This window comes from Cupressus sempervirens, chromosome 2, assembly GCF_028749045.1.
Source record: "Cupressus sempervirens isolate cs-2001-9-10 chromosome 2, ASM2874904v1, whole genome shotgun sequence".
Lineage (NCBI taxonomy): Eukaryota > Viridiplantae > Streptophyta > Pinopsida > Cupressales > Cupressaceae > Cupressus > Cupressus sempervirens.
The window spans coordinates 542,507,253-542,579,341 of NC_143119.1; positions in this window are offsets into that span (position 1 = coordinate 542,507,253).

The following is a 72,089-nucleotide window of genomic DNA, read 5'->3' on the forward strand; positions in this document are numbered from 1 at the left end:
TGTCCCAAGCTCCAAAGAATTATGAAGTATGTAAAGTACTTCCCTAATTAGTCACCACAAACTAAAAATCTCCCACTTGGGGACTAATCAAGCTCCACACTAAACAATAATCTCCCATGTGGAGACTGGTCCTCTAGCTATGTCACTACTCCATAAGGCTCCCACTAGATCAAACCACCCTAGACTCTGTTGTTCTTTTATTCTACTATGTCTAGAAGACCAATCAAAGCTTAAAATGAGTTCAAATTCTCCCTTGTCACTACCTTTGTAAATATATCCACTAGATTGTCATTTGTATGTATCCTATCTAGCTTTATCTATCCATCATATAAAACTTTCCAAATGAAATGGTACTACAAATGAATGTGTTTTGTCTTTGAATGCAGAGTTGAATTCTTTACAAGATGAATGACACTCTAACTATCTATAAAAAAATAATTATCCTTTTGAGAGTATCCTAATTCTCCTAGGAAGAACTAAATTCATATCATCTTTGTGGCAACCTATGTAGCAGCAACATACTTTTCCTTTGTAGTGGATAAAATGCTCACCTTCTGTAACCTAGAAACCTACTTCACTACTACCCCACCAATAGTAAATGCATAACCTGTAGTACTCCACCAAGTATCAATATCCCCTACCAAATATGAGTCAACATATCCCAATAAATTAGTAGTAGATCCCCCAAAATGTAAAACACTTACTAGATGTTCCTCTCAAATAACTAGGAATTCATTTAATTGCATTCCAATGCTTAAGCCCTAGATAACTTATATACATGCTAATGACTCCCATTGCATGTGCAATATCTAGCCTTGTACATACCATAGCATACATCAAGATTCCTATGGCTGAAGAATAAGGTACCTTAAACATCTTCTCCTCCTCTTATTGTGTCTTTAGACACATCCCTTTAGTCAACTTCAAATGACCAGGTAAAGGTGTGCTGATAGCTTTAGCATTATCCATTGAGAAATGTTGCAACACCTTTAAAATATAATCAACCTAAGATAATGTCAATTTCTTGTTCTCGTTATCTCTACAAATCTTCATACCAAGGAATTTTTTTTCTGCCCCCAAAATTTTTAATGCAAATGCATCTGCTAACTAGTGTTTTAGCCCCTTAATATGATCCATGTTAGACCTAGCTACAAGAATATCATCAACATAAAAACATAAAATAATGTAGTTTTCATCATCCAACCTCTTAAATTAAATAGAATGATCTGAATAACACCTATTATATCCATGCTCATGCATAGAACTACCAAATTTCAGATACCATTGTTGGCATGCTTGCTTCAAGCCATATAAACTTTTCTTCAATCTACACACTGAGTTCCCCTTACCTTTGACCTCAAATATTTGTGGTTGATCCATATATCTCTTCATCCAAATCACCATGAAGGAAGATTTTTTTAACATCAAGCTACTCTACAAGCAAATCTTCAGTAGCCACAATACTTAAAATAGTTGAACAAAAGCAATAGGAGACAATATCTCATCAAAATCAATGTTCTTTTTTGTGCAAATCCTTTTACAACTAACTTGGCTTTAAATTTTTTCTTACCTCCATCCTCTTATTTCAACCTATAAACCCACTTATTTAGTAAAGCCCTTTCACCTACATGCAACTTGCATAAATCCAAAGTCATATTTTTTAGCAAAGAGTCCATTTTGTCTTTCATCGCAAACTTCCATTGAATCTTAGTATCCACCTGCATAGCTTCATTATAACATGCTAGTTCACTAGCATCAATAAGTAAAATAGAAGAAGGAGAACATATTTTTGGAGGTCTACGTATCCTTGTTAACCATCTAGCATTCACTAGGGTGTGTGGTATTTGTTGTTGTAATTTTTGCACATCATGAGGAATTGTTGGAACATCATCTTCTGGAATATCATCCAACACTACATAATCATCTTCTTTCTTGTCATGTTGCTACAATAGATATTTGTAGAACACTTTCTTATTGAATATGACATCCTTTCTTCTTATAATTTTATGATTCTGAAAAAATTCCAAAGCCTATAACAAAATTCATCAATGCCATATCTAATAAATATAAATTTATTTGACTTAGCTTCCAACTTCGTTCTATTTTTAGAATATATAAGATCAAATGCTTCACAACCAAAGGTTTTGAGAAAACAATAACTCACCTTACCAGTCCATGCTTCCATAAAATACCATAGCCCAAAGGAGTAAAGGGACCTCTATAAATCAAATATATAGTAGTATTGATAGCCTCTACCCACATGTTTAAGGGCAACCTTGCATGCAACCTCATTCTTCTTGCACACTCCATTATAGTCTTGCTCATGCATTTAGCCACTTCATTTTCCTATGGAGTCCTTGGAATAGTTTTCTATCTACAAATACCATTAGTAGATTAATAATCTTCAAATTCATGACTGCGGTACTCATCACCATTATCATATGTAAGATATTTTAATTTCTTACCAATCTCATTTTCAACCAAGCATTTCCATTTCTTAAAAGTTTGAATTACATCATATTTATGTCTAAGGAAATAAATCCATACTTTTCTAGCTGCATCATCAATAAATGTAACATAATAATGAGATTCACCAAGTGAAGATACCTGAGCTAGTCCCCATACATTTGTATGCACAAGCTCTAATCTCTCACTTTTCTTTTCCTTCTTAGTCTTTATAAAACTCGCTCTCTTTTTTTTTCCAAACACACAACTTTCACAAAAATCCATATTAACACATTTTAGACCTAGTAAAAGTTTCTTTGAATGAAGTACTTTCACACCTTTCTCACTCATGTGCCCAAGTATGTTGTGTCATAACATTGTACTAGAATCTATAACATTTGTTTTTTCTCCCTACTTAACTACAGTAACTATTATTGAACCACAAACAAAAATTAGGTTTAAACCAATTACTAGGTTTAAACCATAGACAAAAATAACAATTATGTGCAAATATAAAAAATATTAGAAGATAATAGATTGCACATAAGAGAACACAAGACACCAAGATTTAACATGGTTCACCCAATCCTTAGGCTAGGTCCACCAATAGCAAGTCCAATATTATTATGATCCAATGATTACAACAAGATTACAATCTGTATTCCCTTGCAGCTCAATATCACTACAAGAAGCAATTTTTACATCACATAATATAAAAAACCCTAACCCTAAGCTCTTTTATACAAGTATTTTTTTACCACTTTAGGGATAAAATTAATTATTAGATGTCAACCCAAAATCTTGATAAAATAGGGCCCAAATAATTTTTTTAGGGAAATACCCCTAGCCCCAGAGAATTATAATGTATGTGTAGTGCTTCTCTAATCAGTCACCACAAACTAACAGAGGATTCTCTCTCTATGATAGGTTGGTGTTGTGAATGGGTTGGCGCACTACATCTAGGATTCCATGTAGGATTAGGATCTACCTTCTTTTTTGGTTGGTTCTTCCTACCTCCATGAAGTAAATCTGTGTACAATGGAACTTTCAAGTTTTCCTTGGTAAATGCTAGTGTACTTTTCCTTTTATCTAACATTTGAATGAATCATTTATAGTATATAGCACTAGGTTACAAAACCTTTTGATTGAGTCACCACCAAATGAAGGTACATATTTTTAAATAGCTTGGAGATTGAAAAATATCACGAGAAAAGAAAACTCTTAAATACAGGTCCGACATACAACACCCAATCACAAAGAAACTTTATTAGTGTATACTTTGGGAATTGTAACTCTACTTAGTAGACAAGACACTATTTCAAGCATAAAACCCATGTCACATTCCTCCTATTGATATAGAATTTCTCTTTAAATTCTCAAGGTTTGTCACTACAAAATAACCAATACAAATACAAGTAAAACACAAGAAACTGTAGTGATCTAGAACATGGGTTTCTTCAAAAAACTCCCTTGTAGATTTGCCATTTTGTCGGCTCTTGATTTGACAGAATTTTAACTACCTTTCATGATATCAAAAAGCCTAGGAATTAGTTAGAGACCATATTGGATATTTTGAAAATAAAATAAAGGACGAACTAATAGGACATTAGAGTCCTCTTCACTTTGATCTCTATAAGATTCAGGCAAGTTTACCTTAAGAATTCAATTTTACTTTCTTCAAAATAAATGTTTACAATGGAAATTCTATAAATAATAGATTATTGATCCTTCTTTCTTCTAATTCAAATTTTCATAAAGAGATGATAATTAGCTATTTTACCCAAACCCTAGACACCATGAATTAAGTACAGGCTGACGTTTCACTCTTTAAGAATAGAATAATAAAGTTTGATTGATTTTAAGTTTTATGCATTATGCAAAAAAATATAATTAGATAAATTTATTAGGATGGCCAATGCCTTATCCATTGGGCTATAACTCATAGAGATCACACACTTACTTCTAGATCGTATCATAACTTTGTGTTGAGATTTATCTGTATTCACCTCCAAATCTCATACTAATCATATCTTTTCTTAAAGTTATAATGTTCTTCCAATTCACATTAAAAAATTATATAATCAATTATATTATTAGAAAAATTGAATTAAAATATAATTCAAAGTGAATTAAAACTCAAACATTAATAAACTTTTCTATTAAATCTCAAAAAAAAATATTGAAATAAGAAAAGAGAAAAGATTTGGGATGAAATCAACTCTTTATATTTGTATTAATTTCTCTGAAAAATGTATACAATTCAATGATCATCTCTGTTAGAAAATAGAATACACAGACCAACAACTATAACTTTTATATTCAATTCAATAACTATTTTATAGTATGCATGGATTCACTCAAAAATTCATAAAGACTTGTACAATGAAAGAAATTTGGACCCTCCTCTAGCCTTGAGAACTCACTTATATAGTGTGAGTTGCAACAAGCTTTAGGAATAGAGGGAAAAGGGCAGTTATCCTTATAACAAAAAAATTTACAAAAGGACAAAACTATCACAATCAAAACTTGTACAAGAAGAGACAAAAACTGGTGATCTTTCATCTTGGTAACCAAATGACTTGTTCATTTGTCACTTTGTGGTGGGGGCAATTCTATTACAAGAGTTTCTTTTACATCCACTACACCCAATGATTGATTTTTCTCTATTTTCTATTCTTTAGGTTGTGGGACCATTTTATCTCCATGTGTTATGCCAAGTTCTAATATATGGATATTCATTGTAACAAGTTGGTCATCTACCAAATCATTAGTTTATGTGGCTATATCCACTGTTGCAGTTTGTTGATGTCTATTTATCTTTTATTTGAATTTCTTCATCAACCAATTGTACTTCCTCTATGGAAACTGTTTTGTCCATGCTTTTCTCTTCTACTGCCATCTATAATAATTATGTTGCTGGAGAGTAGTTTGCAAAACTCAATATTTCTTTCTCCCTCTTTAAAATATATTTTCCCAATTTCTTTAGCTCAAAAAAATCCTTGTTGAAAGAATCAAATAATAATTAGTCCTAAACTATTTCTTATGTAGTTCTTACAAACTAGATATAGTTCTCTTTGTTTACTATTTCATTCATCCTAACACTTAATAGCTCCTTCAACTCATTATCCCATTCTTCTTTATATTTTATATAATCAAGGCTTCTTAAAGCATGGATAAATTGTTGGATACAATTGTCTAATTATGTGTTATCTTTGATGTTACACAAATGTCATATTAGTTGGTATTCAGTATCTACCGAGCTCAGTTGGTCAACAAAGCAATTCTCTCTGTCTACTGAGCATTCATGGTAATTACTGTATGGAAACAATGTATACCAAGCTCACTCAAGTGTCAAAGGAAAATGTGAAAGAAAGCAATGTTAGCCAAGATCGCATGGTTAATGAAAGAAAGTTAGTGTTTACCATGTTCACTTGATCTCCAAAGGATTTTGTAAGATTCATTGTATTAACCAAGCTTTTGTTGGTTGACATAGGAAATCTTTTCAGAAATAGTGTTTACCAAGCAGGGTCAGCCAATGAAGGATTTTATTACTTTGAGAAATAAAGTTTGATCATTTCAAGTAATGATTGTAGATGACTGAAGTAATTATCATTGGTAATTATAAATTGTAATTAGGTTGACATGACAATTTATAAGATATAAATGAAAGGTCAAGTTGAAAACTCTAAAGTGTAATGAGAAGCATGCAAGTGTATTGATTGTTTGGAGAGGAAAGTGTGAGCAAACTTTGAAGGATGGTCAAATATCCTTGAGCAACAAAAAAATTTTATTTGATTAGGAAGGATTTAGTGAAGTAGAATAGAGATCTATATCAACAATTCAGTTGCATCTCATTTAGGTCATTTCGTTATTACTTTCTCACCATTGTAGCAATGATTCTTAAATCTCTTAATAGAGTTGGTCTAACCACCATTTGTAAATCTTTTAACAAGGTGAAACTTCCATTGAATTGTTCTAAAGACCTCTTATAAGGCCAATCCTAACAAGGTGATTAAATCCTCTAACAAGGTCACACCTAACAATGTGTTTTATAACCTTTAACCAAGTTGGCTCCTAATAGGGCTCACTTCAGAAGAGTGAAAATTAGTAGCTAATTACTTGGTGGTTTTTTCCAAATTGGGTTTCCACATCAAATCTAGTGTCTCATGTGTTCATGTTATTTCTTTTATGTTTGCATTTTAATCACTATGAATGTTTAAGATTTGTTAAAGTTAATATATACTACATCCACCAAGTTACAACATTTTTCTATATGTTTACCCAGTAATAGCAGTAACTAGTTTTATTAGACATCTAAGGGATCTGTGGGTTTATTTTTGTAGTAATTGATTCACCTCCCCTTCTTAGGTACTCCATCTATATTTCTAACAATTGGTATCAGAGCTTTTGGTGCTTGTAGGAAGGGTTTCAAGGACCTAAGCTAAAGATCAAGATGTCTTACAGGAGAGAAATTCTAAGGCTTAACAGTGATAACTTTATAGCATGGCAAGGTCTCATGAGGCTTCATCTAGATTCCATTAGAGATATGAGATTGAAATATCTTGATGAAGAATATAAAATGCATTCTAGTACATTATCTATTAATGACATTGCTAAGAAGAAGACTCATAACACTATGATGATAAATATTGCATCTGCCCTAAGCTATGAAGAATTTGATGATATTGAAGATTGCAAAACTACCTTTGAAATGTGGAACAAGCTAAAGGATATCTATGGAGGTGATAAAAATGTGAGGAGAGCCAAAGCAGAAAGTCTAAGAGGACAATTTGATTAGATGAGAATGAGAGAGGATGAAAACATTGCCAAATATGTTGAGAGGATCAAAGCAAGTGTCAGTACAATCAAAGCTTCTTAGGAGACATCAAGGAAGAAATAGTTGTAAGTAAAGTTCTTAGAACATTACCTCCCATTTATGCAATTAGAGTATCTAAAATTCAAGAAAGAAGATGTGAAGCAAATCATAAGATAAATTTGGATGCCATAATAGGAAGGTTGATTGCATTTGAGCTAGATAACTATGATAATTATGTACCAACTTGCAAGAACATTGAATCAGCATTTGAAGACAAGATTTCACTCAAAGAAAAAGGTAAGAAAGTAAATGAATCTCAGTTAGAAAGTGAAAAAGAATTAGAGGAAAGCTCTAATAGTGATCTTGAAGTAGTTGAGGCTCTATTTGCAAGGAAATATTCTAGAGGCAAAGGAAAATACAAAGATAAAGTTCCTTTAATTTTTTTCATGTGAGCAAATTGGTCATATTATAGCCAGGTGCCCAAATAAGCAAAGCAAGGATAAGAAGAAAGGTCATAAGTGCAATGGCAAGAAAGATTTCAAATCATTCAAGGACAAAGCTAAGAAAGAATGTTTTATGGCTAAGGACTAAGGATTCTGATAATAGTGAAGATGAAATTGTTTACATTGTTGTGAAAGATGAATCTAATAATGATGAAGAAGATAAGATGGTACTTATCTCTCATGTGAGTAAAAATGATACATGGATCATAGATAGTGGTTGTTCATATCATATGACTAGTGAAAAATCTAAGTTTAAACATTTTGAAGACTATGATGGTGGTGTGTAAGGTTTGGTAATAATGAACCTTCTTGCATAAAAGGAAGAGGCTAAATCTCATTAACCAAAGAATTTGTATGTGATGATGCCTATTGAGCTGAAGGACTAAAACATAATCTGTTGAGTGTGGCATAGCTAATCAATATTGGATTCAAGGTGGAATTCATGCATGGAAAGGCAAGACTACTGGATGACAAAGGAAAGTTGATTGGATCAGGCAAACCAAAAAAAGGTAACTTGTTTTATCTTGATCTTGGTGAGTGTTCATGTTTTGATGCTCATTTTGAAGAGAGTTGGTTATGGCACAGAAGGTTATGTCATGTGAATTTGAATAACATGGTAAAGATAAAAAATTCAGGAAAGTAAGAGGCATTCCTAGTATAAAGAAACTTGATGTTGGTCTATGCAAGAATTGTTAGATTGGTAAGATGGGAAAGACTAGTTTTAAAAGAAAAAAGGATTAGTCTGAAGATATTTTATAAATTGTGCATACTGATTTGTGTGGACCTATTGAAATTGAGAGCTATATTGGAGAAAAGTTCTTCATTCTTTTTGTTGATGAATACTCTAGAATGATGATTGTTATGTATGTAAGAGAGAAGTTAGAAGCATTTGAGAAGTTCAAATGTTATTTAAACAAAGTAGAGAAGGAAATAGGGAAAATAGTAAAATTCTTGAGATCAGATAGAGGTGGTGAGTTCATTTTCAATGAATTCAATAACTTTTACATTGAAAGAGGAATCAAAAGATAGGTATCAATGCCTAGAACTCTAGAGCAGAATGGAATAGCTGAAAGGAGGAATACATCTATCATGGATTGTGCAAGGACTCTAATGATTGAAAAGAACATTGCTATAAAATACTAGAAGGAAGCTATTAGCACTGCAATTCATACCTTGAATGGAGTACAACTGAAGAAGGACTCGTTCAAAACCCCCTATGAGTTATGGTATGGCTATAAACTCAATGTAAGTTACTTGAAAGTATTTGGAAGTAAGTGTTACTTTTTGAAAGAATCTAAAAAAGAAAAATTTTATGTGAAAGGTGATGATGGTATATTTTTGGAATATTCTTGCAAGAGTAAGGGATATAGATGTTTGAATTTGTCTACTTACAAAATCATAAAAAGTGCACATGTGAAAGTTGATGAGTTTGTAGAAAAGATTGAAGAAGAAAGCAAAAAGGAACTAGAAGATTAAAAGAGATTTGTTTTCATTGAACCTAATGCATTGCTAGATACATTTGTGAATCAGGAGATTGCTACTGCCAAGTCTTCATCAGTCACTAAGTTGCAAGAAGTTCAAACCAAGTTGTAGGAACCCGAGTCACATTCTGAAGCTACTGAGCCAATGCCTACCAAATTTAAGAAGCTAGGACCTAAAGATGATGCGCAAGAGGATGAGAATGCAATTCATTCAAGAGGCAAGGAACCTATATTGGCCAAGTATGTTAGGAGACATCATGCACCAAGTTAGATTATTGGAGACAAATCAGAAGGTACTATGACAAGAAGTAAGCTAAAAGGTACTTGTTTAATTGCTAATTTTGAACCTATAAATGTTAAAGATGCATTGGAAAATGAAAGTTGGATTGAAGCTATGAATGAAGAGATAGAGAAAATAGAACCTAGACTTTTTTACCTAGGCCTAAAGATAAAAATGTGATTGGAACAAAATTGATATTCAAGAATAAGTTGAATGATGATGGTAAGGTATCAAGAAACAAAGCTAGATTGGTATGCAAAGGATACTCTCAAGAAGAAGGAATTGATTATGGTGAGACTTTTTCTCATATTGCAAGATTGGAAGGTGTCAAGACCTTGCTAGCATATGCAGTATATAAAGGATTTAAGGTATATTAGATGGATGTTAAATCAATATTTCTCAATGGTATTCTAAATGAGAAAGTCTACATTGAGCAACCTAAAGTTTTGTTGATCTAGACAAAAAGGACATGGTTTGCAAATTACACAAAGTATTGTATGATCTAAAACAAGCCCCTCAAGCATGGCATGAAAGATTGTATAATCACCTTATTCAAATTGGTTTCTAGAGAACTAATGATAACAATAGCTTGTACATCAAGGAAAGACCAGATAACAAGATTATTTTGACAAAGATATTTTTGAATGATACTTTGTTTATAGGGAATGATGATCTATGCAAAGAGTTTTTAGAGAAAATGAACAAAGAATTTGAAATGTCTCTGTTTGGTGAGATTAAGTTCTTTGTTGCTCTTTAAATTCAATGGAGTAAGAATGGTATATACATCACTCAGTCTAAGTTTATTAAGGAGATACTTAAGAAGTTTGGTATAGAAGATTCAAAACTAGTTGGAACCCCCATGTGTATTGGACTAAAGATTACCAAAGATGATAATTCAAAAGAGGTAGATTAGACCTATAGACCAATGATTGGAAAATTATAGTATATAGTTCATACAAGGCTTGATATTGCTCTTGCAATTGGTATAATGGCAAGATTTTCAGCAAAACTCAGATAAAATCACATGATGGCAATCAAAAGGATCTTGAGATAATTGAAAGGCACTAAAGATTATGGATTGTGGTATAAATTTGGAGGTAACCTAGATTTAAAAGTGTTTACTAATGTTGATTGGGCAAGAAACATTGATGATAGAAAGAGTACATGTGGTGGAGCATTCTTTCTTGGCAAAAGGTTGGTATCTTGGACAAGTAAAATGTAGAATTGCACATCCCAATCTACAATAGAAGCAGAGTATGTAGTAGTAGTAGTGAATTGTGTAGACACTTAAAAACCTTTAGAAAATAAAGTATTTTTATTTTCTGAAAAAGTCCTGATGACATCATCATTAATTAATTAATTAATTATTTAATTAATTAATTAATTTTTATGCCATTAAATCCTTTTATCTTAATTAAAAATATTTAATTAAGGAATCCCTCCCAAAAATGTTTAAATCTTATTTAAACATTATTTCCTTATTTATTAATTATTTAATTAATAAATTGACCAAAAATCCTAAAATAAATAAAAAATTTATTTTTTGCCCAAAACTTGGCCAATTTCCTTATGACCAATAACCTCTTCCAAAATCTTCTAATCCTTCTTTAATTTTGATTAAAGGCTAATCCCATCATTTCCTACCCCTAATCCCAACTCAAAATATTTAATTAAAATTAAATATTAATCCTCATGTTTATTAAAAAAGTTTTAATAAATATCTCCTCAACCCAAACCCTTGAAATAAATAAAACTTTATTTATTTCCTAAAAATCTAATTTATCCTCATCCTAAGAAGTTCTAGACTCTTCTAGAAAGTCTTCATCCTCATCCTAGGAAATTCTAGACTATTCTAGAAAGTCTTTATCCTCCTCCAAAATCTAGACTCTTCTAGAAGATGTCTTTAAACCTAATCCTAATCCCCTTCTAACCTTGTCACATTCCCTAAACATGGGTTAAGACTTACTAACCCAAGCCAAAGTTAACAAATATCTCCTCCTTCACCCACCCTCATTAAATGCCATCCACTTGCCTATCCCTAAGCTAATCCTAAACCATCCTAATCCATCCTCTAATCATTTTCACAAGCCTAAGCAAGCTTAAAACCTTCCTAATCAAGTCCAAGTCGAATTTTCTCTCATCACCCTCAAAATATCTCAACCATAAAACTTTATGAAGTCCACTAGGTCATAAATGACTCTTACAAGCCCTTTTATTGCTCTTACAAGTCATTATGAGGGTCTTTATGAAGATTTTATCTCTTGAGCCTCCTTTGTTGACTCATCCTTGCCCTTTTCTCCATCCTCTCACCATGTGACATGTGTCACTCCTTGATTGGCTATAAGGAAGCACAATCCATGTGCTCTCCTCTCATGCAATCTGAGCCTTCCATAAGCTTTTTCCCATCCTTGCATCTTAGCCCTCAATCCCTCAAGCCTCTTGCCTATAAATTGGATCCTTCCCCTTTACAAAATAACACAATTCATGAAGTAAAGTTATAATGCTATTTTGAGAGCCAAATCCATACTAAAGCCATCTATCCACACCAAAAATCCACAATCATCCATTGAAGCCCTTTTTGAAGCATAAAGCTTGAGCATACATCCTATCTATTTAGACAAAGCTACTCAACAAGAGAGCTTCTTATTGAGAGAGCCCATTAATGGCTCATATTCTCAATTAAGAGCTCATCTTAGTCTATCTTGAAGTTTATGAATTTTGTTTAGTTTGTAGAAGCTTTATTTAAATTTGGTTTCTATTAGCATACTAACATTTTCTCATATACAAATTGTTCTAATATTGTTTGGTTTAAACAGTTGTTGGAAGGCATGACGGTTGAGATCAAAGAACCAATTATGTTTTGTGATAATACAAGTGCAATTGATATATCAAAGAATCTAGTGATGCATTCCAAAACCAAGCACATTGCAATAAAATATCACTTTGTTAAAGAACTGGTGCTGGAAAAAGTGATATTTGAAGCTCACTAAAATAAAGTTTTAGTGATGCATCAATATGAACAAAGTTGAAGATCTATCAGTTGATGCAACATTGTCATGGGAACATTGCATATGAATTAGTACTCAAGGTACATTGTTACTCATTTGGTATGTGTTGTCTTTGGCATGTGTTGTCAAATAGGGAGAGTTTATTGTCATATCTTTCTAAAATTTGAATTTTTTTAAGGGAGAGTTTGTTGTTTGGAGAAGAAGCTATGTAATTCTTTCATAGAGGGAGATTACTACATTAGAAAGTTTGAGGCATAAAATCTAAGAGGGAGAAAATTTTCTGTCAAAAAAAATTTGTTCTCAAATTTCATTGTGTTGTGACAAGTTGTGTTGTCATCAACTCCAAAGAGGGAGATTGTTGGATACACCTATGCAATTGTGTATTGTAATTGATGTTACACCAATGTCATATCAGTTGGCAGTCAGTATCTACCAAGCTCAGTTGGTCAGAAAAGTGATTCTCTATGTCTACCAAGCATTCCTAGTAATTACTCTATGGAAACAATGTCTACCAAGCTCACTTGAGCGTCAAAGGAAAATGTGGAAGAAAGTAATGTTAACCAAGCTTGCATGATTAATGAAGGAAATTCAATGTTTACCAAGTTCACTTGGTCTCATAATGATTTTTCAAGATTTTCTATGTTAACCGAGCTTCTATTGGTTAACACAGGAAATCTTTTCAGGAATAGTTTTTACCGAGTAGGGTCAACCAATGAAGGATTTTGTTACTTTGAGAAATAAAGTATAATTATTTCAAGTAATGATTGTAGCCAACTGAGGTGATGATTATTGGTAATTGTAAATTTTAATTGGGTCAACTTGACAATTTGTAAGGTATAAATGAAAGGTCAAGTTGAGAATTCTAAAGTGTAATGAGGAGCATGCAAGTGTATTGATTTTTTGGAGAGGAAAGTGTGAGAAAACTTTGAAGGATGGTCAAATATCCTTGAGGAGAAGCAAAGTTTTATTTGATCAGGAAGGATCTAGTGAAGCAAAATAGAGATTTGTATCAGTAATTTAGTTGCATCTCATTTAGGTCATTTCATTATTACTTTCTCACCATTGTAGCAATGATTCATAAATCTCTTAATAGAGTTGGTCTAACAACCATTTCTAAATCCTCTAAGAAGGTGATAGTTCCATTGAAATGTTCTAAAGACCTCTTGTAAGGCCACTCCTAATAGGGTGATTAAATCCTCTAACAAGCTCACACCTAACAATGTGTTTTGTAACCTTTAACTAGGTTGGCTCTTAATAGGGCTCACTTTAGAAGAGTGAAAATTAGTAGCTAGTTACTTGGTAGTTTTTCCCATATTGGGTTTCCATGTTAAATTTGGTGTCTCATGTGTTCATGTTATTTCTTTTATGTTTGCATGCTAATCATTATTAATGTTAAATTTTTTTTTAGTTAACATGAATTGCATCCGCTAAGTTACAACATTTTTTTGTATGTTTACCAAGTGACAACAGTAACTAGTTTATTAGACATCTATGGGATCTGTGAATTTGTTTTTGTGGTAATTGCTTCACCCCCCCTCTCAATTACTCCATCTATATTTCCAATACAAATAAGTAAAAATATTTTCTAAGATACCTCAAAAGAAAAAATTTAAGTCTTCTATGCAATACATCCCTTTTTTTATCAAAAATTAAAATATCACTAGCTTGATAAAAAAAATTTTCTATCTGGTCGTCAGAATTATCGATAATAGAACAACACATAGCAGTGAGAGAATTATCTCTATTAATCCATTTATCCAAAATTGGCCTTAAGGTTGCTTCATTATTATTTAGTTTCTGTAGTGCCTACCCTCGTTCACATCTTTTCTAGACTCATTGTTGCTATTATTATCAGACTTTGATGGATTAGTATTATGTTGATGGATTAGTGGTATTGTTTTGAGACTATCAGACATTATGTATGGATTCAGTTGTTATATGATGAAATCATTTAGACTTTACATTTCATGTATGTATGATGATCATTATATTGTTTTCAGTTACTGCTGATGATTAGTTAGATGGTTTATTATCACATGTGTTTTATTATGGATACTTACCCCATACTTTCATGTGTATGGTGCGTGTGTTTTCTCATTGTGTGGCATTTCTGATGTGGTTAAAGAAGGGAGTCGTAGTCACCTGCTTAGTCGAGATCTACACGATGCACCACTTCCTGCCATTGCCTATTTAGTTTAGCATTATATATATATTGTATGTACATGCATGGTTTTTCTGCAGGTTGTAGGTACTGGGTATCAACTTCCCTGAATTGCCAGGATGAGCGTACCCTATTATACTATCTCAATGATAAGAGAAGGGAGATAAATTCTCAAGTCCAAATCCAAAACCCTAAAACCATTTGTCCTAGTGAGTTAGGACAAGTATCAGAGTTGAGTACCCATTGAATGTGTCGGATGACATATTTCATGATTTTTAATCCTTTAGACTGGTTTTGTATGAATTGTCCTATGATGGGTTTTCATATTTTATCTTGAAGGTCTATGGTGAATTTTCTATTAATTAAGTCTCAACAAATAGATTGAATTAATAAATTAATTATTTGAGAAGATTAAATATCATGATCTTTGATATTTTGATTATAATTAATTAAAGGAGAATTAATTGAGAGAAAAGAATTAAATAAAAAAAAAATTAGAAATTAAAATAAATAATAATTATAAAATACTAATAAATTAATAAACAAATAATAATAATAAAAGTTATAAAAAATTAAAATAAAAGTTATCAAATTAAAATGGGAGTTATAAATATTTAAATGGAAATTATTTAAAAAGTAATTGGAGTTATAAGCTTGCTTGGGAATTAACATAGTTCTCCATTTTTCATGTGTCAACAACACAGGGGGTTAGTGCATCAATTAAGCACATGGTGTCTACAACCCTATGGCTCATCAAAAAGGTTGGAAAAGACCCATGCTTAGTTGGTGACACCTTCCAGCTGTTTCTAGAAGCATTCTAGAGGTTTCCTGAGAGCTCTTTATATTCAGGCATCCTTAGAAGCTTAGATATAGCGTGGATAGGTGGATAGCGTAATTGGAGCATTGGAGGACTCAAGAATTCTGTAGAGGAGAGCTTGTTCTGCGGGAGAGCGATATAGCATCAGAGTTCGGGTAGATTCTTGTGATTTCACTTATGCTATTTCCGCATCTTGCTTTCCCTGTCTTCTTCGTGTCTTCCATATGTCTTCATTATGCATTTTCAATTTGGGCAATTAAAATTTATTTGAGGATTCTATATGCTTAGATCTGAAAATGACATGGGGCTAGGGTTGCAATTCATAGACAAACCCATTAGAATTAATTATTATAAATCAAGTTTCATAGAGAAATTCTGAAAATGAAAGCTTGTATTCATAAATTATCATATATATATATATATATATATATATATACATTGTGATTCTGTATATTATATATATATATATACATATACCTTTATATATATATATATATACATACATATGTATATAATATATATATATATATATATATGTATATATTCATTCATGTGTTAAAAGTCAGATATCTTATTGTGGGCGAAAACGTTTTAATAAACGTTTTTCGCAAATGTAAAATTGCGCAACGATTGCTTTAAAAAAATTTATAGATATAAAAAAATTCACATTTGGGTGGGGGTGGAATTGCACCCCCGTACCCGTGCTTTGCATGGTCGCGAGGTACCTGCTACGCAGCGTACCCACGACAGTAACAGTCGCAGGGTACCTACGGCAGATGTCACCTCGGTGACAGCCGACAACAACTGTAATTTGGCTTTGTTAAAAAAAATGTTATTCGATTTTTATTGTTATATGATATAATTCGAAATTAGTGATATTCATTTTTTATAAAATGCGATAATAAATATTATATATTATATATGTATATATATATATATATATATATATATATATATATGTAATATGTGAATATGTTATTTAAATTTGTTTGATAAAAGATTTAAGAATTCATCTTTTATAATGATGAATAGTTTTGTAATTTTATAATTTTAACTATTAAGATTTAATTAATAGTTTTAGATTATAAAATATGTAAAGTATATGAAAATTAAAGTTGGTGGGGAACGTTTTTAAAATATTATAATTGGAAATTGAAGTTTAGAGGAAAACTTTTAATCCATCCAAAAAAATAGTTCATGGGAAAAAATGTACAAAATGTTCCTTTAAACTCTTTCTCTAAACTTGGAAACATAAACTGAGACTTGGCATTTGAATTTTAAAATTTGAAACTTAGCGAAAACAAAACATGTGTTTACATTGTGTATTCCTTATGCTAATGTTTTGGGATTTTGGGTTGACTAGTGTTGACCGGTATAGGACGTCTACCAGAGGCTTGGGGGTTATGTGATTGTGATGTCATGATGATGTTTTATTTCTTGATCTTTATAAACCCAACCATGATTATGTGATGGAATGCTCTATGTATTGGTTGTGATTACTGATTGTTAAAGTTGAGAATCTTATGTTTGAGACCCTTGACTTAACCATTATTTTTGGTCATCGATCAGTTATCCCTGGTTATATTCTAGTCGCCATGATGGGACTGATATGTGGATTTATTCTTGATGATGTCATGTTGTGACATGCATGACTCAACCATTTTGGAGTCTTCGATCAGTATGTTTTTGAGATATTCTTGGTTGCTTGTTGAGAACCAATGGATATGGTGATCTATTTTGAGATATATTTTGGTTATTAAGAACCAATGGATATTTTGATTATTAGTGATACTTCAGTTGCCAATAGAGAGCTGTTGTAGTCATGATTTTCTATGGATATTGCTCATGGAGATTTGATGCTTTTATGCATATTTGATGATTTTGTCATGTATATTTGATGATCCTTATTGTGGATATTTGATGATTTTATGGATTTTCTCTATGATTATGATACCATGAGCATTAGAGTAGGATATCTGCATGTAGTGACGGGAAGTGGCTTGCAATGGGGGCCGGGGCCCTAAGAGGCTGCCAGGTTATCTCATTGTAAGTTGGATTAATAAGTGATAACATTCACACTTAATACTAACTGAATGAACCTAAAAAGATAAGAGTTTTGGTTCTCGCCCATGCCTTGAGTGCTTGTATAGGCTAGGATGGGAGTAGAGAGAATGCATGGTTGTGACCTTGCATTCCATAGTATGCCTCGTCAGTATGAAAGGATACTAGTGGCCGCATGAGATCTGTATGGACCCATGGAGTTTAGCTAACTGCCAGGGTAACTTGTATGAGATAAATGCGATGACACTTTCCCGCTTGCATAGTAGGTTCCTACATGTCATTGTGTGCCTCTGGGAAGTAGATGTCTATTTTGTGATTGGAACCTTTGGGTTAGTATACTTTTAGGATTCCTGGACTTTAGAGACTTGTGCTATGTGATTTTGATAGCCTGTTTGGGACTTGAGATTATCTCCTCAGCACGGTGGGAGTGGACCACTTAGGTACCATGTGGTCGGGTGGTAGTGTATTTTCCACTCTTATCATTTGAGATTCATTGAGACATCGTGGCTGATGCGTCCTTCATGATGGTGGATATGTATCCTTTCATTGATGGTTAGCATATGTTAGATGATGTTAGCCTATGCTTATATTTGCATGTTAGATTACCTTCTACATATGATGTTGTATTCATTAGGAGTGACATTCCTACTATGTTAATATTGATGATCTCTTCGGTAATTTGGAATGTTACGCACGGAGGGATGGCTAGGGCCCACGATGGTCTAATGATGCTATTAACGGTTGGGAGGAACTGTGCACTTAGTTTATTTTGTTTGATCTTTATGATGGATGTATATGACTTTTATGATGATGTATCATGTGAATCATGTGACTATCTTTACTTTGATGTATCCTGGATTAGAATAGGATGATGTACCTTGTTTCATATATATATATTCTTTTAAGCCTTCATACCCTATGACATGTATAGTGGATGATTGAGCATTTGGAAATATAATGTATGAACATTGGACTTATCATTATTATTTCATGTGGTTGTTGTACTAGATGGATTCATGTATGTAATTCAATGTTAAGGGATCTTAAAGAATGTAATCTGTTGTGCATATTATGTTTATTCTCTAGATGGACATTGCTATTGCTTCCGTTATTGTGAATAAGTTATATGTGGTAGTTACTTTCATGTAATTTTAAAAGAAAAAAAAAATGTGTTGCCAAACTTAGTGAAATTCTAGGTTAATTCTTTGGTTCCCTTGGCGGGGCATTACATTTGGTATCAAAGCCAGGTTTCTACATTGAGAGCTCTGGGTATTTCGGAACAACTAGAACTTGAACTATTAAGTATATCTCTTCAATTTGAAACTAGGTGAACTAAAATTTTACTTAGACCTAAACATAGAACTAAACTTAGTCTATTGTAACATGTGTCTTTTGATTGTAATAGTACTCTGTAGTATTGCAGGATGGTATTTGGGACTAGGTCTTCTGTTAGAGGCCGTAGTAGAGGCCATGGAAGAGACCGTGGTCGTGGCAGAACCGTTATTGCCCATGAGTCTGCCCATGAGGGATCGACTTGTATAGAAAGCAGGGAAGAGCACTCTAATAGGCAGTAGGAAGAGAGCCAAAGAGAGGACCAAGATGAGTCTGAACAGGTTGGTCTAAGACAGTTGATGCAGACTATTCTAGAATGTCTACCTCCTGTTCAAGAACAACCTAAAGTACATCAGATTGAACAAGAGCATAGACCCAGATCTAGAACTCCTCGGAAGGATCGTCAGAGGTCCATTGTGTCCACTCAGATGAAGGATCTTTCAAGATCCAAGGTTAAGCCTTTCAATGGGCAAGGTTCTGGTTATGTGGCCGAGCAGTGGCTTATTTCTCTTGACAGGATTTTTGCTATGCAGGACTTTGATAGCAATGTTAAGGCAAGATTTGCGATCACCAATTTGGAGAATTTCGGGGCCACTTGGTAGACAATTGAGGAGAAGAAGCTAGGGATCGATATGAGCAGTGTCACTTGGGAACTATTCTTAGAGAGTTTCCATGAACGATTCCTACCAGAGGAATGGAAACAGCAAAGGGCAGATGAATTTCATAATCTCAAGCAGTACACTATGTTAGTGACCGAGTATGAGCATAAGTTTTATGAGCTCATGTCTTTTTTAGGGTTTAGTGAAAATTCAGCTCAGTTGACACAACACTTTATTAGGGGTTTGAACAACTTTATTATTAGGGGTGTTAAAGTATTTGATCTAAAAACCCTCAAGGATGTGGTACATCGAGCAATCGTTGTTGAACAAAGTGTCAACCTTGGTGAAGGTGGTTTTGTAGGAGTGCCAGCAACGTCAGGATCTAAAGGCAACTTCAATTCAGGTGGTAACAAGAAGCCTTTCTTTACTAAGGGAAAATAGTTTCAGCAACAGTCTCAGCAGATGCAACAATAGAAGGGATCAAATTCTCAGGCTCAAGGTGGTGGAAAAGGTTCTAACTTTAAGAACAACCACAATGCTCAACGCAATAAAAAAAATCAGCCCAATCAGCCTGCTCAGAGTAGTCAGTCATTTTTTAGTAGGAACATCTGACAACAATCAAATGTACCACCTATGGGTAGAGGATCTGGCAGAAATATAGAATGTTTTTCATGTGGACAGATTGGTCATTATGCAGCTCAGTGTCCACAGCGAGCACCTCAATTTTTAGGACCTAGGCCTACAACTTTAGAGCCTATAGTTGGTGATGTAGGTAGGGCTCATAGAGTATTTGCAGCAGTTGATCACTATCAGGTAGATCATCAGGGTACAGTGGTTGAGACCACAGGTGCTATTTGAGGTATATCTCTTTCAGTGTTATTTGATTCAGGAGCTACAGATTCATTTATTTCACCATCTATAGTTTCTAAGTGTAAGCTGGATGCAGTGAAGCAAGATCATGGTTGGCAAGTGGAACTAGCCTTAGGTATCAAGGTCTCTACGAACTCAGTAGTTCATAAATGTGGGCTTAGCTTAGGAAGCTTTATATCCGTAGTGGATCTTCGAGTCATACCCCTTGGTTCCTATGATGTGGTTTTAAGCATGGATTGGATTGGAACTCATAAAGCCAGTATAGATTGTAGGAAGAAGATTATTATGTGCCAAGATGACCAAGGGAATGATGTGAAGACAATTGGGATACCAAGGCCTATATCTCTGCGGATGATTTCTGCTATGCAAATGAAGTGAAGTTTCCGTAAGGGATGCCAAATATTTTCTGTTATGGTAAATGATCTTGATGAGGAAGATCCTATGAGAAAGACTTTAGATCACCCGATTTTGCAGGAGTACACAGATTTTTTTCCAAGTGAGATTCCAGGCATGCCTCCAAAGAGGGATATCGACTTTAGCATTGATCTAATTCCTGGAGTAGAGCCTATCTCTAAAGCTCCTTATCACATGACTACATAGGAATTGGGTGAGCTACGTCTTCAACTAGAGGAACTTCTGGCCAAAGGGAGCATTCGACCTAGTGTATCACCATGGGGAGCTCTAGTGCTCTTTGTGAAGAAGAAAGACGGTTCTTTGCGCCTTTGTATCGACTACAGACAGTTGAATAAGGTGACTATTCAGAATAGGTATTCTTTGCCTAGGATTGATGACTTATTTGATCAAATCAAGGGGGCTACAATTTTCTCCAAGATTGACCTTAAGTCAAGATACCACTAGCTTTGCATGAAGGAAGCTGATATTCACAAGACCGCTTTTGAACTCGCTATGGGAATTATGAGTTCACAGTGGTACCTTTTGGGTTGACTAACGCTCCATTAGTGTTCATGAGTTTGATGAATGGTGTATTTTGATCATATCTTGACAGGTTTGTACTTGTGTTTCTTGATGATATATTGATATACTTTAAGAATCAGAAGAAGCATGAGGAACACCTACGGTTGGTATTGCAGTGTTTGAGAGACAATCAACTTTATGCTAATGCAGCTAAGTGTGAATTCTTCAAATTAGAGATTCCATATTTAGGGCATGTCATCTCAAGTGATGGTATTTCAGTGGATCCTGCAAAGATTCAGGCGATAATAGATTGGCTAACACCGATTAATGTGTCAAAGATTCATAGTTTCATGGGCCTAGCAGGATATTATCACAAATTTGTCTAGAACTTCTCTAGGATAGCACATCCTATCACTTCTCTTCAGAGGAAAGGAAAGAAGTTTGTGTGGACAAAGAAATGTGAGGAAGCGTTTCAGAAGCTCAAGGAGCTTTTGACTAGTGCACCGATTTTAGTAGTACCTGATCTAGAGGGAGATTTCATGGTGTGTACAGATGCTTCTCTTGAAGGGATTGGGGTAGTGTTGATGCAGAATGAACGGGTGATAGCGTATGAATCACGCAAGCTCAAGGATCATGATTTAAATTATCCTATGCATGATCTTGAGTTAGCAGCAGTAGTTCATGCTTTGACAAGATGGAGACATTTCTTGTTGGGGCACAGATTTGAGCTACACAGTGATCATCGCAGTCTTCATTATATTTTTACTCAGCCTAATTTGAATGCTCACTAAAGACGATGGATGGAGCTTCTATGCGAGTATGATTTTGAGGTTAAGTACATTCAAGGTAAGGAGAATGTGGTGGTGGATGCTTTGAGTCACAGGAGACATGTGGTAACATCGATGAATCTTAGTGTGGATTTGAGGAATCGGATTCTTCAGGCACTTCCTACGGATTCATGGTATCAGGAAGTGTGCAAAGAGATAGTTTCAGGAAGACCCTTGGAAGGAAAGTTTGTAGGTTATGTTCGAGAATCAGATGGTCTTTTGAGACATTTAGGGAGGATTTATGTGCCATTACTGGATGAGCTTCGCACCTTGATTCTAGCAGAAGCCCATCATACACCATACTCAGCACATCCAGGTGTCAAGAAGATGCATGCTAATTTGAGACATTTGTTCTTTTGGTCCAGAATGAAGCAATATATTGCTGATTTTGTGGCTAGGTGCCTTGAGTGTCAAAGAGTTAAGGCAAAACACCAGTACCCAGCTGGACTTTTGCAGCCAAATCTCATTCCTTCTTGGAAGTGGGATATCATTTCCATGGATTTCATTGTAGGATTACCTATGACTGTTCGTCGTCATGATGCTATCATGGTCACCGTTGATCGGTTGACTAAGGTGGAAAATTTTTCACCTATCAGGTCTTCCTACACAGTAGCTTCTGTAGCTAATGTCTTCATGCATGACATTGTGAGATTACATGGTATTCCTAGAAAGATTATTTCTGATAGGGATCCTATATTCACATTCGCATTTTGGACATCATTGCAGCATGAGCTTGGAGCGCAGTTAAACTTTAGTTTGACATATCATCCAGAGACTGATGGTCAGACAGAGAGGGTGAATCAAGTTTTGGAGGATATGTTATGGATGTATGCGATGGATAGGAAGACATATTGGGAGGACTATCTCTATCTAGTGGAGTTTTCTTATAATAATGGGTATCACAGTTCTATTGGCATGGCACCTTTTCAGGCGCTATATGGTCGTCCTTGTCGTACACCCTTGAGTTGGGACAACCTTGAGAATCGCATTCTGTTGGGTCCTGAGATGCTTCATGATATGGAGTGACAGGTAGTGCATATCTGCGAGCATTTGACTACAGCACAGGATAGGCAGAAGAACTATGTTGATGCTCATAGGACTAATAAGCAGTTTGCAGTGGGAGATAGGTTTTCTTGAGAGTGCGACCGCGAAAGATTTTGATCCACTACGGTGAGGGTTCTAAGCTAGCACCTCGTTTTGTTGGACCATTCGAGATTCTAGAGAGGATTGGCCCGGTTGCTTACCGCCTTGCTCTACCGCCCAGCCTAGCTCGCATTCATGATGTTTTCCATGTTTTAGTGCTTAGAAAATATATTCTTGATATTGTGTATGTTCTTGATTGGAATGCGTTGCAGGTAGAGGATGGGCAGCTGGCTTGGAAGCCAGTTCATATTCTGGAGCAGCGGGAGATGACCCTCAGGGGTCGAGCCATCGAGCAGGTAAGGGTCCAATGGGACCCTACTGATGATTCTTCAGCTACTTGGGAGGATGTAGCTAGATTGAGGGAGTTATATCCCCACTTGTTTGTAGGCTTCCAGGAGAAAGCCTAATCCAAGGGGGGGTGGATGTAGTGCCTACCTCGTTCACATCTTTTCTAGACTCATTGCTGTTATTATTATCAGACTTTGATGGATTAGTATTATGTTGATGGATTAGTGGTATTTTTTTGAGACTATCAGACATTATGTATGGATTCAGTTGTTATAGGATGAGATCATTTAGACTTTACATTTCATGTATGTATGATGATCATTATATTGTTTTCAATTACTGTTGATGATTAGTTAGATGGTTTATTATCACATGTGTTTTATTATGGATACTTACCCCATACTTGCATGTGTATGGTGTGCATGTTTTCTTATTGTATGACATTTCTTATGTGGTTAAGGAAGGGAGTCGTAGTCACCTGCTTAGTCGGGATCTACACGATGCACCACTTCCTGCCATTGCCTATTTAGTTTAGCATTATATATATATTGTATGTACATGCATGGTTTTTCTGCAGGTTGCAGGTACTGGGTATCGAATTCCCTGAATTGCCAGGATGAGCATACCCTATTATACTATCTCAATGATAAGAGAAGGGAGATAAATTCTCAAGTCCAAATCCAAAACCCTAAAACCATTTGTCCTAGTGAGTTAGGACAAGTATCAGAGTTGAGTACCCACTGAATGTGTCAGATGACATATTTCGTGATTTTTAATCCTTTAGACTGGTTTTGTATGAATTGTCCTATGATGGGTTTTCATATTTTATCTTGAAGGTCTATGGTGAATTTTCTATTAATTAAGTCTCAACAAATAGATTGAATTAATAAATTAATTATTTGAGAAGATTAAATATCATGATCTTTGATATTTTGATTATAATTAATTAAAGGAGAATTATTTGAGAGAAAAGAATTAAATAAAAAAAAAATTAGAAATTAAAATAAAATACTAATAAATTAATAAACAAATAATAATAATAAAAGTTATAAAAAATTAAAATAAAAGTTATCAAATTAAAATGGGAGTTATAAATATTTAATGGAAATTATTTAAAAAGTAATTGGAGTTATAAGCTTGCTTGGGAATTAACATAGTTCTCCATTTTTCATGTGTCAACAACACAGGGGGTTAGTGCATCAATTAAGCACATAGTGTCTACAACCCTATGGCTCATCAAAAAGGTTGGAAAAGACCCATGCTTAGTTGGTGACACCTTCCAGCTGTTTCTAGAAGCATTCTAGAGGTTTCCTGAGAGCTCTTTATATTCAGGCATCCTTAGAAGCTTAGATATAGCGTGGATAGGTGGATAGCATGGAGAACAATTGGAGCATTGGAGGACTCGAGAATTCTGTAGAGGAGAGCTTGTTCTACGGGAGAGCGATATAGCATCAGAGTTCGGGTAGATTCTTGTGATTTCACTTATGCTATTTCCGCATCTTGCTTTCCCTGTCTTCTTCGTGTCTTCCATATGTCTTCATTATGCATTTTCAATTTGGGCAATTAAAATTTATTTGAGGATTCTATATGCTTAGATCTAAAAATGACACGGGGCTAGGGTTGCAATTCATAGACAAACCCATTAGAATTAATTATTAGAAATCAAGTTTCATAGAGAAATTCTGAAAATGAAAGCTTGTATTCATAAATTATCATTTATATATATATATATATATATATATATATATATATATATATATATATATATACTGTGATTCTGTATATTATATATATATATATACATATACCTTTATATATATATATATACATACATATGTATATATAATATATATATATATATATTCATTCATGTGTTAAAAGTCAGATATCTTATTGTGGGCGAAAACGTTTTAATAAACGTTTTTCGCAAATGTAAAATTGTGCAGCGATTGCTTTAAAAAAAATTATAGATATAAAAAAATTCACATTTGGGTGGGGGTGGAATTGCACCCCCGTACCCGTGCTTTGCATGGTCGCGAGGTACCTGCTACGCAGCGTACCCGCGACATTAACAGTCGCAGGGTACCTGCGGCAGATGTCACCTCAGTGACAGCCGACAACAACTGTAATTCGGCTTTGTTAAAAAAAATGTTATTCGATTTTTATTGTTATATGATATAATTCGCAATTAGTGATATTCATTTTTTATAAAATGCGATAATAAATATTATATATTATATATGTATGTATGTATGTATATATATATATATATATATGTAATATGTGAATATGTTATTTAAAATTGTTTGATAAAAGATTTAAGAATTCATCTTTTATAATGATGAATAGTTTTGTAATTTTATAATTTTAACTATTAAGATTTAATTAATAGTTTTAGATTATAAAATATGTAAAGTATATGAAAATTAAAGTTGGTGGGGAACCTTTTTAAAATATTATAATTGGAAATTGAAGTTTAGAGGAAACCTTTTAATCCATCCAAAAAAATAGTTCATGGGAAAAAACGTACAAAATGTTCCTTTAAACTCTTTCTCTAAACTTGGAAACATAAACTGAGACTTGGCATTTGAATTTTAAATTTTGAAACGTAGCGAAAACAAAACATGTGTTTACATTGTGTATTCCTTATGCTAATGTTTTGGGATTTTGGGTTGACTAGTGTTGATCGATATAGGACGTCTACCAGAGGCTTGGGGGTTATGTGATTGTGATGTCATGATGATGTTTTATTTCTTGATCTTTATAAACCCAACCATGATTATGTGATGGAATGCTCTATGTATTGGTTGTGATTACTGATTGTTAAAGTTGAGAATCTTATGTTTGAGACCCTTGACTTAACCATTATTTTTGGTCATCGATCAGTTATCCCTGGTTATATTCTAGTCGCCATAATGGGACTGATATGTGGATTTATTCTTGATGATGTCATGTTGTGACATGTATGACTCAACCATTTTGGAGTCTTCGATCAGTATGTTTTTGAGATATTCTTGGTTGCTTGTTGAGAACCAATGGATATGGTGATCTATTTTGAGATATATTTTGGTTATTAAGAACTAATGGATATTTTGATTATCAGTGATACTTCAGTTGCCAATAGAGAGCTATTGTAGTCATGATTTTCTATGGATATTGCTCATGGAGATTTGATGCTTTTATGCATATTTGATGATTTTGTCATGGATATTTGATGATCCTTATTGTGGATATTTGATGATTTTATGGATTTTCTTTATGATTATGATACCATGAGCATTAGGGTAGGATATCTGCATGTAGTGACGAAAAGTGGCTTGCAATGGGGGCCGGGGCCCTAAGAGGCTGCCAGGGTAACTCATTGTAAGTTGGATTAATAAGTGATAACATTCACACTTAATACTAACTGAATGAACCTAAAACGATAAGAGTTTTGGTTCTCGCCCATGCCTTGAGTGCTTGTATAGGCTAGGATGGGAGTAGAGAGAACGCATGGTTGCGACCTTGCATTCCATAGTATGCCTTGTCAGTATGAAAGGATACTAGTGGCCGCATGAGATCTGTATGGACCCATGGAGTTTAGCTAACTGCCAGGGTAACTTGTACGATATAAATGTGATGACACTTTCCTGCTTGCATAGTAGGTTCCTACATGTCATTGTGTGCCTCTGGGAAGTAGATGTCTATTTTGTGATTGGAACCTATACTTTTAGGATTCCTGGACTTTAGAGACTTGTGCTATGTGATTTTGATAGCCTGTTTGGGACTTGAGATTATCTCCTTAGCATAGTGGGAGTGGACCACTTAGGTACCACATGGTCGGGTGGTAGTGTATTTTCCACTCTTATCATTTGAGATTCATTGAGACGTCGTGGCTGATGTGTCCTTCATGATGGTGGATATGTATCCTTTCATTGATGGTTAGCATATGTTAGATGATGTTATCCTATGCTTATATTTTCATGTTAGATTACCTTCTACATATGATGTTGTATTCATTAGGGGTGACATTCCTACTATGTTAATACCAATGATCTCTTCGGTGATTTGGAATGTTACGCACGGAGGGATGGCTAGGGCCCACGATGGTCTGATGATGCTATTAACGGTTGGGAGGAACCGTGCACTTAGTTTATTTTGTTTGATCTTTATGATGGATGTATATGACTTTTATGATGATGTATCATGTGAATCATGTGACTATCTTTACTTTGATGTATCCTGGATTAGAATAGGATGATGCACCTTGTTTCATATATATATATTCTTTTAAGCCTTCATACCTTGTGACATGTTTATGTTTATTCTCTAGATGGACATTGCTATTGCTTCTATTATTGTGAATAAGTTATATGTGGTATTTACTTTCATGTAATTTTAAAAGAAAAAAAAAATGTGTTACCAAACTTAGTGAAATTATAGGTTAATTCTTTGAATCCCTTGGCTGGGCATTACAGTTTCTTCCATATTTCTACTAATTTTGATAGATTTAAGTGAAAAAATGGATCAATTAATTCTATGCACCAAAAATAGAATTGTATCTTTGATTATTTCTTCATTCTAGATCTTCAACTCAATTTGTAATTCCTATAATTTGGTTGTTTCTTCTTCACCTATAGTTATACCTCCTTGACATTGAGTTGTATCAAGAATCTCAATTATGGGTTGAGTGGGTGGTGGAGGAGCTAGGGAAAATGTAATCAAAAGTTGTCTTGATTCTTCTCCTACTTTTCTCTTGCTCTATTGCTTTTGAAAGTTTGAGAGAATTTTCTCCATCCAACTTATTTTTCTACCCCTTTCATCATAACCTTCAAGAACCTTTTCAAATTTCTCATTTAGTTCAAGGAACTTGATTATATCCTTAATAGCAACTACCACACCAAAATCTACTACTTCCTTGGTCGTTTGAGCTACCTACTCACTATCAACCTCTTCCACTCTATACACCATAAGTTTACTAGTATGTTTGAAATTTGAAACCTCTTGGAGCCTAGCTTTGTGGTGCAAAAGGGCCTTCAATTCCATCTATTTCAAGCACATATAGAGGATCAAAGGAAAAGGGTTAGGGTAGTATTTAGATCGAGAATCTAATGCTAGAAATAATGTCTAAGTTGTAAGGCAAGGAGACAGTAGGTGTGTTATAAACCTAATTGTCTACCTTAGTCATTTTATGGTCAATTTCTTGGAAGAAATGACAAAAAGTAGTTTAGAAGGTTGTATAATGGTTATATTATGATAATAGACTTCCTAAGTTCCTAGGCAGAGTCTAGGATTAATTTTTTGTAGAGTTCAAAGATATTTGACAACTTTTTGAAAAAAGTTGCCAAAGTTGTCAATGTTGCATAATGCAACTTTTATGGAAAAATGCAAGATTTGAATCCCAACATTCACAACCATCTTTATCAATTGGAAATAATTTGGAATGTGATAAATAAGGTTAAGAAACATTTCTTAATAGATAAGAGAAGAATACAATGTATTCCTTACATTGAAATCACTAAAATTTGTTGTTTTCCTAATAAATTTGTCTAAAAAACTATTTGTACATAGTCACATGAAACTTTGAAGGATTGGAAAAGTTGAAGGAATTTCATATGAATTATTTGCAATTTTTTTTAGGTCTTCTAGTTAGACTAGTTAAGATAAATCTATTTTTGTGTGCTTGATGGTTGTATGAAGGCCCTAACTAGGATTTTGAGAGGAAAACTCTCTTTTTCTAGAGATTCCACCATGGGAAATATCTAAGCCTTGGTGAAAAGAAAGGGGGAAGGATATAATTTAATAATTTTTGGGTCTTAGATTAGGAGTTATGATATGTGGGGAGGGTGAAAGCACAAACCTGTGTCACCTTTAATAAAGAAACGGGATATCAGAATGTGACAGTTCAACATTAATGACAAAAAAAAGGTATTTGTGTTTAAAATGTGAAGATGATGTAAACTAATGAAATGTGTAGAATTGGATGAATTCTATGCCTATAATTTTTATAATTTTTTGAGTAAGAATTTATTCATCTTATTTTATTTTGAAGTCCCTTTTTCAACTGCAAAAAATATAGGGTGTAGTTCCCGTCAAACAAGTATATGCAAATCATCTTTTTTTGTTCTGATTTGAAAATATCTTATAGATGGCATGTATAGCTAGTGAAAAAAAAAAACAAAAGAAAAAAATTTGATGTATATTTTCCTTGTTTAAGTACTCAAGTTCAACCTTATCAGAATCCAACAGTGTTTTCCTCCCATCAAAACTTCCCTATCAAATCTATATCTTCTTGAAAAAAAATTACATATTCGTGAAGAGGATTCTCTCCTCTAGAGATAAATATAATTTTTAAATTTTTTTGATATGATTTACTATTTTTTTTCCTTTTTTGAGGGAGCATCTTCTAAAATGTTGAAATATCGACTTATAATATTTTGAGATTATAACATATAACTAATCAAAACACTCAAAAATTTACATAATGATGATATTAAATCAGAGATCTATAAAAGTGTATTTTTAGCTTTTGAAAAAAATTGAGTTTTGATAGAGAAATGATATTTGACCAAAATAGGTTTTGGTATCATAAATGGTGACACAGATCTATGCTTTTACCCGAGAGTAAATACTAAATCCTCTAGACAGGCAGCTACACATGTTTGTCTAGTTTTGGGTTTTTGATACACAACTTGGGCCAGGGGTGGAATAGAAACATAAAATCTTGGATCTAGATGTTTTGGCATGTCGCTAAAGTATTCCACTAGGTTTGGTTGGAATATGTATTGAATTCCTTGTACTTTCTTTACAATAATGATGTAATTAGCCTTATTAAGCCTAGGAGAGATTTGCAAGCAACTTGAGTTAAAGGATTCATCAAGGGTCCTAACTTTGTGAGCATCATTGATAATAGATTGAAGTTTATAAAGGTTTTAAGACTCTTTGTGGTGGATTTCCAAGAATGTTGCCTTCATAAATCCTATTTTTCTCCTTGTAGCCCTATTTGGAGTTTTAGGTGAGTAGTTTGATTTTCAAAAGCAAGTATTGTGGAGTTTTTGTTTTAAAACATTTGGGAAGTACATCTAGTATTGAAGAAGGCCATATTTCATCCATGAAAAATTTAGTCTAATTTTTTTTCTTATTATGCCTTGAGGAGGTATTCTAGACTTTGAATTTTGTCTAGTCTAGGTAGTGTTGGTATCGGGAATCATATTGTGGAGCCCTACATTGTATTATTAGAGAGTGGCTTCATGCACTTTTAAGAGACACATCTTGATATAATTAAGGACTCTACTCAAAGTGGTATAAGAGAAACTAAGTATATATTTGGAGAAAGACAAAGTTGCAACCATATCAGATGGTGGAGAAGAAAATGATAATGAACTTCCTAATGGAATGTCAAATGTTGACCTACTGAGAGTGGTGAAGGAGCATGATGTTGAAAGGAAGAAAATGAAGAAAGAGATGGAAAAAATAAAAGAAAAAGTCAAGATAGGATTCAGTGATAACTCTAAGAATGAGAAGGAGGGGAGTGATGAGGAAACCCCTTGGTAGGAGGAAGAGGAAGAAATTCCTATAGCATAGAGGCAACTTTGTGCAAAAATGCAAATTTTGAATCCAAAAATTCATAACCACCTTTATTAGTTGGAACTATTTTAAAATAGAATAAATAAGGTTGAGAAACCTTTCTCAAGATAGAAGAGAAGAATCTAATACAATCTTTGCATCAAATCATTAAAAATCTATTGTTTTCCTATCAAAACTGCCTTAGAAACTACTTGTATAGAATTGTGCAGATTCACATGAAACTTTGAAGGATTGGAAAAGTTGAAGAATTTTATTATGAAGGTTTTACAAGTGTTTTGAGATCTTCAAGTCATTCTAGTTAGGAGAAAATGAATTTTGATTACTAGTTGGTTGCAGGGAAGCCCTAACTAGGGTTTGAGAGAAAATTTCTCTTTCCTAGAGATTCCACATGGAAAAAAGATAAAACTTAGTGGAAAGAAAGGGGATAGTATTTACTTTAAGAATATATGGATCTCAGGATAGGAGGATGGAGATGTTAAGAGAAATCACTAAACCCTCTGGACAGGCATCTAAATGTGACTATCTAGTTTTGGGTTTTTGAGGCACAATTTGGCCCACAGGTGGAATAAAACCATAGGAACTTAGACTTAGATGTTTTGGAATGTCCTTGAAGTACCTTAATAGGTTTTTTTGGAGGATGTGTTGAATTTTTTATACTTTCTTTTGAAAAGAGACCTAATTAGCTCTATTAGGCCTAAGAGAGTTTTGCAAACAACTTGAGTTGGGAGATTGGTAAAGGGTCCTAACTTCAAAGGGCTTGTCAAATAATGGATTAAAGAGTTTGAATATTATTAAGAATTTATTTTTTGGAGCTCTAAGAAGGTTAACTTCACAAATCCTCATTTTCTCCATGTAGCCCTATTTAGAGTTTTGGGTGTGTAGTTTGATTTCCTAAGAAATTATTGTGGAATTTATGTATGAAAAACATTGGGGAACTACTTCTAAGGTTGAAGGAAGCCCTATTTCATCCATAAAACCGTTGGCTTAGGTTGATGTCTTATTAGATCTCAAGGAGGTGTCTTAGATTTTGAATTTTATCTAGTCTAGAGAAAGTGGGTATTGGGAATCACATAGTGAAGTCCTTGGTTATATTGTTGGTGAGTATCTTGTGCACCCACAAGTAACACATCTTGGGTATACATTGGGGGAATCTAATCCATTTCCTTCATAACTATTTTAATTCTCCTTGTATCCCTACTTGGAGGTTTGGGTTTATAGATTGAACTTCCAAAGCAATTATTGAGGAGTTTGTGTTTCAAACATGTGAGATCTGCATCTTAGTGTTGAAGAAGACCATATTCCATCCTTGAAACATTTTATCTTTATTTTTTGTCTTTTTATGCCTTAAAAAGGTTTTCTAGGCTTTTAATGAGATCTAGTATAGATAGTGCGGGTTTTGGGAACCATTGGTAAAGCCCTAGGTTGTATTGGTGAAGGGTGGCTTTGTATACTTCTAAGTAATAATTTTTTATATAATTTGGGAACTCTACTCCAAGTGGTATTAGAGAAACTAGTAGATCTTTGAAGAAATACAAAGTTAAAACCATGTTAGATGGTGGATAAGAAAATGATAATGAACTTCCTAATAGAATGAAAAATGTTGAACTACTAAGGCTAGTGAAGTAGCATGATGCAGAAAGGAAGTAGATGAAGATAGAGATGGAAAAAATGAAAGAAAAAGTCAAGAAAGGATTTAGTGGTAACTCGGATAATGAGGAGGGGAGTGATGAAGAAATCCCTTGGTAGGAGGAAGAGGAAGAGATTCTTGTAGAATAGAGGCTTTTCCTAAAGACATTCAAATCCATGGAGAGAAAGACCATGGACACCAAACTTGATCTTCCTATCTAACATGGGAAGATAGATCTAGAATAAGTAGCGAATTGGATTTATGCACTCACTAGTTTCTTTGACTATGAGGAGATACCAAAGCATCAAAAGGTTGAGATAGAGAAATCCAAGTTTAAGGGGTAAACCTTAACTTGGTGGAATTTCACTCAAGTAGAGAGAGTGAAGATGGAGAAAAATTAGATAAGTACATGGAAGAAGATGGTGACCTTAATAAAGGAAGACTATGTACCTAAGAACTATGAGATTCTACTTCATAGGAAGAGGAATAGTCTAAGACAAAAGGAGATGGAAGTGTCTAGTTATACTGAGGAATTCTAAAGACTCACTATGAAGTCTAAGCTAGTGGAGCCAAAGTGTGTCAAACATTCTAGGTATATGCAAGGGTTAAGGATGAACATCCAAGATGAACTAAGTCTATGTTCTCCTAACATAGTCTATAAATGCTTTCAATTTGCATTGAAATTGGAGGAAAATCTTAAGAGGAAGAAAGATCAAGTTGGAAAAGGAAGAGGCCAGAGATATTTTGGCATTAGAGTAAGGGGATCAAGTAGTGGTAAAGGAAAAATTCCTAGAGACTATGGCGAGACCAGTCAAGAGAAATCCTTTGGTGAGAACAGTTCTAGAGGATCCCGTAGAGGGAGAAGAGGAGACTCAAGGGAAAGATTTTAAGGGATATCATTACGACCTCCAAGATTTTATAGATGTAACCAACTAGGGCACTTGGAATCTAAGTGTCCTATAAAGGAAAAGAATGAGACTGATAGTAGAGAAAACCTAGTCAGGGAAGAAGACAATCAAGAAGAAGAAACATAAAGATCTTATGTAGAACCTAAGAAAAAAGAAGCCCTTATGATGAGGATGACACTATTGAATGCGTCAAGCACTCATGAACCACCTTAGAGGAATAATTTGTTCAAAATCACATGCAAGTGTAGAGACAAAGTCTGCAAGATGCTAATTGATAGTGGGTCTACATACAACTTGGTACCTAAGGAGGTAGTAAAAAAGTTGAAATTAAGGATGATGCCAAATCTAAACCCTTATAATCTGTCTTGGATCATAAATAAATATCAAACTATCATAGACGATCAAGCTTGGATGGAATTCCTTATTGGAAATTACAAAGATAGAGTCCTCTATGATATTGTCCCAATGGATGCCTATCATTTGCTATTAGGAAGACCTTGGAAATATGATGTGGAGGCACACCATGAGGGTAAGTTGAACACATATACCATCACCATAAAAGGTGAAAAGGTAACTCTCTTAGCCTTACTAGATTCTATAGAAGAAAAAAAGGTTCCTAATTTTTTAGTTTTAGATGGAAAAGAATTTCTAAAAGTTGTGAAGCAGGAAAAGGCTCCATGCTATGCCCTAGTAATTTTACCTAAGGATGATAGACCTAAGAAGGTTGTGAAGGAAATGAATTCCTTGAGACATGTAGGTCCTAAGGAAGTTGTAGAACTATTGGACCAGTATAAAGACATTGTCACACAATAATTTCCAAGTGAGTTGTCCCCAATAAGAGACATAAGCCATAACATCGATCTAATCCTAGGAGTAACATTGCATGATAAAGTAGCATATAAATTGACTCCAAAGAAGAATTAGGAAATGGAAAGACAAATAAAAGAACTCTTAGATAAAGGATTGATTTCAAAGAGCCTCAGTCCTTATGTAGTAGCTTCCCTTTTGGCCCCTAAGAAGGAAGGCATACAGAGATTGTGCACTAATTCTAAAGAAATAAATAGAATCACTATTAGGTATAGGTTCCCTATGCCTAGGATAGAAGACCTATTAGATCAACTAGGGGAAGAAAAGTACTATTCCAAGATAGACTTGAATATTTTCTATAACCAAATAAGGATTAGGAATGATGATGAGTAGAAGACTATATTTAAAATCAACGAGGGCTTGTATGAATGAAGGGTGATGCCTCTTGGCTTGTTGAATGCTCCAAGCACATTAATGAGATGCATGAATCAAGTTCTCAACCTATTCCTTAGAAAATTTGGCATAGTATACCTTGATGACATCCTTACTTTTAGTAAGAGTAAGGAGGAACATATAGAACATCTTAACTTGGTGTTAAAAAGATTGCCTGAAGAAAATATTTTCATAAACTTGGAAAAGTGTGTTTTTATGTAGAGAGAACTTATATTTTGGATTTTTAATCTTAGAAGGTAACATGAAAATGAACCTTGAGAAGGTGAAAGCCATCGTGAGTTGGCCTTCTCCTAGGACCATGACTGAAGTTAGAAGCTTTCATGGGATTGCTTCCTTCTATAGAAGGTTCATCGGGGTTTCAGTCAATTATATGCTCCTATCCTTGAGACCATCAAGGGAGGGTAGATATATAAATTTTTGTGGAATAAGGATGCAAATGAGGCCTTCCAAATACTAAAGAAGAAGGTAATGGAGAAAACTATCATAGTGTTCCTCAATTTTTAGAAGATTTTTACTATTGAATTGATGCTTCTAACCTAGCTTTAGGGGTTGTCTTGAGTTAGGAAGGCAAGAAAATAGCCTTTTTTAGTGAGAAATTGAATTAAGCCAAGAGGAAATACTCCTCTTATGACTTAGAATTGTATGCCTTAGTCCAGTCATTGAAGAAATGGAGGCATGACTTCCTTCTAAAATAATCTATTATTTTCACAAACAACCAAGCCTTATGTTTCTTGAATAGCCAAAGAACTAAGACAAAACACATGAAATGGGTAGAATCAATTCAATCCTATACCTTTTCAATAAAACACAAGAGAGGAGTGTCATGTCCAAATTTTCTTGAACAAGACACAACACACACCCATACAATAATAAAATTCAATTTTATTACCTGGAAACAATTTCAAGAAATATTTTAAATAGAACATATATTCATAGTATTGAATTTTTTTTTCAAATATTACAATCATAAATGGAACCTTACATCATTTTTTAAAAATTACATGAAGATCTATTTCTAATATTTTACATTACATAACTTTTGCAAAAGTGCATAAATAAATCATCTTCAAATCTTCAACATAAATAAAAAATCTTCCAAGCTTTTCTTCAACACATATCCATTCAGAAAACCTATACAAAATAGCCCTGTAAACCATGGAGAACTCACCTCCCAGCCTAGGTCTCTAAGAGACCACCCACCGATCTTGGAGAACCAAGACCAACCAGGCAACAATCAAGCATACACATATAAATCAACAAAATAGGATACAACATTTAACAATCTTTTTGAGCTTACATAGTAGGTTACTAGAGGAACCAATAGAATGGATGAAGGTGTGCCTAAAACCCCAAGGAGAAGCCAAGTATAGAAAACCAAGTTTTCTTTCACAAGGCATAAAAAATAAATACCAACTCTCACACAACTTTCTCCCCTTATCACCCCCAAAGTGCATAACAAAGCAATGGCACATGCAACCCATATCCCTCTTCGTTCTAGGCAAGAGACTTTGCACTCAAAGATTAGGCCCAACTAACTCCTTCACCTTGAAGGCAACTTTTTCCCTCCCAAGGGTGAGTGATGTCCTTCCACACCCTTAACATCATACTTTAAAAATCATATAAAAATAAGGAAATATAAATTTATCCACACCCAGCAATACAACAGGAACAATGAACAACACACATATGCATCTATAGAAAATTTGCACATTTTATATCCAAAAAATAATACAACACATCATTTCCAAAATATGGCAAAAGCTCCAACCTTTCTCCAAGCTATGGTAAATGACCTAATTTGAAAAGAGCCCCCTATCCTCCCTTGATCCAATCTTCAAACCAAAAATCTCTAAAACTAGAGAGTCGGTCAATGTCCCATCTATTTTCAATTTTCCCTCTAAAAGAAGAACATTCCTAATTTTGCCCCCATCATGGAAGAGAACAAACACTTTAACTCAACCTAAGTTCCCCTATTTGGTTGGAATTTATCAACTCATTGGAGGTAAGGTGGGAATTTGGGTAAGTCTTCTTCCCAATTTTGCAATACTTAAGATATGAGATTTTAAAAGTGTTAGAAAAGAGATTTTAACTCTAGTTAAGCCAAAATTAAAGCCCTAACATATAGTACTAACATGTAGGTAACTTACTTTCACTAAAAAAAGACTCTAAGACTCAAACAAAGCCCTCTAAAGTCACCCTAAACTTGGAATCCGAAATTTAATTGAATTAAAAACCTTCATGAGATATTTTATGCAAAGGGATGAAAAATTAAACATTTCTAACTGGTTAGGAATGAGTTTGGGTGTTTTTTTCCAATGACTCAACCTGACTTGCCACTAAATACATAGCAACACAAGTGTTAAGTGACACTATAAATATACATATAACATTACAAGTGGCAAATAAATTTTCACAAAAATAAATCTAATCTAAGACATCCATTGACATTATGTTCACATTTGAAGTAAAATACTTAACAACGAGGTTAAAATATCTTCATTAGATCTAACCTTGGAAATCTCAATTAATACAAGGGTATAGTCTTGGTTCTCCATTTTGCCATGGTTATTTCCTACACACTCAAAACACATATTAGTAGTCCAAGATAAATAAAACATATGCATGTATAGATCCTAAATCAATTCTATATTCAAAATTGAACCAAAATATAAGGCATTTCTTAATTGAATAACATTTTTCCATTTCTAAACCATTGTGCATATATAATACTACCATTATTGAAACTAAACATGACATAACTCTTTTGATCATTTCATGATTTTCATATATATATATATATAATTCTATCTAACATTTATATTCAAATATAACTTCCTACTCATTGAAAAAATAACCAACCAAGTATATGAATGTAACTAATCATCAAGAATCATAAATTAGTTCTAACATCATAATGATTACCATAAAATAAAGTTTCCCATAGTATCAATAATCTAAGTAATTGTCCAAAACAGTCCAACATATAACAAGGTCTCAAAAAATAAAGTATCTGCAATGCAAAATATAATGTATCTAACATGCAAATAAACTACTATGATGGACCAGGGTGAGGCCTCACAAGGAGTTTCCAATAAAGTGGTAGATGTGCTAAATAGGAGGAACTTAGTTGTGCAAGAAATCCAACTCCAAAGTGTAGGGATCAATGCATTGAAAGATATTTATAAAGAGGATGGTGATTTAAAAGACATCTATAAGGTGTGTTCTAACTTCTCTAAAACATATCACATTGAATATGCTAACTAATTGAATCAAAATAGACCATTCTTCAAAGGACATCAACTATGCATTCCACAATGTTCAATGAGGGAGAACATCATTAGAGAGAAGCATGTAGGCAACATGGGAGGACATTTTGGCTTGGATAAGACCTTGGAAAAAGTGAGAAGGTTCTATTATTGGCCAAGACTTTAGACTAAAGTAAGGAAGATTGTGGAGACATGTACAATCTATTAGATGGCCAAGGGTACATAAACAAATGCAAGACTATACCAATATTTTCTTATTCCTACAAGGCCTTGGGAGAGTTGTAGCATGGACTTTGTGATTGGATTACCAAGATCATAGAAGGGAAATGACAGAATTTATGTTGTATTGGAAAGATTTAGTAAAATGGCACTAATAATGCATCAGCATTTGAAAGTTTGTTCTTCAAGGATATTGTCAAGATACATGGTTTGCATCTAACCATACTGTCAGACTAAGATGTGAAGTTTATTGGTCACTTTTAGAGGACCTTGTGGAAGAAATTGGGAACTAATATGAGTTTTAGCTCTACCTACCCTCCCCAAATAGATGGGTAGATAGAGGTGGTTAACAAGTCTCTTGGTAACCTACTTAGATGCTTGACAAAGAAGTATGGAGACAAGTGGGAATCAGTTCTTCCACAAGGAGAGTTTTTTAATGACTCAGTCAATAGGAGTATAGGGAAGAGCCCTTGTCAAATAGTGTATGGGAAGAATCTAAGAGGTATATTAGAACTTAGGGAACTACCTTCCAACACTCCAGTCAGTGCTTATAGAGAGAATTTTGTAGAAAGCATGAAGGAAATTCATGATTCAGTGAGGTTGGCACTTGAGAGGAGTGAAAAGAAGTATGAGTAGGAAAAATAAAAACATAGAAGAGATGTTTAGTTGTAGGTTGGAGACTTGGTCAGGGCATACTTGAAAAAGGAGAGATTACCAAAGGGAAAGCATACCAAATTTCTCATGAAGAAAGTAGGACCTTGTTATATATTGAGGAAGCATGGAATGAATGCTTATGATTTAGAGTTTCCCTTACACCTTGGTATCTCTCCCATATTTAATATTTGTGATCTAACCCCATATAAAGGTGATATGAATGTAGGTTCAAAATTACATCTTGATGCACTTGAAGAAGATGTTGCAAGGATACCAGCCCATGAACCAAGGAGACTTTACAAGATCTTTGATACCAAGGTTATCAAACAAACTAGGAAGAATGCATACAAGAAGTATTTGGTAGAATGGAAGGGATGTACTATAGAAGAGTCTATATGGATGGATGAATAAGAGATCTAGAAGTATGATCTATGTTTACAAGAGCTTATCTCAAGAAGACTTGAAATCAATGTACCCCATGAGTATGGTATAGGAGCACCTTCAATTCCATCCATTGCAATAACATCTAGAGGATCAAAGGAAAAGGGTTAGGGTAGTATTTGGATATAGAATCCAATGCTAGAAATCATGTCCAAGTTGTAAGGAAAGGAAACATTAGGTGTGTTATAAACCTAATTGTCTACCTTAGTCATTTTATGGGCAATTTCTAGGTAGATATGGGAAAAAGTAGTTTAGAAGGTTGAATAATGGTTATATTATGATCATAACCTTCCTAGGTTCCTAGGTAGAGTCTAGGATTAAAGTTTGGTAGAGTTTAAAGACATTTGGCAATTTTTTGAAAAAAATTGTCAAAGTTGGCAATGTTGCATAATGTAACTTTTGTACAAAAATGCAAGATTTGAATCTCAACATTTGCAACCACATTTATTAGTTTGAACTAATTGGGAATGTGATAAATAAAGTTGAGAAACCTTTCTCAATAGAGAAGAGAATAATCTAATGTATTCCTTCAATTGAAATCAATAAAATTTGTTTTTTTTCAACTAAATTTGTCTGAAAAAACCAATTTTACACAATTTTATGGATTCACATGAAACTTTGAAAGATAGGAAAATTTGAAGGATTTTCAAGTGGTTTGAGGTCTTTAAGTTAGACTAGTTAAGGGAAATCTATTTTTATGTGCTTGACGGTTGCAAGAAGGCCCTAACTAGGATTTCAAGAGAAAATCTCTCTTTCCTAAATCTTTCACCATGGGAAAAATCTGAGCTTCAGAGGAAAGAAAGCAGGGAGGATTTAATTTAAGAATTTTTGGGTCTTAGATCAGGAGGTAGGATATGTGGTGAGTAAATACTAAACCCTTTGGAGAGGTGTCTACATTTGAATGTCCAGTTTTGGTTTCTTAGGCACAACTTGGCCCAAGGGTGGAATGGAAACATAAGAAACCCAAAATTGGACATTCAAATGTAGACACCTCTCTAGAGGGTTTAGTATTTACTCCCCACATATCTTGCCTCCTGGGAATAGAAAAATAATATCTTGGATTTGGATGTTTTGGAATTTCCTCTAAGTATTCCAATAGGTTTGATTGGAAGATTTATTTAATTCCTTGTACTTTCTTTATAAAAGTGACCTAATTAGAACTATTATTCCTAGGAGAGATTTGCAAGAAACTTGAGTTAATGGATTGGTCAAGGGTCCTAACTTGGTGAGGGTTGTTGATTAATGGATTGAAGTGTTTGAAGGTATTTAATTATTTCTTTGGTGGAGTTCCAAGAAGGTTTCCTTCATCAATCCTACTTTTTTCGTTGTAGCCCTATTTGGAGTTTTAGGTGAGTAGCTTGGTTTTCCAAAGCAAGTATTGCAGATTTTGTGTTTTAAAACATTTTCTAACTACATCTAATCTTTAAGGATACCATATTTCATCCCTAAAAAAATTGGTCTAATTTTTGTTCTTGTTATGCCTTGAGGAGGTGTTTTAGACATTGAATTTGATCTACTCCAGGTAGTGCGGGTATTGGGAATCATTTAGGAGCCCTAGGTTGTATTGTTGGAGAGAGGCTTGGTGCACTTTTAATTGACATATCTTTATATAATTAGGGACTCTACTCCACCTTGTCCCATTTTTAGATGGACCACATAACTAGGGCTTTATGTTCATCACTATATTTTACCCATTTATGGGCTTGTATCACTTCCTCTTTAGTCCTGAATTTAGTGTCTTTCTCCTTCCTTACAGCATCAAAAAAAACTACATTAGAAATGTCCCATGTTGGAAATATAGATGGAGTAACTGGGGGGGGGGGTGAATTAGTTACCACAAAAACAAATCCATAGATCCCTTAGATGTCTTAGAAAACTAGTTATTGTTGTAACTCGGTAGCCACACAAAAAAATGTTGTAACTCAGTAGATGTACTATAAGTTAACTTATTACTAATCTTTAAGCATTCATAGAGATTAACATTCATGAATAAAAGAAAATAACATGAACATAAGAGACACCAAATTTAATGTGGAAACCTAATATGGGAAAAACCACCAAGTAACTAGCTACTAATTTTCACTCTTTTGAAGTGAGCCCTATTAGGAGCCAACCCTATCAAAGGCTACAAAACACACTATTAGGTGTGACCTGCTAGTAGTGGCCTTGCTAAAGGAGTTTAGAGAAATTCAATAGAACTATCCACCTTGTTAGAGGATTTACAAAATGGCTGTTAGACCAACTCTATTAAGAGATTTAGGAATCATTGCTATAATGGTGAGAAAGCAACAATGAATTGACTTGAATGAGATGCAACTGAATTTTTCTAATATAGATCTTTGTTCTACTTAACTAGATCCTCTTTGATCAAATAAACCTTTGCTACTCCTCAAGGATATTTGATCCTTCTTTAAAATTTGCTCACACTTTCTTCTTCACATAATCAACTCACTTGCATGCTTGCTCATTGCAAATAAGAATTCACATCTTGACCTTTTATTCATACCTTGCAAATTGTCAAGTTGGCTCATTTACAAGTTACAATTACCAATAATCATTACATCAGTCAACTACAAACATTACATGAAACCATTAAACTTTATTTCCCAAAATAATGAAATCCTTCATTGGTCAACCCTGCTCAGTAGACACTGCTCCAAAACTAAAGCTCAGTGAACACTATGAATTTTGCAAAATCCTTTAGAGACTAAGGAACTCAGTAAACACTAACTTTCCTTCCCTAACCTTGTGAGCTCAGTAGAAATTGACTTTTTCCATAGAAACCTTGAACACCCAAGTGAGCTTAGTAGAAACTATTTCTACAGAGTATTTTTTAGGAACACTTGATAGACTCTAGAATTTGCTTTGCTAAACAAGTCACCTTGGTAGACTCTATCTGATAATTGATATGACATTTGTGTAACATCAAAGATAACACACAATTGACTAATTGTATCCAACAATCTCCCTCTTTGGCATTAATGGCAACACAACATGTCATAGCATAATAAAATTTGAGAACAAGTCTTTTTTTACAAAACATTTCTCCCTCTTGGATTTTATGCTACAAACTTCTCAAATATAGTAATCTCCCTATGTGAAGGAATTACATAGCTTCTTTTCAAATAGAAAACTCTCCATAATCAAATTCAAATTTCAAAAAGATATGATAGTATACTCTCCCTCTTTGACAACACATGCCAAAGACAACACAAACCAAATGAGTAACAATGTACCTTGAGTACTAATTCATATGCAATGTTTCCATGACTATGCTACATCAACTAATAGATCTTCAACGTGATTCATGTTGATCCATCACTAAAACCTTATTTTAGTGAGCTTTGGATAGGGGAATGACCCCTAACTTACCTCTTAGATACAAGAATGCATCCTTAGGTAATTGCTTGGTGAATATGTCAGCAATTTTTTCCTTTGTATAGACATATAGTAATATGATCTCCTTATCCTACACCAATTCTCCGATAAAATGATATTTTATTACAATGTGCTTGGTTTTGGAATGCATTAGTGGATTCTTTGATATGTTAATTGTACTTGTTTTGTCACAAAACATAACAATAGGTTCTTTGATCTCCACCTTTATGCCTTCCAATAACTACTTAAACAAAACAATATTAGAATAGTTCACTACTGCAGCAACATACTCTACTTTTGTTGTACATTGGGATGTACAATTTTGCTTTTTACTTGTCCAAGAAACCAACCTCTTTCCAAGAAAGAATGCTTCTTGACTTGTACTTTTTCTATCATCAATGTTTCCTACCCAATCTACATCAGTAAACACTTCTGAGTCTAGATTGCCTTCAAATTTGTACCATAATCCATAATATTCAGTGCCTTTCAAGTATCTCATGATCCTTTTGATTGCCATCATGTGATTTTCTCTTGGTTTTGCTCAAAATCTTGCTACAATACTAACTAAAAGAGCAATATCTGGCATTGTATAAACCACATACTATAACTTTCCAATCATTGATCTATATAAAGTTTGATCTACCTCTTATGATTCATCATCCTTGGTAACCTTTAGTCCAGTGCACATGGGAGTTCCAACTAGTTTACAATCTTCCATACCAAACTTTTTGAGTATCTCCTTGATGTATTTAGATTGAGTAATGTAGATACCATTCTTGCTTTGCTAAATTTGAAGACCAACAAAGAATTTAATCTCACCAAACATTGACATCTCAAATTCCTTGTTAATTTTTTTTGAAAATTCTTTGCATAGATCATCATTTCCTATAAACAAAATATCATCCACAAATGTTTCCACCAAAACAATCTTGTTATCTAGTCCTTTCTTGATATACAAGCTATTGTTATAATTAGTTCTCTAAAAATTAATCTGAATAAGATAGTTATGCAATCTTTCATACCATGCTCTAGGGGCTTATTTCAGACCATAAAATGTTTTGTGTAATTTTTAGACCATGTCCTTCTTGTCTAGATCAACAAAACTTTTAGGCTACTCAATGTAGACTTCTTCATCCAAAATACCATTAAAAAATAAAGATTTGACATCCATCTGATATACCATAAATCCTTTGTATGTAGCATATGCAAGTAGGGTCTTGACACCTTATAGCCTTGCAACAAGAGCAAAAGTCTCTCCATAGTCTATTCCTTCTTCTTGAGAGTAGCCTTTACATACCATTCTAGCTTTGTTTCTTGATACTTTACCATCTTCATTCAACTTAATTCTGAATACCCACTTAGTTCCAATCACATTTATATCTTTAGGCCTAGGTACACAAGTCCATGTTTTATTTTTCTTTATTTTCTCTATCTCTTCATTCATGACCTCAATCCAACTTTCATTTTCTAATGCATCTTTGACATTTATAGGTTCAAAATTAGCAAGTAAACAAGTACCTTTTAGCTTACTTCTTATCATGGTACCTTTAGATTTGTCTCCAATAATTTGATCTAGTGCATGATGTCTCCTAACATACTTGGCTAATACAACTTCCTATCCTTTTGACTGAGTTCCACTATATTCATTTTGAATTTTAGTTTCTAGCTCTAGTTGATCTAACTATTGCTTATATCCTTTAGACTTGGTAGGCATTGGCCCAGTAGCATCTAAATGTGACTCAGGTTCCTGCAACTTGGTTTGAACTTCTTGCAACTCGATGACTGAAGACTAGGGAGTGGAAGTTTCTTGATTCATAGATGTATCTGGTATTGTATTAGGTTTAATGAAAACAAATCTTTTATAATCTTCTAGTTCTTTTTTGCATTCTTCTTTAGTCCTTTCTACAAACTCATCAACTTTCACATGTGCACTTTCTATGACTTTGTGAGTAGACAAATTCAAACATCTATATGCCTCAATCTTGCAAGAATATCCCAAAAATATGCCTTCATCACCCCCATAGATTTCCTTCAGCTTGTTCCACATTTCAAAGGCAAATTTATAGTCCTTGATATCATCAAATTCTTCATAGCTTAGGATAGATGCAATGTCTATCATCATGGTGTTGTGAGTCTTTTTCTCAGTAATTTCATTGATAGATAGTGTACTAGAAGGAGTTACATATGCTTCATCAAGATATTTCAATCCTATATCTCCAATGGAAGCCAAATGGGGTCTCATGAGACCTTGCCATGTGAAAAATTATCCCTATTAAGCCTTGGAATTTCCCTCTTGTAAGACATCTTGATCTTTGGTTTAGATCCTTGAAATCCTTCCTGTAAGCACCAAAAGCTCCCATACCAATTTTTGTAAATATTGATGGAGTAATTGAGAGGAGAAGGGGGGGGGGGGGGGGGGGGGGGTGGGGGTGGGGGGGAATTAGTTACCACAAAAATAAATCCACAAATCCCTTAGATGTTTTAAAAAAACTAGTTACTACTATCACTTGGTAGCCACACAAAAAAATGTTGTAACTCAATAGATGTACTATAAGTTAACTTATTACTAATCTTTAAGCATTCACAAAGATTACATTAAAGAAAATAACATGAACACAAGAGACACCGAATTTAACATGGAAACTGAATATGGGAAAAACCACCAAGTAACTAGCTACTAATTTTCACTCTTCTAAAGTGAGCCTTGTTAGGAGCCAACAATGTTAAAGGTTACAAAACACACTATTAGGTGTGACCTTGTTAGAGGATTTACAAAATGGTTGTTAGACCAAATCTATTAAGAGATATAGGAATCACTATTACAATGGTGAGAAAGCAATAATGAATTGACCTGAATGAGATGCAACTAAATTTTGTTTATGCAGATCTCTAGTTTGCTTCACTAGATCTTCTCTGATCAAATACACCTTTATTGCTCCTCAAGGATATCTAGTCCTTCTTCAAAATTTTCTCACACTTTCCTCTTCACATAACCAACTCACTTGCATGCTTACTCATTGCAAATAAGAATTCACATCTTGACCTTTCATTTATACCTTACAAATTGTCAAGTCAGCTCATTTACAAGTTACAATTACCAATAATCATTACATTAGTCAGCTACAAACATTACATGAAACAATTAAAATTTATTTCCCAAAACAATCAAATCCTTCATTGGCTAACCTTGCTTGGTAGACGCTGCTCCAGAAATGATTTCTAGTGTTAATCAACTAAAGCTCAATGAACACTACAAATTTTGCAAAATCCTTTGGAGACTAAGTGAACTCAGTAAATACTAACTTTCCTTTGATGACCTTGTGAGCTCAGTAGAAACTGACTTCTACCACAGAAACCTTCGACGCCCAAGTGAGCTCTGTAGAAACTATTTCCACAAAGTATTTTTCAGAAACACTCAATAGACTCTAGAATTTTCTTTGCCTACCAACTAAGCTTAGTAGACTCTATCTGATAACTGATATGACATTTGTATAAGATCAAAGACAACACATAATTGAACAATTGTATCTAACATCCCACTCTCACAATATCAAAAATCCTAATTCTTTCAATAGCTATCTTCCTCTTATAGAGGTTATTTGATTAAACTCCTCCATAAGGTTATCTTTGACATCTACTTCAAAATCTAAGTCCTATCTAGAAGGTTATTCTACTTTTATTTTCTTGCACTTTGCCTCAAAATTTTCAATATTGTTCCTCCACAAAAATTGACTAAAAGCCCTAGACTTGACAAAACTTTCATCATCGAAAAAAAAAATTTGATTCCTACTCCACCACAAGGTCAGTTTCTTTTCTTCTAAAATCCTCTGTAGCCAAGGCTAGGAGTGGCATGGGAGGCTCTACAAGTGCTCCCTATGATGTAGTAATTATAATATCACACTGACCTTCTATTTGTTTCAATTACTCCCTTAAGGAGTCTTTATCATCAATGTGAATGGGGGTCTGTGAGGGGGAGTACTCCTCATCTCTAGATAAAGAACCCTACTCAATTTTCTACCTCTTAGTAGTAGTTGCTAAAGAAGGAACTTCTAAAAGCTATCTTTTATACATAAGGATAGACTGTATGTTTATATTTTTTTCCATAATAAACCCTGCCTTTTTTTGTAATATATACTGACTCAAGCTTATGATGGCTTTTCTTGCCAATCTCTTCTCAATCTCAATGGCCTAGTTTTCTTTGGCTTGTATCAAAATTACCTTCTTCTCATTTAGGGTTTGCATGAACTCAATTTTTTTTTCATAAGTTTATTAATTTTGTCTCCCTAAAATTTTATATCAGCTAGAGGATCACACTTTTTATCTAATGCATTAATAAACTCAAGAACTCTATTGTAAAAATTTCATTTCTCTTTTCTAACTTTGTTCTCTTGTAATGAAAACCCATTCCTAATTATATCCTCAGGAAAATAAACAAAATTCTCATATTGTTTTTCTTTAATCCTATTCTTAAAAATATCATAAAAACCTTCAAAATCAATGAAATGTGAATGAGATTTGGCCATCTAGTATATACCCAAGAACTTAACTAAATGCCTTCATCCTCCCTTAGTGAATAAAAAATTATGGATGATAGTGAAATGAGGGAAATTGTACCTCTAGATCTTCCCATTAGCTCCTCTTCTAGTCCCCCTATTTGTGATAAGAATTTTCTAATTCCAACTTTCAATGGCACTTGATATAGAAAGACATAGGTCTTCACTTGGAAACCATACACTCCAAACATTGTAGATATAGAGTATGAGATGATGTACTCCCAATTATGGCTCACTTTTAGTACCTTGGCATGATCCTTGGGCCTAATCAATTCTAGCAAGGGCTGGGGTATCCTAGGGTTGTTCCAATTCATAGAATCCTCAACTTTGAGTCAAAATATTTGTCAAATCTAATAAAATTGGCATCAATTACCTTCCGTGTCATGTCAGCACTCTATAACTAAATAGGTAGCTTCTACCCATCCTTATCCAACTCCAACTTCATCTCCTTAGAGAAAGCATAAACCCCTTTGTTTAAACATATGTGAATCGGTAATAAATACCATTAAAAGGGCTTCTCAACTTTGGCCTTACTAGTGTTGATTAATCCATTATGGATTTTCTCTAAGATGTATGTTTCATAGTAAAAAATGGAAATCATACCATACTCCAGGGTCAAAGCAATAATGAAAACTAGGGATCCTTGGATGTGATCTTTCTCATCCATCCCGAAAATTCTATAGAGGGAGAAGTACAGTGCCTATGCCCTTGGATTGAAATATTTCCTCAATAATGGCTCTAGGGTATTAATTTTTACCAAGGGTAGATTCCCTATCTTTACAAAATGTTCTTGTAGTAGCCCTCTCCTTAGGTAAATTCTCTAAGCATCATATCACACTTGAAGATCATCTAGCTCAATCTTTTCATGTAGTATGTGGTTAGAGTTCAACATAAAAACCTTCCTAACTATGCTAGGTGTAACCCTAAAGAGGTTTTATCCCACATCATTCTATAGTACCCTCAACATTGGATCATACCTTTTGGATATCATTATCAATAAATCATCGTCAAAGAAAATGCCAAGTACAATCAATTTTCCAATGTCAAGCTGCCACACATTGCTCAAAGGAGTATCATTTTTCCTCTTAGAAAACCCTTTTTGAAATAGCTACAAACCACTAGTAGATGTGTAATGACTCAAATTAATTCATTATTTTCTCCCTAATCCTCTATTCCATCTAGTAATATATTTTTCTAGTTCAGTGATTGCCTCTAAATATCAACCCAAAAATTGTGACTTTTAGACATGTCCTTTTGTTAAAAGTATAAGATATATGTTAATTAATATATTTCTTATTTTTTATATTTAAATGAGTAATTATATTAGTATATGTGAGATTTGTATTAGAAAATAATTACTACACTTTAGTCCATCATTTTATATATAAATATTCACTTTTATGTTTATTGATTATACATTGTGATATATTGATCAAGTATTAAATATACTTCTTATTAATATTATATTAATATATCATAATTTATATTAATGATAATATTATTATTTATATGTTCACCCTCTTATCTATGTCTTAATTATACTATTATTTATTTTATTAATTCTTCTTTATAATATGCCATTATTGTATAATATATTAGTGGTATGTTATTCCTATTTTTTGTTTTCTTTATTTCTTTATATATGTGTTCTATAGTAAGATTTATTATTATGTGTTATTTAATTTATTTAAATGATTAGGATGCAAAAATAGGAGATCTGATAGGGATATCACCATCCTCCCCTCTCAAATTTGCTTGTCCTCATGCAATTGATTTGATCCTCATTAATTCATAGTCTGGATTCATTCTCTTTCCTGCGTGTGTTAGATACTTACAAAGTAAACATGTTAGAATATAATAGCATGTACAAAGAACATATGAATGAAGATGCAAAGTAGACACATCAATGCATGAAGAAATGATGCAAACACAAGGTAGACACACAAATGCATGAAGACATGAAGAAAATACAAAGAAAACATATTAATGCATGAAGACACATAGTATACATGTTATAATTCTACTTACAATTTGAAATAAGAAAAAGGTAAGGAAATTTTTTACCACTTTGATCATGAATATCATGCTTCTTTCCCCTGTCTCAAAATCAAAAGTTCTTGAAGATACATATTTTAACAACTTTTCTATACCTAGTACTATAATATGGTGTATAATTCCATAGTGGATGGTAGATTTATTATGGCTCATGTTTGGACATGCTTAGCTTGGGGCTCCCTTAGATTTCTATTCATATTGGGATTCTCTTGCTCCAACGTGACCAATTCACTCCTCCCCTTGTGCACACTCCCTACCCACTAGGAACATGTTTAATTTTGATGTGGATGGTAGATTTACTTCTTCTCAAGGTTGGATACACTCAACTTAGGGCTCCCTTAGATCTTTATCCATATTGGGATTTTCCCACCCCAACATGACCGATTTACTCCTCCCCCTATGCACACTCCCTACCCACTAGGAAAATGTTTAAGTTTGATGTGGATGATAGGTTTACTACTTCTCAAGTTGGGTAGGCTCAACTTGGGGCTCCCTTATATCTTTATCCATATTGGGATTATCTTTCCCCAACCAGACTAATTCACTCCTCCCCCTATGCACACTCCCTATCCACTATACACTAATACCAAAATTCTTATCACTGACATAAATATGCTTCATATCAAATAAATTTTTAGATAATCTTACAGATTTTACTTAATAATATTATTTTTGGTAATGATTGAAAACTAATCTCACTCAAAGTTCAATATTAGAATTTTGAAAACTTAATTATATTAAATCATTGTTTAATGGTAAATATCTAATTTGATAATTATTTGATTATTACATATCAACTAAAAATCAATTTCATTTCATTGTAAATATTTGACTAGAATCATTGATAGTGGGTATTAGACTATTCGATATTCATCACAATAACAAAATGTGTCAATAATAAAAAAGACACTAACAATTACCTCCTAATAAAACATATGAAGAAGATATAAACTTACCTCATTACCATTATGTGTTTGAAGTGGTGATTTAGGATTATGACATAATCTGCATATCTACTTTCCACATTAAATTCCCTCATCTAAAATTGATCAATATAGCACATGGACCAGCTAAGGTGAGAGTGACATTGGTCTTTTAAAACTTCATTTCTTCCCCTTTATTAAATCTTCTTCTTTGAAGACATACATGTGATTCACCTTTTAACATAGGGTTTTCCCTTATTCTTAAGTTTTTCTTCCTTTGACCTTATTTAGTACTTCTAACTTCCTCACTAGCGGTGGGTCCATGGTATTAGATAGCCTTTACAACAAAGACTTTCCCCATGATACCAATGTACGATGAAAAAAAATCCAATATGGGGGGTGTTCAGAAGGCATTTTATCCTTAATTTTTTAATCTGGTGGGTTTTTAACTCTATACGCCTCATACTATTCTTTGCAATAAATTTAATGTCTCATGATGATATTTATATAACCCACTACTCCACAACTTCTTCTATGTGTCATTTTCCAAATAGAGCTCCTATGATATTTGTCTTAAGCAACACTCATGTGCTTCATAACTTGTTTAAGGATTAGATATAATCATCCATGAATTGTTCAATTTTGTATTGTAGATTTTTGTTAATGACTTGTTCAATTTTTCATTGTAGATCATTTTTTGATTTAACTAGATAATGGACTTTATATTTTTTAGATCATTTATTCCATACAACATGTTCACATTAGAAAAATAAGCTATCATACATAGGCAGAATAGATAGTGATTAGGATGTATATCCATCATTTGGAATTTTATTACTACCACTTCCTACTTCTTTTCTTTGGCATTAAATAGAGATGTCTAGTCCTTGGGAGGAGTCTGTTGCAACATAAAACCTACTCGATTAAGCTCAGTGACTTTTTGAATGGAACTTGATATGAATTTACACTCTTGCTAGTTAGCATAAGTATAACATTATGTATACATAATTAGTGGGTCATTGATTTCATATGAACCAAGAGAGATTGTCCAATCACTTACTTGGCATGTTCATGTATTTTGATAGCTCATAATGATCATTTTGTATCTTGATTTTATTATTTCTTTTGTCCTTTGACTCTCTCATAGATCCTTATTTGGTGGTCATTTTTGGTGACCTATGTTAGCACGTACTCTGGTATATCCTCTTCAATTTAGTTATAAGTGAAGTTTCAATTATCTTTACTTGTCTCAAGTCTGAAATACCCTTAACCAATCATTTGTTTAAAATATTATCTTGTGGGTCTTGTGATAAACTTATGAATGCTTACACCCTAATCATTTATGCTTACACCCTAATATAATACCAGTAAATATTCCTTTCATATAACTAATTGGTGAAGCGCAATGCTCCTATAGAAGCATGGTTAGAATTTCTTCAATTTTTGATGCTAACAGCCTTTGATACTACTAATTTATCATCTAATGAATCATTGACATCTCTCACATTTTGCATGAAGTATAGATAATTGATCTCATCATTGCTCTATTATTTGATTTGTTAGATAGAATTGATTTCACTTGATTTATTTACAACACTTCCATCTATAATCATTTCCATTCATCTCTCTATCTCTATATTGAATAGTAGTGGATTGCAGAATATTAAATGATTCATATTGAATAATTTTATCAGACATACTCAGTGGAGTCTTCCATCTTCTCTTTTTCTTAGTGACATTCAATTGTTGAAAAAGTCTATTTTGCTAATTGTTGGCTGACATCAATGGCTATTTTTATTTTTTAGTTTAGATTAGTGTCTTATTATCTTCCACATTTGTCATATTTCATTATATTCAATCCATCTCAATTCTCCTCTTTTATGTAGGCACAATTGTAATTCTTTTACACAATATATTCTTCACAAGATGGTAGGAAAAACTTGATGTAATATCAATTTTAATGACCCTAATTTAGTCATTATTTTATCCCTATTCTTCTATTCCATATGGCAATATATTTTCCTAGTTCGATGATTGCCTCTAAATATCAGCCCAAAAATTGTGACTTTTAGACATGTCTTTTTGTTAGAATTATAAGATATATGTTAATTAATAGATTTATTATTTGTTATATTTCAAATGAGTAATTATATTAGTATATGTGAGATTTGTATTAGAAAATAATTATTACACTTTAGTCCATCATTTTATATATAAATATTCACTTTTATGTTTATTGAATATAGATTGTGATATATTGATCAAGTATTAAATATACTTCTTATTAATATTATATTAATATATCATAATTTCTATTAGATGATATTATTATTTGTTCACCCTCTTATCTATGTTATAATTATAGTATTATTTATTTTATTAATTCTTCTTTATAATATGTCATTATTGTATAATATATTAGCGGTATGTTGTTCTTTTATTTTTTTTTTTCTTTATTTCTTTATATATTTGTTCTATAGTAAGATTTAATATTATGTGTTATTTTATTTTTTTAAATGATTAGGATAAAAAAATAGGGGATATGACACGGATATCACAAGATGTCTCAACATCTCTTAACCAATTTTATTTATCATAGAATCCCTCACTAACCACCAATCTAAGGTTCTTGATTTAAAGGTATGACTTCCAAAGTTAACATATATTTTTGGATTCTTGTACAGGAAAATTTTTGACAATGGAAAATTTATTGAAGTGAGGGTTCAACATAGTTAATAGATGTTATCTCTATAAGAATGTTGTTGCATTAGTTAACCACTTGACTATTCACTGTTCTTATACTAGAAGGTTATGGGAAGGGGTTTGTGGTTTGTTGAATATTACTTAGGTTTTCTCAGCTAAAATTCAAGATTGTTTTCAATGTTTGGAAGTCACCCTCTACTAATACCTTGGTTATGAGATTGTGGGATTTTATTCTCCCATTCCTTTTTTGGGGTGTTTAGGGATGTTGAATCTAATCTAGATCAGGTATTTTGTAAGATTAAGAATATGGTGACTAAGAATATTAGATCATGTGGAAAAGGACACCAACCATAGAATGATTGGGAAGAATTAGTGATTTACAATTGGAAATTAAAAAGGAATCAGTTTGGTGCAAATGGGTCCTAACCTTAGGGATCTAACTAGATGGGATTGCCCCTTGATGGACTAGTATAATATCAATTTTGATGGGGCCTCAAAGGGAAACCCAAGAATTTTTGGTTGTAGTATCATCATTAGGAATACAAATGGTGATAGAGTGGGTGGAATGGCCAATCCTATTGGAGTTCAAACTAACCATGTGGTACAAGCTAGAGCGGCCCTCTATGGTCTTAACTATGCAAAAAGTTTGAATTTGAACAAGATATGGCTTGAGGGGACTCCCTTAATATAATTGTCTTAATATTATTCTTGGACTATTAATAATATTATAGTTAAGGCTATAGATCTTATCAATTCCTTGGAAATTTGTTTTGCCACTCACAATTATAGAGAAATGAATCAAGTTGCTAACTAGGTGGTTGATGTGGCATGCAAGAGTGATGAAAAGTTAATTTAGAACCAAAATGATGTCATACCTATTGAGGGGTATTTACTGATCAAGCATGAAAAAGCTAGAAGTAAGAAAAAGTGTTTCATTAATGATGACTATTCTAGGAAAGAGTGATTATGATATGGGTATAATTGGGAAGTGGTGGGCTATTATGAGAAGGATAATGTATTACCATTCAATACCACATGGATTGTGAGTCTTTTTTCCCATAATTTTCCTTGGCTATGATATTGACTATAGTATTTGGTTATAGAGGTTTTTTTTGAGAAGAGAGATACTTCATTTTAGAGACAAGAAGATGGGAGGAAGGAAAAAAAGAGTAGAACCAAAAAGTTGCAAAGAGTGGAGGAAGAAGAGGAAAATTTGGGACATATTGGAGCAAGGAAATTTTATTGGTTTTATGGAAAAACTGAAAGGAAGCAATCTTGCCATAACCTGACATTTCATAAGGAATTGGAAAGATAGGAGTGTTTTGGTGGGAAATCAAATGATGGAGGTGTTTGAAGATATCATAGCTGAAGTTATAGGGCTTGACATGGAGGGGATCAATTTCTACCAAGATAGGAAGCTCTTAGATCGAGTGGTCAATGAGTTTGTAGATTTAGCTAAGGAATGCAACAAACTAGTGAAAATAGGTAATTCCTACTTTAGCCTCACTTCCATTCCATACCCTTAGATATTTTTTATGTTTGTGGTTATTGAGTGTATTAATTTAGATGGTCACTTCACTAAGACATACGGTCACCATTTCATGTTAGTTAACCATTTTATGCATGGGGTTAGGATAAATTTATCTTTTTACCTTAGGCAATCTGTAGGTAATTTTATTATTGCCTTAAAAAAAGGTCCTGAGGGATATCACATCTACCATGAGGGGTTAATGGTTTTAATAATGAACCTACTAAAGATTAAAAAGGTGGATAGGCCTTGGCAGAGTAAGAAATCACTCGATTATAAGATTGAGGGTAGTGATTCTGAGGAGGATTTTGATAAGGATACCGAGGATGAGGTGGATGAGGTTGATTTAAATAAGAATGAGAAAGGTGATATGGGAATATCTTCCAAGAAGAAAAGGAAGGGAAAGGAGAGTGAGTCAGAACAAGATAGTGATTATGAGGAGGAGCAGAGAAAAGGTTTGCATAAGAGAGGAATCATAGGAAAGGTTTTGAGAAATAGGGGAAAGAATGTAGAAAGGGATTATGTCCCCTCTAATGATGAACCCTTAATTAAGATGATGGAAAGAAAAATAAAAAATGTGTTTTCTCAAGATGTGGGTGATGACAATGATCTCAAGGAGGTGGAACTAAATAGAAACAAACAAGGGGAGTAGGAGGAATACTTTGAACAAAATAGAGAAGAGGATGAATAGGAGTTCCTTAAGGGAATCATGGTAACCCAAGGTCAATTATGAAGGATATTGGTACCCTTAAATATAAAATGTAGGATATTTCAAAGGACTTTGATAAGCTTAGCAAGATAGCAAGGGGGAAGCAAATGTTGGGTCAACACATTGATATGCTCTCTGAGGTTATTAGCAATGCAAAAGAGGTAAAAAACTTGAAGTGTGTGCTAATAATTGAAACCAAAAATATGTACCTTGATTAGTTAATCAAAGATATTTAAAAAATGATGGATAGCCTAGATGCTAGAGTGAGTAACATGGAAAAAATAGTCAAGAAATTGGCAAATCAAAATTGCAATATTTTGAAGACTATGGCTGATAATTTCAATACCTTGTTGAACAAGATGGAATAAAGTAAAGGCCAAGAATCCCCTATTATGAATGAGGACTAGGGCTCGAGCAAGCATACAAGGGCCAATTCTAAGAAGACTAAAGGAGTGGAAGCAAAAAAGCTGGATGAAATTAAAGCTTTTATGGAAAATATGATCATTCTAGTAGACCAAGGTATGGACCAATTGAAGACTTTATAGCTATCTAGGAGTTGTCCTCTTTCTTTTCTTTTGCTATCTTTTAGTGCATAGTTTTACTTTGGCCTCCTATTTTTGTGGTTTTTAATACATTCTCTAAGGCCTTTTGTTATCTAAACTTTTATGTTTGTATTTCTTTGATACTTTGTTAAAGGTTTTGGGTCCTTTAAAACCTATTTTTACATAATCAAAACAATCTAGGGTTCTTGGGGACTGATTATTTTCCTTTGTTTGTCTCATTAGTGGACAAGGGAAATCGCTCTACAAAATCTCTATGAACATTCTTATGTTGGTAGTCCACTTTCCTAGAGAAACCTCTTTGTGGAGGCATTTTATCAAGAAAATCTAATTCAAACTACAATTCCCTAGATGATCAAAACTTTGATGGTACTTACACACAAGTTTCTTCCTTCAACTTAAAAACTCTATCCACAATAATTCACTATTTGAGAAGATCACACTCTGAGCTCTAGTTCTTTTGAACTTGCAATATCTTTAGCTTTGTAATTGATTTTGTATTGAATTGTAAGTTTTATGCAAATTTCCTTCACACAAATTCACTTTGATTCATCATCATGCTCCAACAGTCAAATTATGAATGTTATGCCAAAATTTTGAAATTTGGTCACTGATCTAGGCATGATTGGACAGTGTCATCTTAAAATTAACCTAGTTGTCATTGTATTTGAGTTAAAACTTGGGCGCATTGAGACACATGTCAATTCATCACTTTCTTACTTTGGCTAGAAATTACACCGCTTTATGAAGAAAGAAAATGACATCTATCTATCCTCATCAAATGGATGATTAAAATCTTTCTCTACAATTGTATATACTATGTACCCATATTAACATGTGGTGGCTCATCACATTCTTGCTTTGGCTAAACTTTTCACAACTTCATAATGTGAGAATGTGATAGCTATTGATAAAATGAGATTTGATGACTTCTAGAAATTAATATCTTTTGTTATAGTCAACACTTATAGCCAATTAAAACATGCCATTTGGAAAAGTGTGTTGACCATATTCTTTTGCAACTTGAAACTCAGTCTTGTCCCACAATTTCCATTTTTTCATCTTTTCTCATTCTCACTTTGTTTAAAGATTAAGTACTTTCAAAATGTGAGAAACTAACAAGCGTTGATCTTCATTTGATCCATGGCTTGGAAGATCCTCATTTTTATACTAATTGAAACCAAAAAGAGGGGTTGTAGGGACAAGTTTCAATACATCACATTCTAGCTTTACCTAAATTCTGTATATTTTATAAATGCAAGAATGTGATGATCATTGGTCTTCGACTGATCAATGATCATAGAAGTAACTTACCATGGGAATTATGAACTAAGTAGAAATAGTATTCAGGCTAACCATGAGATGACCTTAGCTTAAGGAAAAATTATGTGCTAGGGTAAAATACAAATTTGCAAAAAATTTAAAACATTGAAGAAAAACCATACAATAAGAAATTTTTTGAAGGGTTCTAAGGCTTTATTCAAAATCTTTCATGCACATTTTAAAATATGACCAATGTTAATAATTTTTAAAAGGAACCTAGGGCACAATTGACACTAGGGAAATGTAATTATGGATTTTTTTTACACAATTTAATCAATAGGCACACAAACCCTAATCAAAAAGGGATAAATGGATACAAATTCTAAGTGATTTTTACCATGTGAAAAACTAAGCCAATACAATGCAAGACTTAAAATATTTGAACAAAGCATGCAGAAAATCAATGAAAAATTCACAAATTAGAAAGAACCAAGAGACTCAAATAGCTTAGGATATATAAAAAATAACACAATAGAAAGGAGAATCATCAAACTTTGGACAACAAATTTATGAAAAATTAAGTGATGCATAAGATAAGAAGCCTTATAAACCTACCTGCAACAATTATAAAAAATATGGTCAAACAAAAAAGTTGTGTACAAGCAAGAAAGTAAGATCACTTAGAAACACATCTCTCAATGGTTATTTTTATAATTGCAACAAGTTTGGTAATAAATCCTATGAGTGCAGATATGATACTACCAACATAACATCTAAGAATTTTTTTTATGGGTATTTCTACAAATTTAATCACTATAGATACAAAGTTGAAGAATAAAAAAAAAGAATATTGATGATAAGGAAATTAGTATATTTTCAGAAGAAGGAGGATAAGATCATGCCAATTTTTTCAATGTGGGAAGTTAGGACATTTGACTACTGAATGCAAAAAAAGAATTAAACATCCTTGGGGATGATTTGAATTGCCATATTATGTTTTCTTAAAGTTTGGGCTTTTTATCTATAACTATAGTTATCTTAATGATTAGGATATCAAAGGAAAGGGAGTCATAAATCAAGAATAAGTTAAAGAATAAGTAAAGAAGATATGAGTAAGGAAAGTGGATGATGCAACATCAATGGAAGAACTGGTGTCATATGTCATACTTAAGTCATCTATCAACCAAGCAAGTAAATACAAGCTTAGGGAAATAGAATTTCATTTGAGTAGTTATATGAGTCCCTAAAATCAAGTTTGATTTTAGATATTTAATAATATGAATAGATACAATGATAATTACAAAAGTAAGAAATTGATGAAAAGTAAATTTGTGTTATGAGATTCTTATTGGTGAACAAGAAGTTATTATCAGCATAAAAGTTATTTTCAAACTATAATAAATGTTTCTGTATAATAGCCATTAGATTTGCTTCTATATATAATACACTTATCATAAGAAAATCACATTCTAGAAAGTAATCATGAAAATGATGTTGAGAAATGACCATAACATATTAGAATCATACACTCTACAAATGAAACTCAGTCAATTTGATTGAAACAATAAACCCTAGCTACTTGGAACTTCTTTATAAAATTATATTAGTGGATATAGAAATGGAAGATGAACCTAAATATCAATTGAGTTTACTAAAATAAATTGAATTAAATGTAATTGAAGCATTATTGTGGATTCCAAATTGAGTATTGCTAACAAAAGATGTCATAACCTATATCTAATTCAAGATGATAGAGATTATTGACAATGATATACACACAACCTACAAGGATTTATATAAATATGATGAAATATTGAAGGAATAGTATAGAAATATTGAGATGAAAGTATTGGCACATATTGTACACATACCCAACAACTTTGAAATAGTTTGGATCATGTGTATTAAGCTGAATACATTGAGACTATATCTAGCTAGAAGGAGATAAACAAGTAGAAGTTATGAAAGAAATAATTCATGTACTTAATGGACTATCCGATAATGGAAAGAAATGTGTAAAATAATTGAATACTAAAATAGAGATCAAAGGGTTAATAAGGTACAAGCAAGATTAAAAACCTTCATTGTAACCAAAATTGTGGACAAAGAAAAAAAATTATCAACGGTCATAGGATATAAAGTTTATTATGCATATCAAATAGAAAACATAGTAGGTGGAGCACTACATGTTGCATATGAGTTAGTTATTGATGGCAATAGATATGATCCAACTGAGATAATGATAGATCAACTAATGTTGAATTTATAGAAAATTAAGAAACAAGGATTAAGATATGGATAATTATTAGTTTGCATATTTTTATAAGTACAGAACTATTTTCCTGGCATTGGTAGAGTAAATTGGAAAATAGGAGAGCTAGTAGTACATCAAATCAATAGGTTCATTAAGAACTTGGGAAGAAATTATAGTTTGTAATGTGGAATTACTTTACATAATTCCAAGAAAAGATATATGGAATATATCCAATATCAGATCATATAGTTAAAAAAACAAGGAATTATAATTTATGGTTAGCACTCAGTCATGAATAATTAAAGTTGTGGAACCCTCAACATCAGGGTTACAACCATTTGGATATGAAACAAAGGAAGATGAGTTAATGATAATTATTGAGCTACTATTACATCAACCTAAGGACAAAGAAGATAATTAATTTGGGATTGATGAAGAAGCATATAAAAGACTCATATTAGAAGAAAATCAATCATGGCAGGAAAGAAGTAGAAAAATGAGAAGACATAAATCAATTGTAATACCTAAAACAAATGCTAAGATTAAGAATAAGCGAGAATAACAAAATTAAGCTATGGATAAGGAAGAACAATGGGTACCAATAAGGTAGACAAGATCCATAATAGCATAAAAGTCAACAACAAGAAAAATAAGAATTTAGTCTATAGAAAAAGGAAGAACAATGATGCAAAGAAAAAAAAAATGAGCCCAAACCTAATCTAGAACAATCAAGATTAAGAATTTTGAAAATAGCTATTAAACTAGTAGAAGTTATAAAAGAATATGGAACTATAGGACACATGCATGAAATCAAAGTAATCACTTGACAAAATCAAAGTAAAATGGGATGAAGCTGTAGACTAGGAGAGACAAAACCCTAATATTTAAAAAGCTAGACTTAAGCATTGAAGAAATTAATTCACTAATTAACACAAATGAAATTATATTTTTTACAAAGTACAAAATTGTTAAGATTTTAGTTGGACTATTAAAATAAGTGGAAAATGAAGGTTTAAAGATAAGGAGAATAATTTTTGGTGCAGAGAAATTGGAATCAAATGAATCAATGCAAATTGGTAAGATATACAAGTTAAACGAGAAAATAAAATAAGGTGAGCATATAGAATTAACTAGAGTAGAAAGCCCTATAGTATTTGATAACGAATAAGAAAGTCATCTTATTGACATACATGATAAATCTGATGAGGATCCTGATGATAAGGAAGATAATAAATCTAAAGAAAAAAATATGCTAGAAGCTACAATTAAACATGCTAGAAAAGAATAATAAACGCATGCTACAAATATAGTCTTCTCTATTATTGATACTACATGGACATCAATAATTGAGGTACAAGTATTAGAAATTAAAGAGGATAAGACACAAAATATAGATACTGAAGAGTTAAAAAGTTAAATAAATCTAAAAATTATGGTAGTGAGCATAACAATGCTAATAAAGAGGAAAAGAGATTCAAATTTAGATGAAGAAGAGGAAAATTTAGATGACAGGCCTGAATTTGAAATTCTAGAGAAAACTCCTAAAAAGTTGAGCTATGAGGAATAACTAATCTATTAAGAAAAACTTAAAAAGAAAAAAACTATAGATGGCTAAAGGAGAAACATAAAAGAAAGAGTATACAAAAAATTGTTGAAACCATTTCAAGTTTACTACCAACAATAACAATTGATGCAATAGAATCAAGTACAAACTAACTACAAATCTTTCTAGATAAAATTAGAGAAGATCAAAATCTAAAAAAAATACTTAAAGGAATGATACAATAAAGATTATATGCTAGTAGAGGCATAAATAAGTTAACAAATATTGCAAAGATAGTATTGAAGAACTTGGAAGTAATAAAGAAGTTATTGATTGAAGTAGCAAAAATATCAAAGAATATGTTTGTAAAAGGTAAAACATTTAGTGGGGAATTAATTTGATATCTATTTTTATGGATATGATATAGAAATAGATATAATCTACAAAAAAAATTGCTAAATTTATTAGGAAAGGACAACAATCAATAAACTAAAGGAAAAAAGCACTATAGTTATAATAAATATCACATGGAAACATAAGGAATTGGGAGCGAAAGAATACCCTAGAAGACTACAATCTCGATCGCCTTTGAAATTATTGGCAAAGGGGGAGAATAAGAAAAATGAGAGAATTAAAATGACAAGCGAGAGAGTAGATAAAGAAACAAGGGGAAGAATATGAAAATAAGAAAGAGGAAAAATGTTAAAACAAGCGAGATAGAGGAGAAAAATAAATGGGAAGCAAAAACTATGAAATTTAAAGAGTGATTAGTATGAAAAAGGTTTTTCCATCAATACCAAAGGGGGAAAAAATAATCTATATGTTATAAGATGATTTTGATTAAAGTTTTCATTGCTGGAAAATAACGTTAAGACAAATTGAAGCCACTATTGGCAAGCATAAGGCATTATCAAAAAAAAGGAAAGGTTATCTAGATAAAGGATTAGTTATCAAGAAAGATATCAGAAATGATTTATTAGCTAATGGAAAATAAAATATTAAAACTTAGAGATGACATCAAATGATAAAATTGGCCTATAAAATATTCATGAATAAACCTTATAGAACCCTAATTAGGTCAAGCACACAATTAGGGAAAGAAGGCATGAAAAGAGAGATTAACTAAGAAGATGATGATGAAATAAGATGATCAACAATAGAGACATATAGAAGGAAAAAAATTGAATGATAGTGAAATCAAAGATCAAATATAGAATATAATAGAGGAAGATAAAACTAAGATCTAATAAGTTTTAGGAGAAAGCATCTACAAGTTGGATGCAGGAGCATCCTAGGTTTACAAGTTATCCTTCTCATTCGTGTTCATGAACTATCGGTTAATTCTAAGTTGTAGCCATTGTCAAGTTTCAGTCATTGCCAATCTATTTAGTATCAACTAAGTTCTAGTCATTGTTGATTTTCTAGTATTATCCGAGCATTCCTTCAAATGTCAAGTGAACCTATTTGTTGTTGATGCTCAATTCCTTCTTTGAACAAGTTTGTATGTGATTAGTTCTTAGTTTGAGCTGACTTATGTAATTAATTTGGATCACAAATTTAATGTTTGAATCTTTTCTTGGAATGTGTTTAGACCATTTTAAGGTTGACCTTTCTTTTATGCAATGATCTAGAATCTTTTGTAAGTCATTTTGGAAAGTATAAATAGGGGTATTTGGTTTAGGTTAAGATATAATTTTTAAAAAGGACTTCCATTGGGTATTCAAAAAATTACCACATACATCAAGATATTGGTGATCTATCCTTTTACTTTGTAAATTAGACATCTATGTTCAAACTGAAATCTAATACTCATCAAATCCTTCCATGAAATTTGTAACACCACTAAGACATATCAAGCATTTACATGATTCTTTAAAACAAAGTAAAAATACACCAAGATAATATAACACAAAATGAAATACAATTGGATCTATAATCTTTTATAATAAACCAAAAAAGATTACAAACAACAGAGATAGGAGATAAGAATCAAAGTGAAACTAGGTTTATTTGTTTCTTTTGTATTCATTTCTTTGAAGAAAATACATTCAAAATGTATCGAAATAACTCATAAAATAGATAGTAGATCAAAACCATACACCAGAATATCATTGCTTGATGTTCATACAAGAGAAAATGCTAACAAAAAATGGTGGAATCACAACTAGAGCCTTGCTCAATATTTTGGAACCAAAAACATCAAACATTGTAGAACGAGAGAAAAGAGAAAGATATAGTAGAATGAAAATATGGTCATATATGATCTAATATTTCCAAATTTCATCTCAATTATTCATCCAATGATGCTACAAAGACTCTCTACAACTAAAATCTGGATCAAATCTCATCATTGTCCCCAACAAAATCACAAATATCTCTTAAGAATAATGAGAAAATCCCTTTCTAATAAAATATAAAATATGGTATTAATATGTTACCAAGACCTTAATTAAACTAATTTGGAGGCAAAATAACACTGCTAACATGACCTTCTTTGAATTTGGTGCATACCCATTTTACTATTTAGCGACAAGATGAATTTGAACTGCCTAACCAAAAAATAGTTGAAAATAAAGCACCTTGAAAAAAAATCTGAAAATACCTTGTAATAATTGATATATGTACAAAAATTGATGACAAATCTGGAAAGTAGACTTTGGGATCTTTCCAATGATATATAATAGTCCTATATTATCATAAGAGACATGCCCAAGGCATACATTCAAACTTCATATTCAAAACTGATCAACAGTGCCTTTTATTTTGAAAAAAATTACCTTACTTTATTTAAAAGGGGTTTTCACATTTAATGAGGGAAAAAAAAATTGAAAAAATTGAAATTTTGTGAATTTCCCTCTTTTTTGAGTTTGGGTCTAACCTAGGTTGACCATCCATGTGATATATTTCATATACTAATTAAACATCTATGTCTTGTCATCATACTCTATCAACATCATCCAAGTACCTCTACCACCTATGAGCTATGTGGTGCCTCTTGATTTTCTCTTTAATCTGCTACATGTGACTAGGTCCACTACCATGTGGTAGCCTTTGATTAGGTCAGTGTGTCACTATCCTTAACTAGCAAGCATCTTCCTATAGAGACTATGCAACAACCATCAATTTTCTTCCATGTGGAAAAATCCAATGCATCCCTCTAAGCTCACCTCATCATCATCCTCCACCATGTGTCATCTTGTCACTATGTTGTATGTTGAGTCACCACCTTTTGACATCATCAAAACATTGGGATATGTGTCACATTAGTCTATTTCATTACCTCAATCTGTATGCCATATCACTACTGCCACATGTCATCATGTCACTATTTTGGGTGCTAAGACACCTTTCTATCATGTCATCATGGCATAGTGATGGTCTACTTACATCAAAAAAACTTGAGAACCCCAAGATGTGTTCCATGCGATGATGTCTCATTCATCCATCTTGCCATCTCATCTGTCTTGGAGTATGTGTTAGGTGTCGAGTTTTGATTCATCACTAGTTTTCCACATCACCCTCATGCCATGCATGTAATTGGTCAAAATTCTACCTATATACCTATTGAACTACCATGGCCCCATGCACATGTGCCTTGTATCTCAAAAGGCTCATGCCTTTAAGACAATTAAGAGTCATGCCTTCACATATAAAAAGACTATAAGTTTCCTTACATGGTAAATGTGGGATGTACCCCAAAGGCCTACTTCACAACTAATGATAAAGTATAAACCCTTTCATGTGTATAAAAATGTGGTCATCACCCTCTAGTCTATATTAACATGTCATGTTGAGGAGGGATTCCAAACAAAGGCTCTATTTTTTTAGACATATTGGTCTATAATATACTAATCTACCAATATTTATATATATTCTATTTTTTTCATATGCATCCCTCATAAATTTGGGTTTGCATTTTCCCCTAATGTTGGCCTCTTGCAGAATGTATGCAAGTGGATTAGGAGTAAGATCTAACGTCTCAATTTGGGCCTCTCCACTTACATCACTACATATGCATTCATTTAGGTATCAAAAGTAAAACATGTTGATGCTTTTCTTCTTGAGAAGTACCATACCTTCTCTTCTTATTATGCATACCACACCCTATAAGATGCAAGTGACAATATGAAAAATCTAATTTCATTTACGTTTCCTAACTATAGTGTTAGTCTACATAAATGCATATTTTTCCTTCATGAAAATTATCATTTATCAAAGGGAAAACAATAGGATTGAAAATAGGCATATTGAAAGGAACATTATATTCGGGTTCAAATGGCTCCCATATCAGTTGCACACAACACAAGACAATCCCCTTGTTCCCTTGTATATTTGTATAAAGATTGGAAATTTGATTAGATCTTTCCCAATTTGGAGATATCAACTTGTTTTGCCTCATGCAATGGCTAAATGGCTATTAGTTCTAGAGCTTCCAGCAATGTACTTTAAGTAACATCTATGGTCAAGTGGATTGACCTGTAACCCACATGTATATCCTCTAGACAATATTTCTCACCATATTTTTTCTGGTATATGGCTCAATGCATGACTATATTCATAGTCAACACAATCATATATCCCTAATTCTTAAATTAGACTTTGCATAGAACTCATGGGACTTTGAGCATCTTATGGTGGAGTGTATTTCATACTTCAAACTTTCCTACATTTCAACATCTTAAAAATTAAAAATTGCATATGGATTTAACCTTGAAAGCTAATCAAATGACTATTTGGGGAAAAAAAAATTGGAACCTTAGAAAATTTTCATTAGGAAAATATGAATATGTAATTTTGGGTCATAACTAATAACTACGTGTGATTTCCAATTTGTTATAGTTGGCTACTTGCATTTTGCAAAACTAGACACTAATACAACTGAGTTTTCTGTAAACACAATGGGCATGGGAAAGTGTACAAATAGATTCATCAAAAGTTGAAAAATGGCACAATAAAATAATTTTTAGTCTAGAACACAATGTTTTAATCCATATATCTTCATCTATCATGGTTTTTAAAGTTTTAATATCTTGAACAGGGCTACCAATCAATCTACACTTTTAGTTGTATATGAGCAATGTTAGTATGCTAATAGAAACCAAATTTAAATAAAGCTTCTACAAACTAAACAAAATTCATAAACTTCAATATAGACTGAGATGAGCTCTCAATTGAGAATATGAGCCATTAATGGTCTCTCTCAATGAGAAGCTCTCTTGTTGAGTAGCTTTGTCTAAATATATAGGATGTATGCTCAAGCTTTATGCTTCAAAAAGGGCTTCAAATGGAGTTAGAATTTGGGTGTGAGTGTATGGTTTTGATGTAAAATGACTTCTCAAAATGGAATTATGACTTTACTTCATGGATCGTGGTAAAATGGCTTGGGAGAGGATTCCTTAAATAGGCAAAAGGCTTGAGGGATCAAGGGCTAGGACGCAAGGATGGGGAAAAGCTCATGGAGGACTCAGATTGCATGAGAGGAGAGCACATGGATTGTGCTTCCTTATAGCCAATCATGGAGTTACACATGTCACAGGGTGAGAGAATGGAGGAAAGGGGAAGGGTGAGTCAACAAAGGAGGCTCAAGGGATAAAATCTTCATAAAGACCCTCATAATGGCTTGTAAGAGCAATACAAGGGCTTGGAAGAGTCATTTATGGCCTAGTGGGCTTCATAAAATTTTATGGTTGGGATATTTTGAGGGAGATGAGAGAAATTTTGACTTGGGCTTGATTAGGAAGGTTTTAAGCTTACTTAGGCTTGTGCAAATGATTAGAGGATGGATTAGGATGGTTTAAGATTAGCTTAGGGATAGGCAAGTGGATGGCATTCAATGAGGGTGGGTGAAGGAGGAGATATTTGTTAACTTTGGCTTGGGTTAGTAAGTCTTAACCCATTTTTAGGGAATGTGACAAGGTTAGGAGGGGATTAGGATTAGGTTTAAAGACATCTTGTAGAAGAGTCTAGACTTTGGATGAGGATAAAGACTTTCTAGAATAGTCTAGAATTTCCTAGGATGAGGATGAAGACTTTCTAGAAGAGTCTAGAACTTCTTAGGATGAGGATAAATTAGATTTTTAGAAACTAAATAAAGTTTTATTTATTTCAAGGGTTTGGGTTGAGGAGATATTTATTAAAACTTTTTTAATAAACATGAGGATTAATATTTAATCTTAATTAAATATTTTGAGTTGGGATTAGGGGTAGGAAATGATGAGATTAGCCTTTAATTAAAATTAAAGAAGGATTAGAAGATTTTGGAAAAGGTTAGTGGTCTTAAGGAAATTGGCAAAGTTTTGGGCAAAAAATAAATTTTTTATTTATTTTGGGTTTTTTGGTCAATTTATTAATTAAATAATTAATAAATAAGGAAATAATGTTTAAATAAGATTTAAACATTTTTGGGAGGGATTCCTTAATTAAATATTTTTAATTAAGATAAAGAGATTTAATGGCATAAAAATAAATAAATAAATAAAATAAATAATTAATTAATAAATGATGATGTCATCAGGAATTTTTTAGAAAATAAAAATACTTTATTTTCTAAAGGTTTTTAGGTGTCTACATTTTGCCCCTCTTTGATGTGATGCCACAAGTGGCATGGCATCAAAGATAAGAAAATAAGATGCCCAAGGCTAGAGTAGAAGAGGAGAGAATGGACTGCAAGATGCCCCCTCATGTTGGCGGCGGGGAGAGAAAGTGAGGCTCGACAACTTCTTGAAAAGTACAAGAATCTGAGATGAGCAAGAGGACTCAAATTGGCTTACGAGAAGAGGTTTAGTTAGCTCAAACTCTCACTACGAGAGAATGATAAAGGGAGAATCAAAGGCACAAGAGGAAGCAAGCTTAAGATCTCAAGGATTGCAGAGGATGAAGGAGCAGAGCGCTATAAAAGGAATCCAGGATAGGAAGATGGAGGATGGGATGAAAAAAGTTGATGCAATAGGATTTCAAAGAGTCAGATTGGTGGAAGATGGGTTTCAGAGATCCCTAGGACTAGGATTGTGGATCTCGAAAGATGAGGCTTGGTGGATTGATTTGGATTGGTGGATCCCTAAGACTAGGATTGTGGATCCCTAAAGCTAAAGGTGAGTAGTGATTCAAAGAGATACTGATGCCTAAGTTGGGGTAGGAGAGACGGATGTGGGATATGGATGGGGGATAATGGAGATGAAGGAAAACCATTGAAGCTTTTTGAGTGGGGGGATACTTCAAAGAGAAGTACCACCATGTAGTTGAGCACTAGATTTGCTATAGGACCATTGGTTAATTGCCAAGGTTACCAAGAACATCAAGGCCTTTTCACCAACTATCCAGAGGACTGACAGACTGACTCAAAACAAACACGCAAGGATTGCCCCAACATCACTCATGAATCCCAGAGGAAGCAGTGTGGAAACGACACTGGGTAACCCACAAGTAGAAAAGAAAACAAGCAAAAGACATGATCAAGACCTTGCACCCAGATTGCCCCATTCGTAGTATACCATGATATGGAAGATAGTGGCAACCTTGAGGAGGGAACAAGGATATTGCTTGGAAAAGATATTTCAAGACCCAACAAGGAAGAGTCCAAATCAAAAGAAAGCAAAAATCCAAAAGAGAATCGTTTGCCAACGAGATGGGTAGGACAAGGTACTAATAGACCAAGATTAGACATGAGGAAAGCTATATCCTACAAGGATCTATTGAAGAGCACCTAAGCTGATGGATCTGGGTGAGTGATGTGTCTGCCAAGCTGAACTAAGAAGGATACCACTTTGGTGACAGGAGATCTAGCTAAAGGATGCATTGGAATAGCTAACCAAGATGTGTGAGTTGTGCAAGATGTTGATCAAGGAGGAACTAACACAAAAGCTAGATAGATACAATGGTACTAAGCTAAAGAGGATGTACAAGCTGACAGACCAAGATATTTAGAAGCTGAAGCTGACCAAGATAGTTACAAGCAGGCAAAAACTCAGGATGATAGGATAGCGGGGATGGTTCGATGTTGGTGCAAGATGCAAAAGCTAAGGATGAGTTGATAGCATAAGATATGGATGTGCAAGGATGCATCCAATGATGATGATATATTTTGTGACCAAGGATAGCTAGAGGAGCAGGATGAGATGGCTGGATAGGATGGTAGATAGCTAGGATTATGATGGATATAAAGAGATGACATTGGGTTTGCATAAGGATAGCCTAGAGCTAGATACCAATGACAAGGGAGGATGGACAAGACAAGATTTCCAAGGAATATAGTGCCCCCAATCAGAAGATAACATGCGGAAGGAGGTCTTATGATCGATGTGATAGGATTGAAGCTAGGATGGAAAAAGCTGAAGGGGCTAGGGAGATGAATGATAGCTGGGATGGTTGGCTGAAGTTGCAGGAGATAAGTGGATGGTGTGAGATGGAAGATGGAGGGTGGAGGATAGGTGGATAGATTGGAAGATGGAGTTGGATGTCAAGAGATGACCAAAAGCATGAGGGTGATAGGCTAAGCTGGGGATGGTGGGATTACGCATGACGCTTGTTTGCCAAGTTTTCATCATGGTACTTGTCCAAGGTGCTTGAATTGCCAAGTTTTCACCAGTGGATGCTTTATTTTTCTTTATTATTTTTTGACTTTTTGACTTTCAACTTAGCTGGAATGATTTTGGCTTTCTTCAGCTATTTTTGACTCATAGATGTTGGTAGGATGGATGAAAAAGGATTGTATTGAACAAGTGGAATGGTGGGTGGGAGTTTGACAGATAATGGATGCAAAGACATAAGGCTTGTGGGTAAATGGATGAGGAAAATGGAAAGATCATCATTGGCACACACCTTAAGAGGTGATAAAGTAGTGGGAAAGATGGTTTTGAGCGAGGTTGAGGAGAAAATGAAGGAAGAGAAAGATAAGGACTAAAAGTAGAGTTGGAAGATGGAGGATGGGAAATTTAGGATAAGAAGCATATGGACTAAAAGTGGATTGGGGGGGTGAAGGATGCTTATATGGGGATTTGGATGAAGGATGGATGGATGAGGCTTTTTGAGTAGCATGAATGGATGCCAATTGAGATTTTTCTTTGAGATGCATTTCTTTTATGAGCATCTTGGGTATCCACATGATTTTTGACTTTTTTAGCTTGGGCTTTTGTGGCCTCTTGACTTTTTCTTTGATTGGGATTAAATGTTTCTTGTTTTGAACATGTATTTTAGAAGGGACATGTTGAGACTTGGATTTTTGTGGATTTTTGATTTATGCTTTTGTATTTTGGCATCCAATATGCTTCAATTAGCCATGGGATGGGAATAAGAGCATGGAGGAGATGGAGGGATAATTGATGGAGTGATAGGGTTTAAAGGTTGGAAGAGATTCAAGGGTGAGTGCCTTTGATGATCTAGCTGGTGGATTTGAGGGGATGGAAGGATAGATTGGAACATAGGATATGGATGGATATAATTGCCCAAAATGGATGGAGGGAAGGAAGGATATGGGCCCAAAATAGATGGAAACGGGGAAGGTGTAGGTCCCAAAATAGATGGAGGGGATAAAGGATTCATATTAAGTATGTAAGGACCCAAAATGGATGGAAAGGGTGTGGGACTTAGATAAGGGATATATGGACCCAAAATGGAGGGTTGGAGATAAGGAGTAGGATGAGGGCCCAAAATAGATGCAGAATAAGATGGATGGGAACTTTGGGGTGGAGATGGAAGGACTTGAGACCATGCAGGAATAGCGGGGATACCAACATCTAGAAATACATTTTCATTTCTTTTTTCAATATGATGTTCATTATTTGGAACACAAGATGTGAGTCCATTACTAGCTGAATGAGTCAGAGCTTTGGATATGATAATTAGTTCTTTTTTGATGGATCTATGATCATTGATTATGGGAGATGTACGATCATGAAGCAGAGGAGATGGGAGGATAGGATCTTGAGTTGGGTGGGCTGAGGGAAAGGGATCTTGAGATGGAGTACGTAAGATGGTAGGATTTAGATATGGAGGGGATGGTAAAAGTGGATCATGTAGGGGAATAAGTGGAATGGCAGGATCTACTATTCTTTCGGAGGATATTTCAACATGCTTTTGGACAAGATCTTGACAGGAATGGATGGGAGTGGATGCATGAGGTTCATTATATGGGATTTGGATAATGCTTGGAGGAGGAGATGTGGATGGGATTTGGAGCGATTCGATGGGTGGTGGGATTTTGACGCTTGTGGGAAGTGGAAGGATTTTAAGCAATTTGATGGATGGTATGGATATGGTAGCTATGGGAGATGGAGGTGATATTATAGATGGGGAAGCTTCATCATTGACTACTTCACATGGTTGGATTATATGACATGGCTTATCGACTATTGGAGGTGGCTTTTCTTGTATTTCCTCTAGGAGATTCCTTGGAGACTCATGTGTCAGAGGTGGAGGTGGATTGACAGGAATAGCTAGTGTGATGGGGTTAGAAGATTGGAAGCTTGTTTGATTGGGTGATGGAGGAGAAGCTAGGATATCATATGGCATGACTAGATAGTTTGGAAGAATATGCGGATTTTGGGGGATGCTTGGGGGAATGTTTCTAAGGCTTTCAATATACTCATCATAGTCAACAAAATTTTCATCATCATTGGAATAGGAGGTTGTGGGAGAAAGGACAATACAACCAAACACATCATGATAGGTTTGAGATTTCATGTTTTGATGATGAGTCGGATGGGGATGGGTCTTGCATATGGATGAACATGGAAGCTCATGGTTGGATTTGGATTAAGCACAGATTTTGGATTGGCTGATGAAGGATTTCCTAGGGAGAGTCAAAGCTGTATGACAGACCTAAGGAGGATTGGCTGGAGATTTTTGGCTTGTGGATGGAAGACTTCAAGGGCATGCTATCAAAAAGTGAGAGTTTTTCTTTCCTATGCATTGGATTGGTGGAGATTGTGTCAACTTAAGGATAGACTAATGATCCTATGGGCATGACACGAGATTGACCACTTGTAGATCCCAACCTTTAGCTCAAGGTGATGAGGGATATATGTGACAAAGCTGGATTACCCTAGACAATGCTCTGTCATAGGGATAACCTTGGTGAGATTGATTGATTGGTAAGATTGATTGGATAGACAATTTTGGCAGTGTGACAACAACTCT